The sequence below is a fragment of the Myotis yumanensis genome, unplaced genomic scaffold (assembly GCF_028538775.1).
Source record: "Myotis yumanensis isolate MYYU_CA2020_CCGP unplaced genomic scaffold, mMyoYum1.0.hap1 SCAF_6, whole genome shotgun sequence".
Taxonomy (NCBI): Eukaryota; Metazoa; Chordata; class Mammalia; order Chiroptera; family Vespertilionidae; genus Myotis; species Myotis yumanensis.
In genome coordinates, this window is record NW_027223757.1 from 36,513,941 (window position 1) to 36,574,078 (window position 60,138).

Genomic DNA, 60,138 nt, shown 5'->3' on the forward strand with positions numbered 1-60,138 from the left:
GCCACCCGCTCACCTGCTCCACCATCCCGCTGTGGTCCCGCTCTCGTTGGGGCCTATCGGGGCCGGCAGCGCCTCCACTGCCACCCGCTGCCAGTGCTGCATCACCAACACCTGCCATGTTCCGCACTGCTCCCTGGTGGTCAGCGCATGTCATAGCGAGCGGTCGAACTCCCGGTCGAACGACTGCCCGAGAGGACAATTTGCATATTAGGCTTTTATTATATAGGATGTGTCTGACTGTAGATTTTAAAAAATTTATCCTGCATGGTATATATTATGCTTCTTGTAATTGTGGATTCATATTGCCCACCAGCTCTGGGCTTCTGATTCATTAACTCTCTGAATATTGCCTTTTCACCTATTCTCTCTAGTCTCTTCTGGGACTCCTATGATCAGACTAGTAAACCTTCTCATTCAGTCCTCCATGACTCACCCCTCTTCCACACATTCTATCTTCCTGCCTCTCCCTGTGCTGTATTCTGGACGATCAATTCAGACACACTAGTTAACTGATTCTCTTTCAGCTGTGTCTTATTTACTGTTTTATCCAGCCATTGACTTCTTATTTCCAACAATTATATTTTTCATTTATTAATGTTACTGGGGTCTTTTTCAAATCTGCCTGGTTATATTTCATAGTCTCTTGGTACTTGCACACACAGATGATTCCATCTTGGAGTTCTTTAAACATTTCATATACAGTATTTAAAAATTTTCACTTGATAATTCCAGTTCCAAAGATTATAAATGTATTGCTTATTGTTTCTGCTTTCTCTTATATATGGTTGCTTATATTTTTGCTGTTTAGTTATCTTTGATTCTGAACTCACTTTGCTCCATCTGTGGGAATCCTAAGGGCCTAAACTGGAGTTGTTTACTCCGGAAGAGGTTTTTATTTGCTTCCTTCAGGACCCCTTCAAGAGTCAGGGTTTAAAGCCGGAGACTTAGTTTAGCTTTTGCACCTTGCAATGGGCCCAGAACTTAGTGCTCAATTTTGTCCTGCACTTACCACCTCCCGCTTGGATTTCAGCTCACTGCTCATTTCTTTGGACTCTGGAGAGGTCCTTGGCTCTCTGCTAGCCCAGCAGCACACATTAAAAACCACATAGTGTTCAGGGTCTAATGGACTTGTGGCAGGAGCGCCAGTGGGGAATCAGCTCTGCCATAATGCTGGGAATGACGTCATGTGCCATAATACCCAGGCCACACAGACACAGCAGCAAGATAGACACGTGCAGGAGACATAGCCTGTTCTTCAAAATTTTAAGGTAACATAAAGCTATAATAAATAATTAGAGAAAATTTCAAAGCTCTTGCTCTCTCTTTATATATAGGGTGTCCCCCCAAAAATGTGTACACACCCTTTGAATAACTATAAAGGCAGTGTCTATTAAAATACATTTCATTTTCAGCTGTTAAAGTGTGTATACAGTTTTTTGGAACATCCTGTGTATACATACATATATGCACACACACACATGCGCACACTCGGGCACACACACACACACACACACACACAACATATATTTATATACATAATAAAGAAGTTACAGATGGGTGAAGTGCTGAAACCCAAAGTAAGTATAAGATTTCCTTTAAGGACAGAAGCTGGTATTCAGGGTGGAGTAAACAGCATTAACAGAGGCACCAAGAGGGAATAAGTAAGGTCTTATCTTTGAGTCTCTGTTTATAAAACAGGCCTCACCTCACTGCTATTTTATCCCTCTGGCTTCATAATTATAAGACTTAGCTAGTAATTTTTCACATGAATATCCCTTTGAAAGTCCCCTATAATTTTCTTCTTTACAATATGGGTGCTCATGAGAGTGCTGGTCTTCTCAGGTGGCTTTTATATGTGGACAAAGAATGGCTGGCCAGGCATTTACTCTCCTTAATGATTTTCCAGTTACAGGTGCTGCAATCCAGCAGCAGCATCTCAGAAAAGTGCATCTCGTTTCCTACTTCTGTGTGCGAAGTGAACGTGTTTTCCTTTCAATGGTCACTCATTGAGGGGCTTTGGAGAGCACTGGCTTCCGTTTTTTAACGCTACAACCCCCCCTGACATGATACACCTTCTCCTTGGTGCAGCGAAGTCCTCTGGCTCAGCTCCCATCTCCATCTGTGGGGCCGTACTGCACTTTGTATTTCTCTCGTCTTCAGAACAAAATGACCCCAAACAGGGCCCACTTCTGGGTTGGCAATTAGTTGTAGAAAATCTGGGCTCTGAACAAAAACCACATTTGAAAGAGTATGTCTTTCCTTTTATTGGCTTTTGCTCTAAAAAGCAAAGGCTGAAAAACAGCTGTTAGCTGTTTATACAGTATTTTTTATGGAAGTGTTAGACAATAGCTGTTTTCTTCTCCAGTTAGAATGGCACATTTTTTCTCGGGCCATTAAGTCCTCTCTCCGTGTGGCCTCAAGAATTGGTATGCACCTCCTCGCTCTCCCTAGGTTTCTGGAGGAGATCAAGGTTTTTGTTTTTTTCCCCTTTCTTTCTTCAGTTTCTGTTTTTTGTCTTGAAGTCAGACTTTGGTTTCCCAGAATAGCTGGCTGAGTTTGGTACCAGGTCAGAACTCTGCGGGTAGTCTTTTGGGCCAACTTGACACAGGTACTCACACAAGACACTCTAAAGGAAGTTTCTCTTGGGGCCCAGGGCCTATAGGTTTGTGGGTAGGTCACGTGAACAGAATTAGTTGTGGATTTAGCTACTGTCATCTAGTCTGGAGCCCTGAACACTGACGGCTGGCTTCCTTTATTTGGAATTCAGGAGGCAATTCTTGCCAATCCCCGCTTCCTCACACTTGCTCCAAGGACACTGTTTCTCATCATCACCCTCGCGGTCAAGAGCAAAGCAAGATCAGCAGGACTCACGGACAACTTGTAGATGAGTGGGAAACAGTCCTTACCCTAAAAAGGACACAGCCAATACTTGTTCTTGTATGCTCATCTCATGTACATGTTACCATAGCAACTCTTATTACATAAGACAGCGTAACAACAACCAAATTACATGTTATTTCAGGTTTTCCTGGGGTTTTATTTGCCCACAACCAGCTTCCTTCTAATCAAGTTAGCTTCTTTCAGATCATCACCTTGTATTGAGGTGTTTGTGGGGGAAATAGTGTAGTTTATGACTTTTATTTTTATTTAGTCTTTAAAAATATATTTTTATTGATTTCAGAGAGGAAGGGAGAGGGAGAGAGAAACATCAATGATGAGAATCATTGATCGGCTGCCTCCTGCACACTTCCTACTGGGGATTGAGCCTGAAAACCATGCATGTGCCCGGACTGGGAATTGAACCATGACCTCCTGGTTCATAGGTTGAAGCTCAACCACTGAGCTATGCCGTTGAGCTGGCCAATTATTCTTTTGAGCAGGGGCCAATGGGACTACTCAGAGGAGGGTGATTTCTATTTGTTAATGAAATCTGTGTGGGAATGTATCACTTAGGCCACGCATAGCAGAGACTGCATGTTGTGTTTGGCAACAGGTTTATTCGGTTACATTTATGCCCACATAATGTGCACACTCTTTGCAAGGAGAAAATAAAAAGCTGGAAACTTTTTTACTGATGGTTGCATAACAATCATTAGTTTCATAGCTGAGTAAGTTATGCAGAACAGTGCTTTCAGTTATTTGGTTACCAATCTGCCCCCAGGAGCAAGATGATGCTGATAAAATGTTTATGGGCTAGTAAATTTTTTTCTACTAATTTGCAAGGCTATAATAAAACCCATGAACTTGATGGCCTGCAGGAAACATAATAAGAACTAGTAATTTGGAGCAAAAAGGCCGCTGAAGGCCCTTACAGGAAATGACTCCCAGAAAAAGAGATGAATCACGGTCTTTTAAACAGAGGAGAGTGATGCTAAGTTTGTACTTAACCAGTTACAGCCTGAGAAAAGATTTTCCAGAAGGTAATGGTGGAAATTTCTGCTTTCAGTTATTCTTGCTTTAAGGAATACAATTAATTCAAGTGCATAAAAACAACATGCAAATGAAAACAATTACTGGAGTACAATGTATTTTGTTGTGTAATATTAACCTTTAGGATCGTTTCGCCCGGTATGAACAGTCACACTGTGCCCTCTTGTGGCAGAAATATTGCAATTAAAATTTAGAAGACACCCTGGCGTATTTTATACAGTAATGGATCAGATCTGTTTTGGGAAAGTTTGTTCAAGGGGCAAGATGGTTTGCAGAAGTTGTTTGGCAAAAAGGGTTGTTGTTGGGGCGCCTTAGGAGAGCATGTACATCTGGGTGGGGAGCAGCAGTTGAAAGAAACCCTGATATTTTATTAAATGCAAAGACATATCCATCCCAGAAGGCTGGTATTTTAATTTTATGTTGATTGTTAAAATTTAGCCATTTTTTCCCCACAGATACAGAAAACCAATATGCAGAAATCTGTTGCTTTTCTATACACTTATAATAAAGTATCAGAAAGAGAAATTAAAAAACAATCCCATTTGCAATTGCATCATAAAAAATAAGTACCTAGGAATAAACTGAAACAAGGAGGTGAAAGCCCTATACTCTGAAAACTAGAAGACACTGGTGAAAGAAATTCAAGAGGACATAAATAAATGGAAAGATATTCCTGTTTTTAGATTGGAAGATTTAGAAGTATTAAAATGTTCAAACTACCCAAAGCAATCCACAGATTCAATACAATCCCTAGCAAAATTCCAATGGCATTTTTCAAAGAAATAGAAGATTCCTAAAATTTGTATAGAACCCAGATAGCCAAGCAATCTTAAGAAGAACAAAGCTGGAGGTATCATACTCCCTGATTTCAAACTATATTACAAAGTTATAGTAATCAAAACAGTATGGTATTTGGCATCAAAACAGACACATAGATCAATGGAACAAATAGAAAGGCAAGAAATAAACCCATGCATACATGGTCAATTAATTTATGACAAAGGAGCCAAGAATATACAATAGGGAAAGGACAGACTCTTTATAAATGGTGCTGGAAAAACTGGACAGCAGCATGCAACAGAACTAAACTAGACCACTGTGTTACACCATAGACAAAAAGTAACTCAAAATGAATTAAAGTCTTGAATGTAAGACCTGAAACCATAAAACTCCTAAAAGAAAATAGGCAGTAAGCTCCTTGACATTGATTTTGGCGATGATATTTTTTTGGATTCGACACCAAAGCAAAAACAACAACCACAAAAACACAAAAGGAAAAATAAACAAGTGGGACTACATCAAACTAAAAAGCTTCTGCACAACAAAAGAGATCATCAACAAAATGAAAAGGTAACCTACTGAACAGGAGCAAATATTTGCAAATCGTATATCCAATAAAGAGCTAAAATCCAAAATATATAAAGAACTCACACAACCCAATATTAAACAAACAATCTGATTGAAAAATGAGAAGAGGATCCAAATAGACATTTTCCCAAAGGAGACATACAGATGGCTAGCAGGTACATAAAAAGATGCTCAACATCACTAATAATCAGGGAAATACATATTAAAACAACAATGAGTTCTCACCTCATATCACAATAGCTCTTATAAAAAAGATGAGAAATAACTGCTGGAGGGGATGTGGAGGAAAGGAAACCCTCATGCATTATCGGGAGGACTGTGAAGTGGTGCCTTTACTGAGCAATTCAGTTACCTTTCGTGGCACTGCATTCATTCAGCACACATTGGCTGAGAGCCAGGACCAGGCAAGGAGTTCAAGATGTGACAGTTGATGAAATCTCTCATGGATCATATAACCTGTGGAGGAATAGTCTTCTGTAAGAATAAGTCTCAATTTTATAACTGAAGTAATTTGGGGAGAAAAGGATGTTCTTGGGTATCTGGTGAGAAGAGGTGAAGGGAAGATACATTTCAAGAACCGATGAATGAATTTGCAGGAGGAGAGGAGGTATAAATTTTATAACTTAGAACAGCCACAAACAATTCCTCCTTAAGTGTAACTCTCCTTTTTACCTAAGTTATACAAAGTTAGTTGCTACTCTGTTATGGACTTTATGATCTTCAACCAGTGCCTTAATTTATGTGCAGTGCCCTGGATGAGATGCTCTCCAAGGCTCTGCCACATGGTGCCATGATTCTGCCACGGAACCACAGAACCTATCTTTCCATTTTGAGCAGTAACGGAAGAAGTTGTTTTGTCAAATTGTTGTTAAAAAAAAAAATCCATCCCACACATTAACTGTTTCTGTAAGCCTCTACATCACCCTCCCCCTTTCTCCTTTTATGGTTCCAGGTAAATCCAAGGGCATTATGAAATCAACCACAAATGTAAAAGACATGCGAAGATGTACATGCTTTGCCCTCTCTGCTCTTTAGCTAACAGTAATCAAATCATGAACCCCAGCAGAATTCTGTTCAAAATCTTATCTGCAATTATTGTTCTGGCTCATTTCTTTCATTATTCCAAACAGAGCCACACTGAGCTCACACACGTTTGAAAGGACCGCTTGTTTCCCCATACTGCAAAAGGCCGACCAGGATTTTCTGTCTCAGAGCTCTTGTTTTCCCAGGGCGCATTCGTATCTCACAGCTACATTTCCTAATGCTTGCTGCACGCTCATTTGTTTGTTTCTTTCAAATGCCTTCCTTAATGGATTTCAAGTAAATGCAGGTTTTAGTCAGCTAAACTCTCCCCCACCTTTTTCTCCCCATTTTTACCCAAATTGACTATTTCTCTATTTCGCAGGAAACAAAGCAATGGTTAAGTCTGAGCAACCACATTAAAGCAGCCGTGTAACCATTTCCCATTAAGGGCTAATTACTAAATACTTGGTAAAAGCAATAATAATCTTTTTGTTTTATTGTTCTGACCTTTACATGTTTTTATTCTCTCACATATACTTGTGTAGTTCAATTATATTTGTCACACAGTTTGAAAAATTAAGTGGTTCTAAGTTCCTTCTGCTATTGGAGGGAATTGATATGTGATTGCACAAATCATTCTATATTTTTCAAGTTAGGCTAAATACTCAAGTGCTTTTCTTCATGAACTAGGGCCCATCTAGTCTTAAAGCTTATTATGAGTTTTCCATATATCTTTGTATGAATTAGTATTCTATGTTGCAAATAACTGAAAGTTCCTTAAACAATGAAGAGAAATATTGGCCTCTGTAACAGAAAAGTCCAGAGGTAGTAGGCTTCAGGTAAGGTTTGATCCAGCAAACAATGTCATGGAGGAGAAAAGGATTAAAGAGTATCAGAGCATTTAGTAATAAAGCTATTAGGTTGTTTTTTGAGATTTTGTGATTTTTATTTTTATTTTTCAACTTTTGAAATTTGTAATGCATTATGATTTTTTCTTTTTTTTCTTCTTTTTTTAAAAAATTCTTTATTAGTTAAGGTATTACAAATGTGTTCTCATCCCCCCCATTAAATTCCCATTCTCCCCCCTCCCCCCACTCATGCTCTTCTCCCCCTGTTGTCCATGTCCATTGGTTTGGCTTATATGAATGCATACAAGTCCTTTTGTTGATCTCTTCCCCTTACCCCCTCCCTCCCCTACTTTCCCTCTGGGGATTAATAGTCTGATCGCTGTTTCTCTGTCTTTGCATCTGTCCCTGTTCATCAGTCTATGTTGTTCTCTATATTCCACAAATGAGTGAAATCATGAGGTATTTATCTTTCTCTGACTGGCTTATTTCTTTCTCCCTTCCTCTCTGAAATCAATAAAGAAATATATTTAAAAAAAATAAAGAAACTTTATGAAAGACACAAATGACTACGATGCCATTCAAACTTCCAGAACAAAGAAAGAGAATTAAAGTATCCAAATTATTTTATATGAAGCTAACAAAACAATTGATAACAATATGCAACAATTATTGCTCAAGAAAACCATAGCATGATCTCACATATGACAATTCAGAATATCAATCCAACAATCCATTATAAATATTAACAATCAGATTTCAGTAGCACATTAAGAGAATAATAACATTAACAATTAGGACTTCACGAATCCAGGGGCTATTCCATATTAGGAAATCTATTATTATGATAGAAGGTTAATATTATCTTTCTAATAGGAAGTAAGAAGGCATTTGATAAAATTCAATATCCGCCCCTGGTAAATATGCAGTAAGCTGGCAATAGATTACTATTTATTTAGTAACTATGTATTTAGTAACTTGTTGCTGGTTACTGCATATTTATCAGGAAAAAATGAATTATTTAGTCAATGGCATTGGATAAACTGAATGACTCTCTGAAAATAAATTATATTGGATCCATACCTCATACCTTATACTAAAATAAATTTCAGATGGGCCCAAGACTTAAATATAAAAAGTAAAGAGAAGTAGGAAAAAGCAAGGAGATATTTTCATCTTGGAGTGGGGAAAAAATTTCTAAGTATATATGAAACCCAGAAGTCTTAAAAGAAAAGTTTGTTAAATTGAGATATATAAAAATAAAAAAGTTCAGTCTGACAAAAATCACCATAAGGAAAGTCAACAGTCAGACAACAAACTGGGGGGAGTTTGCAATTCTTACCACACATAAAGGTTTTATTTTTCTGTTAAAATAAAGGGCACCTATAAAACAATAAGAAAAATACTAACAATCAAAAAAGGAGATAAATTGTAGAAGAAATACACAAAAGGCTGTTAAATACATGAAAAAATAACCTCACACATAACAAGAAAATGCAAAAAAGGAAAGAAAAGAAAGAAAAACTATAAAGAAACATTTGACCTGCTAATTTGACAAATCTCAGAAGTTTGCTAACGTACTGTGTAGGTGAAACTGAGGGAAAAACAAATACTATTACACATACTAAATGGAGTGTAAATTGGCACAATGACTATGCAGGGCAATTTGGCAATATTTAGCAAGATTATAGATATGAGTATATATTTACCCAGCAATTCCTTTCTAGGAATTTAGCCAATAAATAGTTCTCATATGTGCAAATGGCTTATGTGCAAAGTTATTCTTTGTAGCTTTATATGTAATCACACAAAAATTGGAGCAGTCTAAATATTTAGCAATAGAAGTGTGGCTTTAAGTCCAGCCGGTGTGGCTCAGTGGTTGAGCATCAACCTATGAACCAGGAGGTCACAGTTCGATTCCGTCAGGGCATATGCCCAGGCTGTGGGCTCGATCCCCAGTGTGGGGTGTGCAGGAGGCAGCTGATTGATGTTTCTCTCTCATCGATGTTTCTAACTTTCTATCCCTCTCCCTTCCTCTCTGTAAAAAATCAATAAAATATATATTAAAAAAAAAAAAAAAAGAAGTTTGGCTTAAATAACAGAAATTTATTTTTTCACAGTTCTGGAGGCTGGAAGCCTGAGATCAGGGTGTCAACATAGTCAGGTTCTGGTGAGAGCTCTCTTTCTGGTTTGTAGAGGGCCACCTTCTCACTGTGTCCTCACATGGTGGAGAAAGAGCAAGCTCTCTGGTGTGTCTACTTATAATAGCACTAGAGGCCCAGTGCACAAATTCGTGCATCAGTGGGGTCCCTCGGCCTGGCCTGTGGGATGGAGCCAAAACTGGCTCTCTGACATCCCCTGAGGGGTCCCAGATTGCGAGAGGGTGCAGGCGAGGCTGACGGACCCCACTGGTGAATGATCAGGGCCAGGGAGGCACGTGGGAGGTTGGCCAGCAGGGGAGGGATCCGGGGAGGGCTCCAGGATGTGTCCAGCCCGTCTCGCTCAGTCCTGATCGGCCGGACCCCAGGAACAAGCTAACCTACCAGTCGAAGCATCTGCCCCCTGGTGGTCAGTGCACATCATAGTGAGCGGTTGAGCAGCCTTAGCATATCATTAGCATACTATGCTTTGATTGTTTGAACAGATGACCGGACAACTGGATACTTAGCATATTAAGCTTTTATTATATAGGATTAATCCCATTATGAGGGCCCTAGTCTCATGACCTCATTGGAACCTAATTAACTTCCAAGGTTTCCACTTCTAAATACTATTACAGTGGAGATTAGAGGCTTCAACATATGAATTTTGGGTGGGGATACAATTCAGTCCATAGCACCAAGTAATTGGAAATAGCAGTTGCTTCTGGACCAGGAAGGAAAACAGGAGTGAGGCAATAGGACTGTAAAGGTGATTTTTCATGGTTTACTCTTTATTCTTCTGTAATTCTTCAATTCTTCAACATCAACTAGTGTCCAACAAGTTATTCAATTTTGACACTATCTACTTGGAGTAAGCATCAGAACCCACAGTTAAGGGGCTCAGTCCCACAAGATGGCGCTAACTTCAGATGTCACAGGTCCTGGGTCACCTGGGCTTCTGACACGCCAAAGTGGGGGTTCCTTCGACTCACTCTCCCGGTTGGATAATTTTCAGGAATGGCTCACAGAACTCAGGAGAACACTTTATTTACATTTAGCAGGTTAATATAAAGGATGCCAATACGCAGCCAGGTGAAGTGGCTAGAAGGGTCCCGAGTGCAGGAGCTTCTTTGTCTGTGGAGTTGGGTTGCACCCCCTCCTGGCACGTGGATGTGTTCCCCAACCTGGAAGCTCTCCAAACCCTGTTTAGGGATTTTTATGGAGGTTTCATTACATAGGCCAATGATTGATCAAATCACTGGCATTGGTTCCTGAGCTCGATGTCCAGCCCCTCTTCCCTCCCTCCCCCTACGTGCCCTGACCAGGAATCGAAGTGAAGGCCTTTTGATGACACTCAACCAACTGAGCCACTTCATTTGACTTATGTTGCGGCATTTCTTCCTAGTGTAATTAAAAACAGCAGATGAAAGTCCAACATTTTCCCAATCTTTTTCAGTTAACTCTCCTTTTGGTGCTTTGAAACAATATAGGATCTTTTTTTAAAATTTATTTTATATTTTATTATTTTTAATTTCTTTATTGATTAAGGTATTACATATGTGTCCTTATCCCCCCATTACCCCCCAACCCCCCCCCCCCCTCATGCCCTCACCCCCCTAACAATATAGGATCTTGACTGGTCCCTGTGGTCCCCACCTTTCCTCCTAGGTTAGCCTTTGGCAAAACTACTCCTTTCCCCTCTCCTTACCACTTGTACCTCTCCAGCATTTCCCACCGTAAGTCTTTCTAGTTAGCAGGAATCAACTTTAAAAAACCCACTCTAGCCCTGACCAGTTTGGCTCAGTGGATAGAGCGTCGGCCTGCGGACTGAAGGGTCCCAGGTTCGATTCCGGTCAAGGGCATGTACCTTGGTTGCGGGCACATCCCCAGTAGGGGGCGTGCAAGAGGCAGCTGATTGATGTTTCTCTCTCATCGATGTTTCTAACGCTCTATCCCTCTCACTTCCTCTCTGTAAAAAATCAATAAAATATACTTAAAAAAATAAAAATAAAAAACCCACTCTAAATTGTTTATTACTCTTTGATTAGTCAGCCCAGGAGTATGTGCATTTCCAAAGAAATGTCTCTGTGACAGGGGAGGGAGGCACTTTGGGACTGGCCTTTCCTCTCCTTTTCAAATCCTTTCAACTGCAGATTTGTTTTTACTTTTGTGCTTAAGTCTCCACCAAGAGAGTTGCCTTTGCCTTAAGGTTAAGGTAGCATCTCGGACACAGCCTGCAAGATCCTGCCCGTCTCAAAGTCATCAGAATCCATTCTTTTTAAAAAAAAAATAAATAAATATTTTATTGATTTTTTACAGAGAGGAAGGGAGAGACAGTTAGAAACATCGATGAGAGAGAAACATCAACCAGCTGCCTCCCACACACTCCCTACTGGGGATGTGCCCGCAACCAGGGTACATGGCCCTTAACTGGAATCGAACCTGGGGCCCTTGAGTCCGTAGGCCGACGCTCTATCCACTGAGCCAAACCGGTTAGGGCCAGAATCCATTCTTGATGTTCTCTCTAGTAGACTCCCATTTTGGAGGTCAAACTGTGGGACTTCTCTGAGAAAACAACATTTGTGACCCAGAGTGGAGTCCAGAAATGTGCATATGGGGCCACTACCATGCTGACGAGAGATGAGGAGCTAAATCTGAATCCCCATCCTCTGGTGATGCGGGGAGGGTACTGCGGCAGACTGAATCACGATCGTTGGAAAGCCGTGGTTCTAGGCAGCCATCCTGCAGATGCCGGGTTCCGGCCGAGCCCGAGCCGCCCCGCATTCCCGCCTTGGGCTGTCGGGTGAGCCCCTCCACAAACGCCCTGGCTCCCTTCCAGAGCGGCGGCCACGCGACCCCGGGGGTGTTCAGGCATGGACGGCGCTCCGGGACCACGACGCGCTGGGAAGAGGCCCTGGTGGCGGGGAGAAGCCGAGGCTGCTGGGCGAGGGGCTGGGCGGTGGGCTGGTGCGGGGACAGCCGTTGACTAACAGGGAGGGAGAGCTTGGCCCCGCGCGCGTCGCGATCACTCGGACGCGCGGGGACGCAGAAGGCCGGGGTGGCCCTGGGCACGCGGCCGCGGGGCGGGGCGGGGCGGGGCGGGTGGTGACGGCGGCGACCTGGGCGAGTTTGGCGCGTCCGGCTTCAGGGCGCGGTGCGCGGCCGCACCATGGGGCCCAGCAACTTGGAGCTGATTTTTGACCGCGTGGGGCACTTTGGCAGGTAGGGAGTTGGGGGTGCGGCTGCGGGGAGGATGGCCTGGGCGATCCGGAGCCGCGTGAGTGGAGGCGTCGGTGGGGTCAGTTTCTGTCCGTTGCAGTGGGTTCGAGCGCTGCGCTGGCGATCTGAAAACACCTTCACCCCATGTGCCCGGGAAGTCGGGAGACCCTGGGCCAGACCGACTCTGGTGGCGGGGCCTCCCCACAGCAAGGAGAAGGGCCTTGGGGTTCGCTTCGGGAGTGGGGGTGGCAGGGCCCGCCCGGCGTGCCTGTGGCGGGGCAGGAGGAACTTGGGGCGCACGCTCCTGGGGAGCTGAGGCCGGGAGGCCCAGTGGGAGAGGCCGGGTTACGGGAACAGAGGAGCGCTGGTTTCTCCAATCCTCCAGTTTCCTCTTTCACGTCCCAAGACGACTGCTGCCCTGCCCCACCTCGCCCGCCCTCGGGTCTTCCCCGTGCCTGGCAAGCATTGCCCCACGAACAACCAGTCCTGGGAGTTTGTTGCCATTTATAGGAAGCTAGCATGTGCCAGGCACACTGTGCCAGGTAGCTGTGCCAGGTAGGAACACACAGTGTTTCACTTGATGCTGCTTTCCTGGTCCTCACGCACATGGTCAAAGGTAGCTCACAGTGGTGGAAGAAGTGGGGACTAGATTTTGGGAGACAATTCCTAGCCTGCCACAATAATGTATGCAAAGTGCTTATCTATAATAATAAAAGCATAATATGCAAATCGACCGAATGGCCCAACAGTGGAACCACCGTCTGGAGGACCACGCTATGACACCCACTGGCACCAGGCCAGCCAAGGCGGGTGTGATGGGATTGGTTGGGGAGAGGGGACCCGCGCGCCCCTCAATCACTCTGTAGAGGGAGGCCCAGGCCACTGGCCAGCAGGGTGACCAATCAGGGGGCTCTTCAGAACCAGGGAACTGGGGGTGTGTGGTGGCTGACCAGGGCCAGGCCAAGATGGGTGTGCGTGGGGGGCAGGGCTGCCAAAGCCTACCCTTGCACGAATTTCGTGCACAGGGCCTCCAGTTATTCAATAAGTTCTCAATATCATTACTGTTATTGTTACCTGAGCCTCCATCCTGGAAGGATTGATGGTGAAAGCAGCTTATAAGAAGGAAAAGGGTAACAAGTCAAAGCTTACAGCAAAAGGTTTGCAAAAAGTATGACTGTAACATGGCACCCCATCTTTTCTCTCATATTTTGCTGTAATTGGTCTCTTTATTTATAAATAGGAAGGGAGGCTATTGTGTATTATTAGCCTTCTCTTAAGAAAACCTAGTGAAAGCGTTAAGTAGAGATCTGTGATTACCTTTCACTTCTCATTAGTCATTTCTAAGATAAGGAGGCTCTACCTTAATCACCTTGAAGGGAGGGAAGCAGGACACCTAAGAACTAAAAAGCACCTTCAGGACTTGTTCTAAAATTGTATTGAAGTTCCATAAACCTCATGGCGTAAGTCCCGAGTGAGAGGGAATTGAGGACACTGAGATGCAGGCATCTGTGTTGGGAGAATCTAAGAACCTGGATCCCTGAGTTGTCCTGGGGCCAGGGGAGAGATGCTTTAAAATGTCAGACTTGGACTGTGGAGTCTACATCTATGTGTGTGTGTTTTTTTTCCCCAAAATATGAACCCCTTTTTTTTTTTGGCTCTTCTTTTTTGACTTTCCTTTATGAACATCATAATAGCTAACACATGCACCTACAATGTGCCATAGTGCTTTACATGTATGAAATCTTCGCATTCCCACGACCACCCAGACGAGGAAACTGAGGCATAGCAAAGTTAAGGAACTTGTCCGAAGTCCCATGTGGTGACAAAGTCAAGATTCAAGCCTTCACAGTCTGGTTCTGGAGTCCACCCTTTTAGGCACAGTGGGGTGCCACCAGCTATGCTTTTTTAAACAGCATGGCATAAATCTGGAACTGGAAGTTTCTTCACCCATCACCCAGATTGCATGGCCCATTTTCAGGGAGTTCTGGACATTTTTGCTTTCCCTTGTGCCGGGAACCAATTCCAGCATGTCATAATTTCAAGAGTTTCATCAAAAGGTTGATGAAACTTGGGGACTCAACAGGGTTGAGTCACACATGTAAGTCACCTGTTGGGAATGGCTAAAGGCATTTCCCCAAACCTGAATAGGAAACTGATTGTGGCTGCCAGACGGCTAAAAGGCATCTTAATCTACATGTTATTGCCTCCTACTGGCCAAACACCTGAACAGCCGTAGGCTAATTCCCCCAAACTGACAATGCTTCTGTACCCTTTGAAACCTTACCCTTTGAATGTATTATCTTCACCTTGCCTTAGGACAAATTGTGTTAATAAAAGCAAGGGTCCTAGACAAGGAGGGAGTCTTCAGTTCCTTTAGCTGAAGGTCCTCTGACCCCCAATGACTTTCAAAATTATATCTCATCTCCGGACTCTTTATTAGTCTCTGGATTCCTATGTCATCTACGCACAGCCCTTTCTCCAGATTCCTGAACCCTTCTTGATGCTGGGACATGAACCCCGGCATAAATGGACGCCCGAAGTGGGACTTTCTGAACCCTGGAAGCACCAGCACCCTTACATCTGGGTTTTCTGCCTTTTGTGTCTGTATGCTTCTTTTTCATGCATGTGTCTCTCCAGCTGTGTGCACTGTATCTACAGGTATGTTGTAGAGGGGTCTTAGTTTGGGCACCTGGATGACACGTGATGGATAACAGGCTTTGTAAGGGACAGAGGGATATGTTAGAATACTAGACACCTAAGGAGGTAGGGTTTTTTTTTTAAGAAGTTATCCTTGCAAAAGAGAAAGGAAGGTTTAAATGGAAAGAATGCTCAGGATCTTTTGTATTTTGAGCACTTCCTTACTTTCTGATATTACAAGATGCTCCAGGTTTAGTTTGTATTCTCCCGCTCCTGCTCTCTTTTGCCTGGTTTCCTTTATTGGAGAATGGTATTTAGAAATCAAGATCTGGGCACTGGGTATGCTTGTTGCTATTGGGGTTTCATTGCTTCTAGGCCCTCTCGACAGAGCTATGCACATATGTATACATACTAACCTGTGTATATGGACATATCTATGATTGTTCTGTATTTATCCATCTGTACATATGTTAAGGTAAACATGATAAAGACCGTTCATATTTGCTTATGTTCTTTTTTTAGTCCATATATAATAACTTGCTTTTCTTCTCTTTTCAGATACCAGGTATTTCTCTATTTCACAGTTGCCTTCCAGAATATCTCTTGTGGTGTCCACTACTTGGCTTCTGTGTTTATGACCGTGCTCCCCAGGTATGCCTGTAGGCCCCCAGGCAATGTGAGCCGGGTTCTTTTCCACAATGTTTCTGATTGGAGGTTGGACAACATCTGGAAGCTGTCTTCCTCAGGCCATGAAGAGCAAGTTGTAGTGCAGCTACAGGACGGTGAGATCTGGGAGCTCAAAAGGTGTAACAGGTTCCGGAGAGATAACTTGTCAAATTTGGACTATAATTATAACGGCCATAAAAGTCGTTTTCCTTGCTTGGATGGCTACATCTATGACACAAGCAAATGGGACAGCACCGTGGTGACTCAGTGGGATCTGGTCTGTAACCGAGAATGGTTTGCCAAGCTGATCCAGCCTACATTCATGGTAGGAGTCCTGCTGGGAGCGCTGATTTTTGGCTACCTTTCTGACAGGTACAATGAAATAGTTAGCATTGCTGCTCGGGGTGGGGTTTATTTTCCTATCTGGTTTTCTAAGGGGACAGGGAATTATGTTAAAAACTTTAGTCATTTTCATGCTTCAAAAAATAATAGTGGTGAGAGGATGGGCTCTGAAGACAGTCTGCCTGCGTTCAAACCCTGGTTCTGCTTATTAGCTGTGGCCTCTGGGCAAAGTGCCTAACCCATGTTTTAGAGTCTTGTTTGTAAGCTGGAGATGAAAACAATAGCATTCACTTCAAAGGATTATTGTAAAATTAATACAGAAAAAGTACTTTGGAGGAGGGGTCAATCGGGGAAAAAGGGGACATATGTAATACTTTAAACAATTAAAAAATTAAAAAAATGTACCTTGGACATTTAACCACTCAACATATACTGGTTATTACTTTGATTTTTGTTGTTGTTGTTGTTAAATAGACTTGGTCTTTAAGAGGTGTACCTAGTTCTGCACAAAGACTTCAAATACTGGAATTACCAGGCATAGATAATTAAGTAACTATGTTTATATTCCTTTTGTTGTTGTTGTTGTTAATTCTCACCTGAGGATATTTTTCCATTGATTTTTAGAGAGAGTGGAAGTTAGTGGGGAGAGACAGAGAGAGAGAAACATGGATATAAGAGAGGCACATTGACTTGTTGCCTCCTGCACACACCCCGACTAGGGCTGGGGATCTAGCCTGCAACTGAGCAAGGTACATGCCCCTGACTGGAATCGAACCTGGGACCCTTAAGTCTGTGGGCCCACATTCTATTCACTGAGCCAAACCAGCCAGGGTTATGTTTATATTCTTAAAGAAATAGAAGAGAAATTTTAAAACATTGCTAAAAGTCTGGAAATTGTATTTTAAAATGACATAAAATTGAAGAATACCTACCTAGAACATCTAGAAATTAAAAAATAAAAAGGGACTAACAAACTTCCCGGGTACTTTTAACAACCTATTATACACAGCTAAAGAAAGAATTAGTAACATGGATGATAGTTGAGAAAAAAATGATCAATAATAAAACTCAGAAAGACAGAGTTGGAAAATATGAGAGATTGAAATTTATAGAATTTATTTGTTTATTTGCATATTTATTTTAGAAACAAATCAGTGGAAGAGAGCACAATTCTTATCACCAACACAGTAAACAAGAAGAGCATTTGATAAATTTCAAAATTCATTCATGATAAAACCTAAAAATAGAAGAATGTGCCATGCACATCTTCATTGTGAACTGTTAAAAGCTTTTCCACTGAGATCAGCAACAGACAAGGATATGTGAAAACCCACTTCCACTTAGTATTGTACTGGAGATTCTAGCTAGTACCATAAAGCAAAAGAGAGGGAGAAAAAGAAAGAGGGAGGAGGGCGAGGATGGGAGAAAGACATAAGGGGAAAGAGAGAAGAAAAAAGATTTATTATTTGTAGCCATTACAATCCTGCATACCCCTCTGCAGGAATACACTGCATACATGTGTCTATGTTGTGGTTGAAGGATGTTTGGCTTGTTTGCAGTGCCGGCTGTTAGGAACAATACTGTAGGAACATTCTTATGCATGTACCCACGTGGACATGTGCAAGAGCATCTCCAGGTTACATCCCCTAGAACCTGGGGCCGGGGCAAGGGGGGGGGGGGCGCGGGAGGAGAGCGGGAGGGGGAGGTCCACATTACCGGCTTCTCTATAGAATGCTAAAGTATTCTTTGGTTTTTCTGATTTGCATTCCCAATTTGCATTCACACCAGCAGGATGAGAGACCCTATTACTCCATATCCTTGCCAACATTTGGTATTACAAGACTTTTTACTTTTGACAACTGGTCAGAAATAAATAGTATAATTATATGTCATTGACACCCTTTTCATCCTTTTATTAACCACTTAGGTTTCTCTTTTATGAAGTGACTTTAAATCTTTTCCCCATTTTATCTGTTTCCTATCTATATATATAAAAGCCTAAGCGACCGTCCAACCATTCAACCATCCGATTGGTAGCTATGACACACACTGACCACCAGGGGGCAGATGCTGAATGCAGGAGCTGCTGAGCTGCAGTGACTTGGCAGCTACAGTTCTCAGGTAATGCACCCGGAACCAGAGAGGAGGGAGCCTGATTCTAGGGTGTCACCTGAGAACTGCCCTCTCACAATCCAGGGCCCTTTGGGGGATGTTGGAGAGCTGGTTTCGGCCCGATCCCTGCAGCTAGGCCAAGGGACCCCACCAGTACACGAATTCAAAAGTCCTTTGACTATTTTGGATCCTTATCCTTTAGTTATATGTAAAACAAACAAATATTTCCTCTTCCTCCCTCCCTCCCTCCCTCCCTTCCTCCTTCCCTGTGTCTTCTCTTTGTCTCTTTTTAATATATTTTTATTAATTTCAGAGATGAAGGGAGAGAGAGATAGAAACATCAATGAAGAGAGAGAATCATTGATTGGCTGCCTTCTGCACCCCACACTGGGGATTGAGCCTGCAACCCGAGCATTTGCTCTGATGGGAATCAAACCATGACCTCCTGGTTCATAGGTCAACACTCAATTACTGAGCCACGCCAGCCAGGAGTGTCTTTCAGATGGACGTGAAATCAAATGTATTATCCTTTCCTTCATGGTTAGTGCTTTCTGAATCTTAAAAAAAATGTCTTCCCTTCCTGCATTAGGTTCTGAAGATATTCTCCAATATCATCTTCCTAAAGTTATATAGTTTTGCATTTCACATATGTGCCTTTAATCCTTCTGGGACTGATTTTTATAATGTAAGTTATGAGAAAGGGACTCCGGTTGTATTTTCTCCTATATGGCTAGCATCACTTGCTGATTCTTTCTTTGCTAATGTGCAGTGCCTTATTTGTTCCATACTTCTGTCTATGAACGCACTTGTCTGTTTCAGGGTCCTCTAAGGGACCATCAGTCTCTTTCTAATGACATATCTATTTCCCTTAATGATTTGATTCTTGAAGTTTGTCCTTTTCTCTATAGAGCATTTACAAGCTTTTTGTTAGATTTATTCATATATAGTTCACAGATCTAAGGTATTGCAATGGCATTTAAAAATTTTTGTATTTGTTACTGGTATACAGAAATAGAATTAATTTATATATATTGATAATATATCCAGCCACCTCATTAAATGCTCATTAATTCTAATAATTTACCTACTGGTTGGAATCTCGGGACTATATTTTTTTTGCCTTAAAACTATCTGTTAGAGACAACTCACAGGGAGAAAATATTTGCAAGTCGTATATCTAATAAGAGTCAGTATCAGAATATATAAATAACTCTTACAACTCAACAATATAAAGAAAATCCAATTTAAAAGTGGACAAAGGACTTGGATAGATATTTCCCTAAAGAACATATATGAAATGCTCACCATTATTAATCACTGGGGGAATGTAAATCAAAATCACAATGAGATACTGCTGCACACTCACTAGGATGGCAGCAATAAAAGGGCCAATGATAACAAGTGTTGTGGAGCCTATGGAGAAATTGGTACCCTCATATGTTGCTGGTAGGAGTGTAAAAAACAGGGCAGCCACTTTGGAAAAAACTTTGGAAGTTCTTCAAAAAGTTAAAACATAGAGTTATTATATAACCCAGCAATTTCACTCGTCAGAGTATATCCAAGAGAATTGAAAACATAAGTTCACACAAAATCTTGTTCAGGAATGTTGATGGCAGCATTATTTATAATAATCAAAAAGTGAAACAACCCACTGTCCATCAACTGATGAATAGATAAACAATGTGGCATATCCGTACAATGGAATGTTAGTTACTCATCAAGAAGACTGAAGTATTGATACATGCTACGACATGGGTGAATGCTGAAAACATAATGCTAAGTAACTGAAGCCAGGCATGCAAGGTAAGATATTGTATGGCTGCATTTATATAAAATGTCCTGAAGAGGCAACTCTACAGAGACAGAAAGTAGGTTGGTGGTGGTCAAGGGCTGGAGGGAGCAGAGAATGAGGAATGACAGCTCTGGGGTGCAGAGTTTCTGTTTGCAGTGATGGAAATGTCCTGGAATTAGATAGTTATGACAGTTGCCCAACTCTGTGAACACACTAAAAGCCACTGAATTGTAATCTTTAAAAAGTTGGTTTTTGTGGCATGTAAATTATATCTCAATTAAAATAAAATCTGTCAGGAATAGAATTTGTTTTTATTTATATTTATGTATTTATGTATATATGTATTTTTATTAATTTCAGAGAGGAAGGGAGAGGGAAAGAGAAATCGAAACATCAATGATGAGAGAGAATCATTGATTGGCTGCCTCCTGTACAGCCCCCTACTGGGGGCCAAACCCACAACCCAGGCATGTGCCCTGACTGGGAATGGAACTGTGGCCTCCTGGTTCATAGGTTGACACTTAACCACTGAACTACGCGGTCAGGCTGTTATTTGTTTTTAGACAAAGAAATACCCTTCCCCAACTATAAAAATATAGGGCAAGTAAGCATCTTACTTTATGAGCAGAATGTAGCAAGATCTCTATCTATAAGAAAGCTTAGCAAGAGCTGCCTCAGCCTTGGTGGGCAGCACCAGCTCAGCTGGGAAGGTGATCCAACAGATCAGAGACTGGGAGTCCTGGGAGGGAAAGGACACATGCTCCCTCCTCTTCCCCCAAATCCCAGATTAGTGGATCTCCTGGGGATCACCCAGAGTGATCATATATGTATATTAGCAGCTTAGGTAGAGACCTCGCCACTGAAAGACTGGCCTCTTGAAGAAATAAGTCTTTACTCATGGTTTGCCCCAAACGAATGAATAACAATAACCAGAAACATAAGCTATTAAAAACATGGGTAACACATCTTTCATAAATTGGGATGGATGTTTACAACTCTATCTTGCTTCCTCTGCTGTTGCTGCTTCTCTTTCAGGATAGGAAGACGACTTGTCTTGTGGTCCACAAGCATTGGCATGTACTTCTTTGGCATAGCAGCGGCATTCACATTGGATTATTACAGCTTCATGCTTGCACGCTTTCTTCTTGCTATTGTGAGTTGTGTTTTTTTTTTTACTTTTTTAATTGGACACAGTGTTTCACATCGAAGCTCAACTCTCTCAGATATGCCAATTTGGAATCTAGGGCGAGAGATCAAGGCTTAACCTTGGTTCACTCCCTTGCCGAAGTTCTTTCTGTGGAATATTAATGCCCTTTGTTTAGAATGGGACTCATTAAAATGAATAATTGTTGCCTACTAGGCAGAAACTTTTTTTGTTTGACTCTATGCCTGGCACAGAGTCCACATTCCACAGTTCCTAAGGCATTATTTTATTTCTGAGCAATTAATTACATTAGTCTCATCAGGCCCTGCATGTAGGAGCCAAACAGATGGGTAAGGTGTTAAAGAAGTCATTTGTGTATTGTGCAGTAAGAATGAAAACAGGAAGGCATTAGGCCTTTATGTTCTGAGCAACCAGGGGAGCCTTGTGAGAAAGGCATGAGTTTGTCATAGATTGGCTTCTTAGCTGTGTGACCGTGGGGAACCATGTTATCCTCTTTGAGCCTTAGTTTCTAAACTCTGAGCTGTGGGAAATAATACCTGCTTCTCAGGGCTGTTGTCAGCATCCAGTGGGATTGCAGTAAACATCTGTGGGACAGCACCCGGCAGGGAGGAGGCTCTGCAACAGGGACTGTCACTGGAGGTGGGCCAGCGAGTGAGGACGTTGTTTCCACGCTTGGAGTGGCTTTCAGACAGCTTCCAAATGACCAAACAGCAGCAGGGATTCTGTTTGAAGGTCACTAGTCAAGGATAATGGTGTGACTTTTTTATCTGCAGGAAGAGCTTGTAATCTTGCTGAGCACAGAGAAGGGAACGTATCCCCTCTCACCAAGGGGTCCAGAAATTAACATCCACACGGGTTTCAAAAGAGTATAATTCGAGTATTAAAGAATGAAGAGAAGCCTTTGGGGAAATTGGTGGTGCTCTGGAATAATTTTGCAAAAATTAACTTTATGATTGTGTTATAAAAGTCAAATGTGAAATAATTTTGCAGGAAAAATTCTAATCCTTTCACCGCTCCCCTAAAAAAAAAAATCCATCATTTGACTCATTCTTTTTATATTCCAAAAAAGATCACAGACTACTATTACAATCTAAATATTGTTAAAAATGGGACTATTTTATTTTATTATTTAAAAAGACCTTTATTGTTGAAAGTGTTACATATGTCCCCTTTTCTCTCTCCCTTGGTCCCCTCCAGCTTGCTGGGCCTATTTTCAAGATAAAGGTTTCTTCCCATTTGTTTTTTTATTGTGGTAAGACACACATCACATAAAATTTACCAACTGAACTAAAGTGTATAGTTCAATGATGTTAGGTACCTTCACATTGCTGTCCAATCATTCATCACCATCATTCATATCCAGAATATTTTTCATCTTGCAAAACTGAAACTCTGTACCCATTAAATAATAATTCCCCATTCTCTCTACCCATCCCTTTAGCCCTTAGCAACCATCATTCTACGTTCTCTCTCTAGGCATTCCATATAAATTCAGTCATACCGTATTTGTCTTTGTGTGATTGTCTTATTTCATTTAGCATAATGTCCTCAAAGTTTACTCATGTTGTAGCTTATGTCAGAATATTCTTCCTCCCTCCTTTTCAAGGCTAAATAATATTCCACTGTATGCATACACCACATTTTGCTTATCTGTTCATCTGTTTATGGATACTTGTGTTGTTTCCACATTTTAGCTACTGTGAATAAGGCTGTTATGAACATGGATGTACAGATGTCTCTTTGAGACCTTGCTTTCAATTTTTGTGGCTATATAACCAAAGAGGGATTGCTGGGTCATATAGTAGTTCTATTTTTTTTTTTTATTAAACCTTTATTGTTCAGATTATTACATTTGTTCCTCTTTTCCCCCGCCATAACTCCCCTCCTCCCAGTTCCAGCCCCACCCTCCGCCCTCACTCCCCACCCACTGTCCTCATCCATAGGTGCATGATTTTTGTCCAGTCTCTTCCCGCATCTCCCACACCCCTTTCCCCCCAAGAGTAGTCAGTCCATTCCCTTTCTATGTCCCTGATTCTATTATAATCACCAGTTCATTCTGTACATCAGATGTCAGTTGATTCTTAGATTCACTTGTTGATAGATGTATGTTTGTTGTTCATAATTTGTATCTTTACCTTTTTCTTCTTCTTCCTCTTCTTAAAGGATACCTTTCAGCATTTCATATAATACTGGTTTGGTGGTGATGAACTCCTTTAGCTTTTCCTTATCTGTGAAGCTCTTTATCTGACCTTCAATTCTGAATGATAGCTTTGCTGGGTAAAGTAATCTTGGTTGTAGGTTCTTGATATTCATCACTTTGAATATTTCTTGCCATTCCCTTCTGGCCTGCAAAGTTTCTGTTGAGAAATCAGCTGACAGTCGTATGGGTGCTCCCTTGTAGGTAACTGAGTTTCTTTCTCTTGCTGCTTTTAAGATTCTCTCTTTGTCTTTTGCTCTTGGCATTTTAATTATGATGTGTCTTGGTGTGGTCCTCTTTGGATTCCTTTTGTTTGGGGTTCTCTGCGCTTCCTGGACTTGGAAGTCTATTCCTTTCACCAGGTGGGGGAAGTTTTCTGTCATTATTTCTTGAAATAGGTTTTCAATATCTTGCTGTCTCTCATCTTCTGGCACCCCTATAATTCGGATGTTGGTACGCTTGAAGCTGTCCCAGAGGCTCCTTACACTATCTTCGTATTTTTGGATTCTTTTTTCATTTTGGTTTTCCGGTTGGGTGTTTTTTGCTTCTTCGCATTTCAAATCTTTGACTTGATTCTTGCACTCCTCTGGTCTGCTGTAGGGTGTCTGTATAATATTCTTTATTTCAGTCAGTGTATGCTTAATTTCTAGTTGGTTCTTTATCACAACATCGAGGGTCTCACTAGATTTCTTGAGGCTCTCATCAAGTTTATCGGCAGTTTCTAGAAAATTATTGAAAGATGTTAAAAGTGTGTTTTTTAGCTCTATGTCCTCCATTTCTGTCATGTTTCTTTGTCTCTGCATTTTTTATGCTTTCTTGGTGCACCCCCTTTGTGGTCTTTGTGCTCAGTCTTGTTGTAGTTAAGCCTTGATTGTTGTCGGCAATACTGGGGGTGATTTGCCCTCCAGGCTAACTGGCTATGAAAGTCAGCTGTGTCTGCAGTGGGAGAGCTTCTGTGCTGGATCTCTAGGGCGGTGCTAATCTAGCGTTTGCCTAAGGCTTTCCGGCAAATGCTTCTGTGCAGGGCTTGGGCGGGGGGGGGGGGGGGGGGGGGTGTCCCTGGGGATCTACAGGGCGGGCGGAGCAAGCAGTTATGGCTGCTCTCAGTTCCGTCCCCAGGGGCTCTGCCTCTCAGAGTCTCAGCATCCGCTGCAAACCTCGGAGAGAAAGCTGCCTTCAATTTGCGACCGAAGCCAGACAGTCCCGCTTCTCCCGTTTGAGTCTGAGTCCCTAGAGACTCGCCCGGATCTGGAGCTCAGAGTCTGAAACTCCCTCCTGATTGAAAACAACAACCGCGCCCTCCGCCACCAGCCCGCTCCACATGTACTCCGCACCTTAGTATTTCACTTCAACACTGCGCCTCCTCTGAGTCTCGGTATGTTATTCTCTTTCCTCCTAGTTGTAGAACTTCCACTCAGCCAGCCTTCCTGTGGTTCTGGATGATGTCCATTTTGTCTTTTAGTTGTATTTTTGAAGTGATTGTTCAAGGCAGCAAACTCCAGCGTTAACCTATGCCGCCATCTTGGTTCCTCCCCCAGTAGTTCTATTTTTTAATTTTTGAGGAATTCCCATTCAGCTTGCTTTAGTGTTTGCATCACTTTACATTCCCACTAGCAGTACACAAAGGTTCAAATTTCTTTCATCTTTGCCAACACTTGTTATTTTCTGTTTTTTATTTTTTTTATAGCAGCCATCTTAATGGCTATGAGATGGTATCACATTGTGATTTTGATTTGCATTTCTCTAATGATTAGTGATGTTGTTTGGCCATTCACATCTCTTCCTTTGGAGAAATCGCAGTTCCTTGTTTTCTCATTTTTGAATTAGATTGTTTGTTTGTTGAGTTTTTAGAAGTTCTCTATATATTCTGGATAATTTTCCTTATTATATATGTGTTTTGCAAATGTCTCAATCCTTAGGTTGCCTTTTCACTCCAGTGATAGTGTCCTCGGATGCACAGAAGTTTTAAATTTTCATGATGTCCAACTTACCTGTTTTTTTCCTTTGTTGCCGGTCAAAATAGAGTTTTAGTTAAATCTTTTTTCTTCCCACTACTTACTACAACTTTTTGTCCCTATTTAAAATTTAGGATTTAATAATAAGGACCTCATGCATATATAGGTAAATGGATATGTACAGTTACAAGGAACTGAGAAATAAATTCACAGTGTAAAGGAATATTTAAATGAAACAGAAAGCCGTGTCTCACCTTTATTTATACATTAGCCCTCAAGTTTTGCTATGGAGTGTGGAGAAGGTGGAGGAAGATGAAAGGTCCCCTTTTAAAATGGAAGGATGGATCAGATTAGGTGCCCTTTTATAAATGTGGTATGGGTTCCAGAAAACAATTCTTTGGCATTTTCTTTCTTGCCTACATGTCCCTGGCAGAGACAGCAGACCACTTAGGAGTTGTCAATGTGACCTTAAATCTAGACCGCCTTCCCCCTTGTGTTTTTCAGGTTTCAAGCGGCTATCTCGTGGTGGTGTTCGTCTACGTGACAGAATTTATCGGCATGAAGGCTCGGACGTGGGCGTGCATCCAAGTTCACTCCTTTTTTGCTATTGGAACGATGGTGGTGGCTTTGACGGGTTACTTGGTCAGGACCTGGTGGATCTACCAGATAATCCTCTCAACAGTGACTGCCCCCTTTGTCTTGTTCTGTTGGATGCTCCCGGAGACTCCTTTTTGGCTTCTTTCAGAGGGAAAATATGAAGAAGCACAAACAGTGGTTGATCAGATGGCCAAGTGGAATAGGGCAGGCACCTTTAAGCTGTCAGAGCTCTTATCCCTGGATCTATACAGTCCTGCTGATAAACAGTCTCTGTACGCTAATAAGCACAGGCTATTATATCTGTTTTATGACTACAATGTTGGAAAAAGGACACTTACTGTTTGGCTGATTTGGTTCACGGGGTGTTTGGGATACTATTCCTTCTCCTTGAATTCTGTTAATCTAGGAGGCAATGTATATTTAAACCTCTTTCTCATAGGTAAGTAGTTAAATTATATTTATGTGTAACAATGAAATGCAATTTCTGCCATGTTTTTATTGTCTTTTTTTCTTCTAGGAACAATACTGCCAACTACATGATTATTGTCTCATGTAATGTAATTATACTGTAACACATGTATATATAGGGTGGGCAAAAGTAGGCTTACAGTTGTTCATATGGAAAATAATACAATAAATAATAATACAAGAATAAACTGTGTTTTGCGTACTCACAACTGTAAACACACTTTTGCCCCACACTGTATTTTCTTTTTTAAAAAGGCAAATAGTTTGAAGAATTTAGTCCTTTTCTGCCTCTTGCTTGCTTGCTTGCTTCCTTCTTTTACGCCCATCCTATCTCAGATCTCTCTTCCAGGGGTAACTGCTGTAATATTTGGCTTTTGCCCTTTCACATCTCTTTCCATGCATATCCATATATTTGTGCAGATAAACGTTTCTTATTTGAACATAAGTGAGATTACTCACTGCATATTGCTCTTTGTACATTGTTTTCCTTTTAAAATGTAATATGTCTTGGAAATCTTCTGGTTTCTTTTCTCCTTTTAATGTCCTTACTTTAGAAATTTTCCTCAGTAAAAGCACTTAAATACATGCGGTTATAATTGATGTTGTGGTTCTTCCATTGTAGCAGCAGGTTAACACTGGCTTCAGATAGTGCTGTGATCATTTGCGGTGTGACTCTTAGGGTAAACCAAATTCGCTCCAAACATGAGAGAAATTGTAGAAATCTATCTGCACTTGTTCATCTAGTCTTAACTTCTGGTCCTATAGGCTGCCTGTGCTTGATATTGTCCTCAGAAAAATCTTGCTTTAACATTTTTATACACAGGAAGCATCCCTTCTCATTAAAGTGCTCCGATGACATCTATTTTTGTTCATTACAGCTCAGTAGGAATTGTGAGGGAAGTCATTTTAAGGAAAAAAGCTCCACACAAAAACCTTTGTTCTCTTTTTGGGAAAACCATCAAGCTTGTAGAAAGAGCCCATCTTGACTTCATCCCCATTCTATACATCAGTTTGAGAAATGAAACAGTATTCCTAGGACAGAGCAGCAAATGGTAGGAAAATGAGGTGGGGACAGGGGAAGCTTAGGAAAGCTGAAGTTTTAGATCTTTATGATATGGTTTCTTTAAAAAAAATCTATCTATCTATCATCTATCTATCTATCTATTTATCTATCTATCTATCTATCTATCTATCATCTATATTTGATTTCAGAGAGGAAGGGAGAGGGAGAGAGGGATAGAAACATCAATGATGAGAAAGAACCATCGATTGGCTGCCTCCTGCATGCCCCACCCTGGGGATCGAGCCCAAAACTCGGGCATGTGCCCTGACTGGGAATTGAACTGTGACCTCCTGGTTCATAGGTTCACGCTCAATCACTGAGCCACGCTGGCTGGGCTGATACGGTTTCTTAACTTTGATGGAGATACACATTCTCAAGAAACTGGGTAATTGCATAACTGTAAAAATGTTTCCAAGGCAAATCTGCATGGTTTGATAATCTCTTCTGTCTTGGATTTCTCATATCCGTACCCTTTCCAGTGGTCCTCTTGCAGACAGGCACTTCCATGCTGTGAAAGTTTTGAACAAGCTTTCATTTCCTGAGATGGTTTGGGGCTGGTGGGAGCTTCAGCCCTGGTTTTCTGCCACTTGCAGATGCTCGCCTTTGGGATTAGTGCAGATAGGAGTGAAATAGGGCCCGAGTGATTAGAGAGGTATATTGTAAGGTGAAGAAAGTAACGAACCATTGTCCTAATCCCAGAAGACGTGGGCCTCATTGCTTGCCCCATTTCTTTCCCAGACATAGCCAAGCCCAAAATCAGATGTAGTGTCAGTACCCTGAAGCAACAACTCAAGGGAAACCAGTGTAGTCCACTTTCACTGTCCCTTTAGCGGTTTCACAGTTGCTGCCCAGCTGTGCTAGACTCTGTTGTCTGTTGTCTTTGCACACAGTGCTGTACAGGGGACAGCTCCGAGCCCACATGCAGGAAGGTAGTGGGGGAGGAAGGCTGCAGGACAGGCCCCTTGGCTCACCAAGACCTTGCTTCCACTTCCTGAGCTGGCATTTACTCTTTTGGCTCAAATAATTTACTTTTAGTTGTCAAGTAGGGATAACAATCCTAGCTTACTCTCAGGAAGCTCTTTTGAAGACCACTGTCTTATTTGATCGTGAAAAATGCTTGATAAACTCTTTAAAAAAAGAAAAAGAATAGAGTAATAGGTGTATCTACTGTCCTGGCCTGGAAACATGGAACTGACAGCAGCATCTGTGAAAGGAAGGTGCTTCCTCCAGAGAAAGAGAGAGAGAAAGAGAGAGAGAGAGAGGGAGGGAGGCTGTCTCTCAAATGGGACTCAGAATGTCAGAATGTTGTTATTATTTTTTGCTTTTGTCTGAGTCAGTTTTTTTCTGAGCAGCTGCAGCCGAGTTTAATTTCTGATGTCCTACTAATACGTATCTACCCCCTAGGATGTGTCCCCGAACCTGCGGGAGACATTTAGACCCAGATCTGCCTCTCCAGGTGCTTGGAAGCTTCTGTAGATGAAATGACAAATGCTCATCACTCCTAAAAGGCAGTGGTGGGTAGTGTCCTGAGATTAGACTGCTGCAAAGGGAGGAAAGAACAAACTTTGAATTACAAGGAAGATCTGGGCTGGGCTGGCTCCTTTCCCAAAGGAGATTGTTGGCTTGACTCAGTGTTGCTGAGAGATCTTTCTTTCTCCCTGTTTGGTTCTGACTGATGGATAAAAAAGCTTTTTTTTTTGTTTTTTTTTTTTTGTTTTTTTGTTGTTGTTCTGGTGCTAGGATTCGAACGTTGGTTCTTCAAGGGAAGGGCTTTTATGTCAATTATGGATTCAGCTCTTTAATTTTTGTTGTGGGGGAGTGAAAAGAGTTCCAAAACCAGCCCCTGTTCTGTAGGTGATTCATATTAGGTTAAAAACATTTATTGTTAGGTTTAAAATCCACCAAGCAGTTACATTAGTTTATGTACTTGGCTGACATTGGATTTTCTACTTTAGTTTCTAAGTTTGACGTTAATGATACATCCCCCTCCCCAGTTTTGTCAAGCATAAGAAACCAAAGATCAGAAATGATCAATGTTGTCTGTTAACTTTACTTATTTATTCATTCAACAGGCCTGCCCTCCAGGCACCTTGCTGTGTCCTGGGGGAGCTTACAGCTTAGTGAATAGGTGAATAGCATAGAATAGGCGAGTAGAATAGAATAAGTGCTGGACTGATTACAGTAGCATTTCACAGGAGACATCCTCCAGGGAGTTTAAAGGGGTGGGGCTTGTTGCCTCTCAAGGAGTTGACAGTTCTTAGAGGCCCCTGGAAGCAGAAATACTGCTGATCACTCCTTTTGGGGAATGGGTTACAAGGTGAGGTCCCCTTGTACAGCTGGACACCATGGCTTATAGAGGGCCCTTTTGCTCAATGACAGGTGCAGTGGATATTCCTGCCTCTATTGTGTTGTGCTTCGGGATGGACATTCTGGGGAGAAAGAAAGCTCTGATCACCGCCCTTTTCTCAAGTGCAGTTTTCTGTGGTTTGATTATGGTGATTCCCTTGGTGAGTTATTTTATGTTTTATTTAGGGAATGCTTAGTTATATACTATGACAGTTTGATGAGAGAATTTTTAGCTTATTACAGTAAATATGAAGGTCAATTGAGATATATGCATGCATATATTCACTCAGGATGCATGCATAATATTTAACAATATGTTTTCTTTTAAAAAAATTCTGTTATATAAGTAGTGCATGCTCATTGTTGAAAATTTACGGAAAAAAGAAATATATTTTTAAAAATGCCCATCATCCCATTTCCAAAGATGGCCAGTGTTGTATTTGGTAAACACAGTAATTTTGAGTGAGGAAAGTAGGTACCTCTCAGCAATTATAATCCTGAACATGTATTCCTTCATCCAGCATCTATTATGTACCAGGTGCTGTTCTAAGTGCTGAAGATATGTAGTGAATCAAGTTTCTGTAAGTATAACAAAGAAAAAACAGGAAGAGGAATAGAGAATGGCTGTGGATGGTGGGGAGCACACCTATATACTATTTTATTTTATCTAGGCTGATCAAGGACGGGGTGCCTCTCAGAGAAGGTGGCATTTGATCAGAAACCTGAAGGAGAGAGGGAGCCATGGAGACATCTGGAGGATATCGTTCTATCTAATAAAAGAGTAATATGCAAATTAACCATGACTCCATCACAAAGATGGACACGGCCACGAAGCTGGAGTGAGCAGGAGGCTTGGGTTGCCCCCGGCGATGGAGGAAGCCAAGCTTCCTGCCTGCCCTGGCCAGCACTGGGCTCTGCTCAAGGCTACAAAGTTTCAGTTATAGAAGATAAATAAATCCCAGATACCTGCTGGAAAAAAAAAGAAATAAAGGAGAGACTGGGAGCTTGGGTCGCCGGGGGGCATGGCCAGCCTGAAAATGGCCATCAGTCCCTCACCCAGGCTGGCCAGGAACCCCAGTAGGGATCTGTTGGGGTCCAACCCCAATGGGTCCAGGGATCCCCAAAGGTGTGGACGGAGTCGGCGAAGAATGAATGACATGGAAACTGGTTTCAGTTCATCAGCATAGCGAGGTTCTCCCTCCAGGATCTCCAGCGAAGTTCTGGTTAGGAACTCCAACCAAGTTCTGGTCAGGATCTCCAACCAAGTTCTGGTGCCATGTTCTCTCGCTAAGTTCTCCAGCCAGGTTCTCCAGGTTCTCCAGCCAGGTTCAGTCACCAGGTTCTTTAGCCAGGTTCTATCCAGGTTCTTTTGCCATGTTCTGTCTAGGTTCTCCAGTGAAGTTCTGTAGCCAGGTTCTGTCCAGGATCTTTTGCCATGTTCTCTGGCTAGGTTCTGGTTAGGAACTGATGAGGATCTGATGTTTATTGTCTTGTTACATTTGTATTTATACCAGCTGATTTTAATCCTGTCAATTTCTATTACAAAGGTTAGGGCGTTTCTTATCTCCATTCCAGGTAGTAAAGATTATGTAGCTTAACTACCCGCCTGGCACTTAATTAAGGGGTTGTATCCCCTCCCTAACCTCAGGGAAAGATCCCCACCTGGGGAAACAACCTTTCTCGGAGAGGTGACCTTGGCCAAAACACATAGCGCTAAAGGGAGCAAACATATTAAGAACAGTATGCTATATATGCCAGGTTCCTTGAAACACATGCTGTGTAGATGTTTCTTCCCTGCAGCGACTGTGTCAAGCAGCAAGGATGGACTGGCTCCCAGCAGGGATCCCCACCCTGAAGGGGGTGTGGCCAGCCTGAAAACAGCCCTCAGTCCCTCACCCAGGCTGGCCACACCCTCATGGGGTGAGGGTCCCCACTGGGGGGCTTGACCAGCCTGAAAATGGCCCTCAGCCCCTCACCCAGGCTGGCCAGGCACCCCAGTGGGACCCCCACCCTGATCCGGGACACCCTTCAGGGCAAACCAGTGGGCCCCCACCCGTGCACCAGCCCTCTATCCTATATAATAAAAGGTAATTTGCAAATTGACCCTAACAGCTGAACGACTGGGAATGACTGGTCACTATGACACACACTGACCACCAGGGGGCAGGTGCTCAATGCAGGAGCTGTCCCCTGGTGGTCAGTGCGCTCCCACAGGGGGAGCTCTGCTCAGCAACAAGCCAGGCTGCCAGCTGCCAGCACAGCAGTGGTGGCAGGAGCCTCTCCTCAGCAGTGCTAAGGATGTCCGACTGCAGCTTAGGCCTGCTCCCCGCTGGCAAGTGGACATCCCCCGAGGGCTCCTGGGCTACCAGAGGGATGTCTGACTGCCAGCTTAGGCCCAATCCCTAGAGGAGCAGGCCAAGCCAGCAGGTGGACATCCCCTAAGGGGTCCCAGACTGTGAGAAGGCACAGGCCGGGCTGAGGGATCCCCCTGAGTGCACAAATTTTTGTGCACTGGGCCTCTAGTGTCTTATATTCAGGATTGTTCCTATTTAAATAATCTTGTTTTTCATTGTGGTAGATTAGTAGATGGAAATTTGTAGTGTGCACATGTCCCCTGAGGAGCTTGTTTTTAAAAATGCAGTTTCTTAGTGGGAAGCACTGCCATAACCTATTGAAGCAACTTTCACATTCCCATATTTGAGCAAGCTTCATCTCCTAGAACACCTCTTGCATCCAGAAGTACCCCCTCTCTTCCCCCCACAATGTTATCAGAACCTGTATTTTCATTCTGTGTTTGAAAAATATGGTCACTGTAACAATGTTTCACAGTATTTTATATAATTTTCTCCAGTGATTATATAATTATTAAGCAATAGTATCTCAACATGTATCACAAGGCATTTTAGGTTTTGTATATTGTTTTTTTTGTTTTGTTTTGTTTTTTTTACCAGATAGGTGGTACACTTTATTTTTATTTATTTATTTATTTTATTAAATCTTTATTGTTCAGATTATTACATTGGTTCCTCTTTTTTCCCCCTATAGCTCCCCTCCACCCAGTTCCCACCCCACCCTCTGCCCTTACCACCCCCCCCCCCCCCACTGTCCTCATCCATAGGTGTACAATTTTTGTCCAGTCTCTTCCTGCACCCCTCACACCTCTTTTCCCCTGAGAATAGTCAGTCCACTCCCTTTCTATGCTCCTGATTCTATTATATTCACCAGTTTATTCTGTTCATCAGATTATTTATTCACTTGATTTTTAGATTCACTTGTTGATAGATATGTATTTGTTGTTCATAATTTGTATCTTTACCTTTTTCTTCTTCTTTCTCTTCTTAAAGGATACCTTTCAGCATTTCATATAATACTGGTTTAGTGGTGATGAACTCCTTTAGCTTTTCCTTATCTGTGAAGCTCTTTATCTGACCTTCAATTCTGAATGATAGCTTTGCTGGATAAAGTAATCTTGGTTGTAGGTTCTTGCTATTCATCACTTTGAATATTTCTTTCCACTCCCTTCTGGCCTGTAAAGTTTCTGTTGAGAAATCAGCTGACAGTCATATGGGTAATCCCTTGTAGGTAACTGACTGTTTTTCTCTTGCTGTTTTTAAGATTCTCTCTTTGTCTTTTGCTCTTGGCATTTTAATTATGATGTGTCTTGGTGTGGTCCTCTTTGGATTCCTTTTGTTTGGGGTTCTCTGTGGTTCCTGGACTTGTAAGTCTATTTCTTTCATCAGGTAGGGGAAGTTTTCTGTCATTATTTCTTCAAATAGGTTTTCAATATCTTGCTCTCTCTCTTCTTCTGGCACCCCTATAATTCAGATATTGGTACACTTGAAGTTGTCCCAGAGGCTCCTTACACTATCTTCATATTTTTGGATTCTTTTTTCTTATTATTTTTCTGGTTGGGTGTTTTTTGCTTCTTCATATTTCAAATCTTTGACTTGATTCTTGTGATCCTCTAGTCTGCTGTTGGAATTCTGTATAATATTTTTTATTTCAGTCAGTGTATGCTTAATTTCTAGTTGGTCCTTTTTCATAACCTCGAGGGTCTCACTAGACTTATTGAGGGTCTTATTAAATTTATCGGCTATTTCTAGAAAATTCTTGAAAAACCTTAAAAGTGTGGTTTTGAACTCTATATCCAGTAGTTTGCTTTCTTCCATTTCTGTCATTTGTGACCTGTTTCTTTGTCTCCACATTTTGGCTGCTTCCCTGTGTTGATAGAGTGGCTTTGTGTGCTAGGTGTCCTATAGGGCCCAGTGGCTCAGCCTCCCCAATTACCTGAGGTGGACACTCTTGGTGCACCCCTTTGTGGGCTTTGTACACAGTCTTGTTGTAGTTAAGCCTTGATTGTTGTAGGTATCACTGGGAGGAATTGACCTCCAGGCCAATTGGCTGTGAGAATCAGCTATGTCTGCAGTGGGAGAACTTCTGTGCTGGAGACACCCTTCTGGGGCAAGACTTGCTTCAGTGGGGCTTTGGTGCTCACTGAGTCTGCCCCCTGAGTGTGTCCCTTATGGATCTGAGGAGTTGTAATCTGGATGGTTTCACTCTTACCACTGGGTACACTGGCTTTTGGATTTCTAAGGAGGTGCTAATTTAGCCTCTGCCTAAGGCTACCCAGCAGGAGCCCAGCTGTGAAGCAGTGCAAGCTGCTGTGGGACCTTGGGCCTTCTTTTGGAAGTTCTGGGTCTCTCTGCCCCAGCTGCAGTTTGTTAGGTAATTTTCAGATTGCAAAGGGCCAGGCCTTTCATATGCAAAAGCCTCTGCGCACAGCTTGGGTGGGGCGGGATCTCAGGGGATCAACAGGGCGGAGCAAGCAGCTATGGCTGCTCCTCAGTCCTGTCCTAAGAGGCCCCGCGTCTCAGTGTCCCGGTAATCACTGCAAGCACCTCTGAGAGAAAGCCACCCTCAAGTTCTGACCAATGCCAGACAGTCTAGTTTCTCCCCATATGAGTCTGGGTCCCCAGAGACTCACCCGGAATTGGAGTTCAGAGCATTCAGGAGCTTGAGATTCCCTCCCAATTGAAAAAGACAACCGTGTCCTCAGCTGCCAGCCCTTTCCACATGCACCTTTGTACCTCTGCACTTTACTTCTGCACCTCCTCTGAGTCTCAGTGTGCTTTTCTCTTTCCTTCTAGTTGTAGAATTTCCACTCGGCCAGCCTTCCTGTGGTTCTGGATGATGTTGTTTTATCTTTTAGTTGTATTTTTGAAGTGGTTGTGTGAGGCAGCAATTTCCAGTGTTTACCTATGCCGCCATCTTGGTCTCTCTCTGGTTTTGTATATTGTTTGACATTACATTTAAGCTAACCAGTGACTTTCTTTTATGGTGATACTTTACTGAATTACCAGGGTTGGTGACTTGAATGTTTCATGTAACTGAAATTTCCAGGTGGTGATTAATATTCAACAGATATGAATACAATAAAACTACTCAGGATGAGGAGGTTTCTGCCAGTTTGAGGGAGCTTCATCCATACTTGTTTTTGTTTGTGTTTTTAGGTACTTTGCATTGATATTAGTTGAGTTGATGGCAGCTGCCTTTGAACTGGTAAAATTTCTCCCCAAATGGCAGTGATAACACAATACACATTTTTTAAGTCACAGTAATTTATTCAACAAATATTCTCTACAATACTGATTAATATGACAAGGTGACACCAGCTGCTTTAATAGAGACATCTCCAAATCTCAGTGACTTCACATAATAGATGCTGATTTCTTGCTCATAGAAAGTCTGATGTGTGTGTACCTGGTTGGTAGCAGTGGGAGTGGTGAGGAGAATATGTCTGGCTCCATGGAGTCATTCAGGGACTCAGGTTGACAGAGGCGCTGCCATCCTCAACACATGAACTCCAGGTCGTCTGGGTCTCAACATCCAGCTGGCATATAAGGGGGAAGAGAAGGGTTGGACTATGGGAGGTCCTTGTGAGCCACTGCTGGCAGTGGGACGCAGTGGGAGGCGAAATGAGAGGTTTTGCTGATGAATGCATCAGCCAAAGGGCGGGGGGGTGGGAGGGTGGGGAGTCTGTACTAATAGTTCAGTTATCACTTTCAAATTATTCTCTGAAGATAATTTATAAGCCGTGGGATTATTGCTGCAAAGGGCACGATTTGTTTTTGTGGCTCTTTGATTTATTCTGCTGGCTCAGTTCCAGGAGTTGGTCAGTTATTGGTGGAACCGGCATGTCTGGAAGTCTGGATGTTTCTTGTTCCACAGCAATCTGCCCAAGAGATATTCTTTCCTTATTTGGTCATTTGAAATCTCCAAGGCTGAGGAGGAGGCACAAAGTTTTCCCTAAATTTCATAAAGATGGAAAGCTTTTGCAGGCCATGAGTAGAGTTTACAAAATGAATTCAAACAGAAAAATAGAACTCTTCACTGTTGTGAAAAATACTGGAGGATTAAAAAGTTTTAAATAATAATTTTCAAGTTTTTATATTTTTCTTTAATTGCTTATGACAGTCTTTCTGCTAACATCTTTTTTCAGAAGTACTACTTTTGGATTATGGTGACAACTATGGCTGGAAAGTTTGCCATAGGAGCAGCGTTTGGCCTCATTTATCTTTACACAGCAGAACTATATCCAACCGTGATAAGGTAAGAGTTACTTATTTTTCGTTGTTGTTTTCCTGTTATCTTTCACTTACATATCATTTCCTTATATTTGGCCTTTGGGTATAAATGCTTTACTTTCAAAGCCATTACCTGAACGCTAAGATATGGGGAAGTTACATGATGCTCATTCCGAATCTGAAACTTTGTCTATACTTCCATTAGCAAGGGTAGTAAAGAAATTATTTTGAAATAACACTCTGTTATCTTAAAACCAATTTAAATCTCAAATATAATTGACTTACGCTGACTGACGCAGGCTAATTCTCTCAGGATGTGTCTCTTGGTGTTCTGATTCAGTTGTGTTAGTTTGCTAGGGCTGCTATAACAAAACCCCAAAGCTGGGAGGTTCAAACAACAGAAATTTATTTTCTCACAGTTCTGGGAGCTAGAAGTCCAAGATCAACGTGTTTGGCAGGTTTGGTTTCTCCTGGAGTCTCTCTCTTCGGTGTAAGAAAAGATACTCACATGAAAAGCACATTGTTTCCTGTTAGATATTTTATAAGGTTATTTAAATACCTTTAAAAAATTCTTTTTTTAACCAGAGAGAGAAAGAGAGAGAGAGCAATTGGTTGCTTCCTGTACAAGAGCTGACTGGGGATCAATCCCACAACCTAGGTATATGCCTGTCTGGGGGTTGAACCTGCAACCTACGGACGATGCTCCAACCAACTGAGCCACCTGGCCTGGGCTAAATACCTTGCAAAGAAAAGCACATTAAGATATCACTTGACTTTTAAAAAATAAAGAAAATGTTCCATAGAGATAAATATCCCAAATTCCCACTTCCTACCCCAAACAAATTCCGGCTCTAGAAATTGATGTTGTCCTCAATAATAGACGGACTGAATACACATGAGGGTCTCATCTGCCTAGTGGATGAAGAATAGTTTTTGGGTCTTGAATTATTTGCATGCTTGCACATACCAACGCAGAATGTGGATTTAAATCACGAGTGATTCTTGAAAAATTAAAGTAAAGTTATTTCCAAGTATATGAAGCCAAGTTTAAATTGTATTATTTACTATTTGCTGGAGGGTGGACAGGGGCTGCAGGAAGTTGTTCCATCACTCTCTGTGTCATCTGTGTTCCACTTGTCTTCCATTCTTGCCTGTATCTGTCTTAATTCTCCTCTTGTTTTTAGGACACAGGCCGTGGGAAGTGGCAGCATGGTGTCCCGTGCGGGAAGCATCATGGCCCCGTTCTCCATTAACCTCTCCAGCATTTGGATCTTTATACCCCAGGTGTTTAATCACTTTATGGAAACTTGCTGAGATGGCAGAGCAGCTTCTGTGGGTGGTGGGAGAGGGTTAGGCTGCTGAGGGCCAGGTGGAAGGAGAGCTGAGAGAGGAGGCAGTGACCACTGTGGAGAGGATGGTCCTCTTTTGCTTGTTTTAAAAGATATCCTTTATCCACTACTTACCATGGGCCAGGCACTCTTTTAAGTGCCTTGTAGGCGTTATTTAATTTAATCATTTCAACAGTCTTTTGGGACCGGCACTATTAGTATTTCCATTTCACAGATAAGGAAACCAAGGAGCAAAAAAGTCAGGTAACTTGCCCAGGGCCACACTGGCAGCAAGTTACCGGGCAGAGTGGGTTTGGAGATTATAAGAGGCTTGAGGACTTTTATTTTTACTAGCCAGTGGCAAGGAAAAGGTCATAAATCTGTGAGAGGGAGGGAGGTCTGCAGATGGAGGAAGACCTGGAGAAGGAAGTGAGAGGCAGTGGGACCTGGAGAGGAAGGGGAGGGGAGGGGCGCTGTTGGGATGTTTGTGGGAGGGAGGGAGCTGGCCAGGGTGGCAGGGGAATTTTTCTAGGAGGTCAGGTGGACCACCCCACTCTCTAAAGTAGCAATTCATTTCCCTTGCCCTTGTTTGGTTTCCCCTTAAACTCTGTAGATTTTGGTTCATTGAAATATTTATTTGTGCATGCATTAATTCATTCCCCATCATTTATTGAATGCTGATAGAGTAATGATCGTTGGGGCAGAGACAGGGTTGATTAAGACAGTGCCTGACCATGAAGTCCCAACCCAAGGCTCAGTAGCTGGGTTTCTCCACAAGACTCTGGAGTCTGGGAAAAGGGGACAGGGCCTTTTTTCTCTGTGTAGCAGCTCCTAGGACAGTGCCTGCGGGATTAGTAATGCAGGCAGCACCTGGGACTGATGGAATAGGGGCGCCACAGTGGTTAAGGAATGGATTCATGAGTGATCAGATTAAGGCTAGACCGTGAGTTCAAGAACTCCCAGTCCAGCCTCAGTCACCAAAGGTCTCGCTGCTAAAAAAATGTCAGCTGGTATGTCAAATTCAGTTCTGTTTCCCTCTGAAAAAGGTTCAGAATTATTATTCGCTGAAGGGTACATTTATTTCTTGATGTGTCATTTATTTCTTCTTTCTTTCTTTCTTTTTTTTTTTTTAAATTCCTGCTAGTTGCTTATTGGGTGTTTGGCCCTTGTGAGTGGAATTCTAACATTCCAACTTCCAGAAACCCTCCGGAAGCCTCTGATAAGTACTTGGGAGGAGGCTACCACACCGGATGCAGAAAAAGAGAGCAGTTCAGGCAAATTGTCTCCCACAACCAGTAACACCGATGCTGGACAAACCAGAAGTGATTAATTCAGGGGGTTCTGGTTTGGCAAATGACTGTGCTACGTGTGCTGTCTAGCACCTGAAAAATTGTTTACTTTACTGCCTTTGTATTAGAGGAATACTATTCTCATTTCCTGCATGTCATTTTTGTCTTTTAAAAAATTTTTGTAAGAAAGTTTTAAAACAATGATTTTGTAAAAGAAATAAAAACTAAGATGAGGATGCTCACTTTTTAGACTGCTTTCTTGTTGCCGTCAAATATTTTTCCATGTTTGTTCTTCTGTGTCGTCGTTTCTCAGCCTTTCCCGCTCACCACCCGAGGGAATACCACACACTCCAGTCCCGTCAGGCTCCCCTTCTTCCCCAGCCACTGCCAACTGTGAGAGTGTGTTTCTTTCTTCGTTCTCTTCCATATTATTTTTATTTGTTTATTTTTCAATTGCAGTTGACTTTTAACATTATTTTACATTAGTTTCAGGTGTATAGCATCGTGGCTAAACATTTATATAATTTATGAAATATTCTCCCTAATTTTTCTAATATCCACCTGACACCATATATAGCTATTACAATATTATTGATGATATTTCCTATGCTGTACTTTACATCCCCATGACTATATTGTAACTATCAATTTGTACGTCTTAATCCCTTCACCTTTTTCTTTCTTTCTTTTTTTTTTTTTAATATATTTTATTGATTTTTTACAGAGAGGAAGGGAGAGGGATAGAGAGTTAGAAACATCGATGAGAGAGAAACATCGATCAGCTGCCTCCTGCACACCTCCTACTGGGGATGTGCCCGAAACCCAGGTACATGCCCTTGACCGGAATCGAACCTGGGACCTTTCAGCCCGCAGGCCGACGCTCTATCCACTGAGCCAAACCGGTTTCGGCCCCTTCACCTTTTTCATCCAGTCCCCCAACCCTCCTCCAATCTGGCAACCCTGTTTGTTCTCTATACCTGTGAGTCTTTCTTTTTTTTTTTCTTAATCCTCACCGGAGAATATTTTCCCATTGGTTTTTAGAGAGAATGGAAGAGACAGGGATAGACAGAAATATTGATGTGAGAGAACCACATTGATTGGTTGCCTCCTGCAAGCGTCCCGACCAGGGCCTGGGCCACGGAGAAGCCTGCCACCGAGGTGCGTGCTCTTGACCTGAATCGAACACGGGACCTTTGGTCCACAGTCCGATGCTCTATCCACTGAGCCAAACTGGCTAGGGCTGTGAGTCTTTTCTGTTTTATTTGTTTATTTTGTTCTTTAAATTCCATTAAAACGATAGCTAGAAAAGAAAAGATATCTTGCTTTCCAGCACTCTGAGCAAAGAGGGCTTCAATGTGTAGTCAAATGTTTTTGTGTTTGGTCCAGTTAAGGGACACACATCTGCTAGGAGCCAGGAGTGAGTATTGTAGCCGGACATTTTACTTTCCCAAATTTAAAGATGTTTCTCCATAAGTCTCAGAGATGTGAGTGCCCTCCTCCCCTCCTTCCCTGGACCATCCTGGAGCCACACACAGCGAAATCCTGGCCCTGCGAGACTTTGCTTCCTCAGCAGCCTCCTGAAGAGTTCAAGTCCCATTGGATTGCGGTCCTTTATTTACTGGCAGACTAACACACCAGCAGGGCCGACACATCCCAAGCCCCTGACAGCCGTGCAGAACAGCAGGCGGGGCTGGGTGTGCAGGGAGTTCCCTGCCCACTGCACAGGTGAGGCTCTGGGCACCTCCAGAGCTCAAGGTAAACGTGTCTGAAAGATCGCTGGGGTGGAGTGTGACGCTGTGCTTGCCTACCGTCTCCCGGAGATCACTTCAACTCTTTGGACCTCAGCCACACGCCTATAACATGATAACATGAGGTCCCACTGGATGGTCCTCGAGTCCCCTTTTAACTCTCGCCTTCAGTGCACCTGAATCTGCTGTTGGTTTTCTGAATGACCCCTCATTTAGGTCACATTGCGATAGTTCTGTGCAGCAGCAAATGAACGGCCTATGAGCTGTACGTGTGCACAGCTTTCTTGGTTTCATTACTGAATGTTTTCTTCTTGTCTTCCTTTCAGAGGTAAGTAGAGTCCAGACCTGAGCAGGGAGAAGAAGGAGCCCTCTCAGATATTTTCCGTCGTTTCCATCACTTTTTGGATACAGTCCTCCATCCTAGCCAGACATATGGCACTTTCTCACTCCACTCACACAAACCTCCCCATGGAGCCACCCACCGTTTCCTCAGCTTTCTCTCAACTTCCTGCCTCTGCGACTTTGCTCCTACCATCCTCTTCTTCTTTGTCCCTCTTGGACTGGCCACTTGGGTCCACCACGCTCCCTCTCTTGAGCAATCACAGTGCCCACAGTGACAGTTCCACTTGGTAGAGGACTGTCTTATTCTGCCTCGTTTCCTTTCTTAAGGGAGAAAACATCATTTTAGGGACCCTTGAGTCTCTCATAGTCCTTGCAACATGCCTTGGACAGAGTGCTCTGTAAATGTTCGTTGGTTGGTTTTATAGTAGGTGCTCAATGAAATATATATACCACCTTACAAAAAATTTTACATACCTCAACTCAGCAGGTGCTCACAACAACTTGTAAGAGAAATCTTAGTTCATTTCCAGTTTTCTTAGTTCATCTCATAAGTGAGATGACTCGCTCAGGGTAAAACAGATCTTCTGTGGCCCCTCCGTATGTGCTTTGGTGAAGACCTTGAGCCTGGGAATCTCACATTCAGACTGGGCTTTCCCATTTAAGAGACCTTGGGCCCTTCCTTATTCTCTTGGAGCCTCGATTTGCTCATCTGTGGATTGGGGATAACAATACCTATCTCATAGGGTGTTTGTGTTAATGGTGTCATGCATGGTTAAAGCTAAATATGCATTAGTTACAACATTATTATCATTACTTGGATACATCAAACTGCTTTCCTGTAAACAGACTTGTTGACTATAATTTTATAGTCTGCCGCACAGTGGACACTCAGCAAATATTTGAATATGTGGACTAAAGGATCATTTAGTTTTTATCCTAGATTTTTCCCTAAATCATTTTTCCAACTGCAATCAGGGCATCTTCTCAGGGATCAACAACCTTATTCTGTCCTTAGAGTCCACCCCTCCCATTCCACACTGCCCTCCCCGCCCTCCCCCTCAGACCCAGCGGATGCAGCAGAGCCAGGAACCCAGGGAGATGGCAGCCACATCAGGAGACCGGGGTTTGCTTCTGGCCGGAACTGGCTGGGAGCTGGACAGCTTTGGCCGTTACTTACCACGCCCACGAATCAGCTGCCAAAACCCCAGGCTGGTGGTGAGGTGGTTTGTAAACGAGAGAAAGAAGAGCTGCTGAGTAGGCCCACTTCCAGGGCTGGCGGAGCCCCAGCTTCACAGTTTACAAGAGGAGGTCCATGGCTCCTTTCTCCGGGGAAGTAAGTGACAGAGACACAGGCGTGTGGGCCAATGGAGAGTCAGGTTAGAGGCAACGTCCTCAGGCATGTCCCCAATGGGAAGCAGTTTTGCTTTCCCTTCGTCTCTCAGGCACTGGACCAACCACTCACTGGGAAAACAAGTGCTGGTGCCAGAGCCTCCTGTGGATTCCAGGCCGCCCTTGCAGAGACAGGTACTGGGATCCTCCTGCTCACGGCTCCCTCCGGGCTCACGCTGTACACACTCAGGGAGCGTGGGTGTGTGTCTTAAAGGGATCAGGTGACCTGACTCACAGGTCACGGGGCCAGGCTGTACCCACCTTGCTGGCTCACATTTCTGCTCCCTGGCAGTTGGTTATTCTTAGCCACGGATTACTTTCCTTCTCAATTGATTAGAACTGTTTTGGGAAAGTTGCTGGGCATGGAGGACATAGTGAAGCAGGAAAGGCAGTAAGGGAATAGGTGGCTGCCTTCTACCTCTGGGGCACGCGTGCAGGGCCACACTCCTCAAGCTTGCCCCCTCTGCTTGGCTGCCCCCTTGCCTGGACCCTCCCCTGCTCCGCCCTCTGCCCTGGCAATCCTGCTCTTTCTTAGTTTAGCCAGCCCGTTGTGGAGCAATCAGATGAACTAATGGCTGAGGAAATGCATATGTAGCTTGAGAAATAGAAATAACACATAGAGAACTTCACTGGAGGACTTGACAGTATCAGACAGCGTCCGAGGTGGAACAGACCACTGACAGCTGAGCCCCACCCAGTTTGTCCTGCTCACAGCAGAGGGAACTGCCCCGCCTCCTCCTGCGGAAGGTGACGTGTGTGCAGGTGGCCATGGTTTATATCACACGACCCGATGCCCTGGCCACTGCTGATTAGACAGAGAAGGGCCACTGTGCCAAGGGCTGAGGTACAGGTTGGTTTAGCCCAATGAGCTGGCCTGCTGCTAAACATTGATAGGGATGGCAATGATCAACTAGACAAATTGTATTTTCTCTCTCTGGAGTTTGAGCCTGAGACCTATAGAGACAGAGAGCAAAACCAGAGGTGGACAGACAAGCAGGGAAGGTATGACAGACAGGTAAGCTGACAGTGGAGCAGGGCTCAGCTGCGAGGGGGTGGGAGTGTGTTGAGCCCTCATTAACCCTCTGGTTCCCACACTGGGTGCTGGTCTCAGGCGCCTGCCAGCCCAGCCCAGGCTTCTGCATTTCCATACGGACTCTCAGAAAGAGCCCTCTTTATGAGACACTCTGTGGGTCTCTCTCATTTACCACCCAGAGGAGTTAATAAGGAATTCATATGGCTTGGTTTATAGATGAGGGCGTCCAGGCTAGGAGGCCATGGGTTGCTCCCCAGCTTACAGAAAAGCCTGCTTTCAGAGGGCGGGGTTTCAGGCATAGGGTGAGGGTGAGTGTGGGAGTGTGGAGCTTGGGAAAGCAGTGACAGAGGTAGGGAAGGAGGCGAGGAGAGAGGAGATGCTGAGTTCCGTTGTTCAGACTTTCTGTCAAATGTTGTTATATTTGCTGCTGTGTCTACCTTGCTTACTCCACTCACCTTTCCTCGGTTTTACCCAGAGGGAAAGTAGTTTAGGAAAGGGGGCCGAATGAGTAGAAATATCCCCTCAAAGGCAAACCCACAAAACTGTCGTATGTTCCAAGGGCAACTCCAGGCTGGTTTTGCGCTCATGCCTAAAATTCCATCCAGACCTCGCTGCCCATACCCTGATACTTAATGGGAAGAGAACTTACAGGGAGCTCTCCTTATCCCACGAGAAATGCCAATAGGAAAGGTCTTATTGTGAGAGGCTTTGGACCTCAGGCCAAACTTTGTACTGGATGGAAAAACCCTCCAAATGAGATTTAGAGCTCACACACCTTCTTTCCTCGCAGGCCAATGGATCCAGTCCGGGTTGCCGTGGTGGGGGCAGGTGTGATGGGGCTCTCCACCGCTCTGTGCATTTCCGAATTGGTCCCAGGATGCTCCATCACAGTCATTTCAGACAAGTTCACTCCTGAGACGACTAGTGATGTGGCAGCTGGAATCCTTATTCCCCACGTTTATCCAGGTGAGAGGGATCTTCCTTCCTCTGTCCGACATGGGGATGTCAGGTAGAATGATGATGCATGGAGTGTCATGTGAGCTTTTAACATCTTATTGGTTCATCTGTTAGCAAGAGCTCAGTTATGCTGTAAGATAGGAACAACCTCCAAACTTTAGCAGTTTAAGAAGCAATGGTTTACTTCTTGCTCACGGTAGATGTTTGTTGAGCATCAGCAAGGGATCAGCAGGGACCTAAGCTGATGGAGCAGCTGCTGCTTGAATGTCATTAGTATCTGGGGGGAGGTGGGGGAGAGAGCTCTGGTGGGGAGGGGTCTCACCTCTGCAATTAAAAGCTCTGGCCAAGCGACTTTTATCACTTGTGATGACAGCTCATTGGCCAGCACCACTCACGTGCTCTCACCCCTCAGAGGAGACCAGGAAGTGCGATCCTGTAAGGCTCCCAGAAGACGGACAGGCAGAAGTATTTGGTGAACAGCACTAATAACTGCCACAATTGGCAACTCTAAGTCTTTCCATTGATTCCAGTAATGACCATCAAGTCAGAAACTACCTGTGTGTAAAGGGACCAAGATCCTTATCTCTAAGCCAGAATAGAACAACCAGCCAGTATGTGTTCAGGCTGAAAGATGCATTGGGTTTGAGTTTGTTTTTGCTTGTTAATCCTCACCGGAGGATTTTTTTTTCTTTAGAGAGAGTGGAAGGGAGGGGGAGAGACACACAGAGAGAAACATCAATGTGAGAGAGACACATAGAGAGAAACATTGACATGAGAGTGACTCATCGATTGGTTGCCTTCCACATGTGCTCCGACCAGGCCCAGTGGTAAATATCTTCTGTGCTCATGAGTATCAACACCATATGAGGACCATACTGGTCTTATAGGGTTGTGTGAAAATTCAATGGATTAATATATGTAAAGCACTTAGAACAGTGCCTGGGACACAGCAAGTGCTATATACTTCGTTGCTATTGTTATTACCGCCACTCGGGCTACCGTTTCTTTTTACCAGCACGAGAACATGAATTAGGTTACCAGGCTTGCTCTACTCGCTGTTGAACTGAGTAGAGCAGTTCTTTTGGGATGATTTCATGTGGATCTCAGCCACTATTTTGTTTTTCAGGTTTTGGGTGGGAACACGGAATGCATTTTAATACAGCCCCATACACTGGCCTAGATTGTTGGGGTATAATCCTTAGGGGTCTAATTTAGTTTTCTTTGGAGTTTATTGTTTATTTCTTCCTGATCTCTACCCCGGTGGCACAGTCCACAGTCTTGGAATACAGTGTCGAGTACACAATGGGCACATGCTTAAAGACAGCACATTGTCTCTCCTAACAAGTTTTGAAACCCTGCTATTGAAACGCTCTCATTGACCTGGGGGTTTGTCTGGGGAGCAGCGTGACTCCAGGGGCATGTTCACTCTACTGTGAACCACAGGGACATCTCTCCAAACAGAGCTGACCAGCATCCTTTGTGCCTTAGTTCCCTCCTCTCCTCTGTGCTGCCCCCACTGCAGCCCCTCAGAATGACTGTTCCCTGGCCTGGCCCCGGGTGTCTTCTGTGTGCAGAATGCTGACCTGGATGTGGGAGGATTTAGAAGAACAGTTTAGGCTTTACTCCAAAGAACTCGAGAAAGGCAAGTTACGGTGTTAGACTTTTTAGTAATGAACATCCATTACAGTTTCTCAACAAATACTGCTTTGAGTTTCCTTGGAGGTTATGCAGTGATTTGCAAATATGGCCGCAAAAATATGTCAGGTAAGCAGTGAGGTGGGTTATGTGAGGATAATGGGGCTGATGGAAAGCCTGGTCTCTCCCTGACGAACCTTCCACAGGAACCAGAGGGCCAAATACTTTACCCACAGTTAGATTTATCTGTGCCTGCGTTGGACACTCTTATTTGGGGGCCACACCCTGACCCTTATTTCCTCCCTGACAGGCCTGCCACCCTTCTAGAAGCTGTGTCCAGGCCCCATCTCCTGGGCTCTGGCAGGGATGCCTGGGGAATAGGGAGCACTGGTCCGCAGGACTCTGACAGAGGCGGTGCTGGTGCGGTCCTGCACGCCCCTGCTGCCCGTGGCATGCTGCTCTAAGCGGGCCATGATTCATGGGGTGGAGCGGATGGAGGTCATGGCAGCCTGGCTGGGGCTGCAGGGAGCCCTTCCTGAGGAGCTCACCTTCATCATTCAGGGCTTGTTTCCTTGTGGCAGGGGGTGAGCTCTCCAGCTTCCCATTGATGTGCATTCCCTTCTCTGTCCTGGCTGAGCTGGGCCTCACAGGTCTCCCTTTGTCACCCACCATGTTTTCAGTCCCCAGGAAAGTGGCCCTGGATTCTTTCTCCTCTTGTTTTAACTGTATGGCCAGCTGGATGCCTCACCATTAACTGACTTCCACTCAGGTTGGTTATAGACCCTTCAAGGACCTCTGCCCAAGACCACCTGCCAGCTGGCACCGATCAGATCCCCCCTCATTGGTTGGTTCCGCCTTTGTTGATTGTCATTATACAAACAGACGCTGACAGCATGTGTCAACATTCAGAACTCTGGTTGCTGATAAATCCTCCACAGTGTGGTACTTGATCGAAACGTTCTTCCTTGCCTCTTTATTCTTTTCCCCAGCGTCTAGAACAGCCGTGAGCCGGATCCGGCCGGTTTGAAATGAATAAAACTAAAAAAAAAAGACCGTACCCTTTTATGTAATGATGTTTACTTTGAATTTATATTAGTTCACACAAACACTCCATCCATGCTTTTGTTCCGGCCCTCCGGGCCAGTTTAAGAACCCATTGTGGCCCTCGAGTCAAAAAGTTTGCCCACCCCTGGTCTAGAAGGAGCTCATCTGAAGCATAGTCATTATAATTTCCCTTTCTGTTCCACTTGCTTTTCTCCCTGATTATAGACACACCCATCCACAAGCAAAAGCAGTGGTTCAGAGAGACCTTTGACCACCTATTGGCAATTGCCAATTCTGCAGAAGCCGGGGAGGCTGCCGTTCACCTGGTGTCTGGGTAAGAGGAGAGCTGAAGTTATTTTAGAATTTAGAATGATCTAAACAGACTTCAGAGTTCAACATATATTATTGTCGGGTGTCTTCTGTGTGCAGAATGCTGACCTGGATGTGGGACGATTTAGAAGAACAGTTTAGGCTTTACTCCAAAGAACTCGAGAAAGGCAAGTTACGGTGTTAGACTTTTTAGTAATGAACATCCATTACAGTTTCTCAACAAATACTGCTTTGAGTTTCCTTGGAGGTTATGCAGTGATTTGCAAATATGGCCGCAAAAATATGTCAGGTAAGCAGTGAGGTGGGTTATGTGAGGATAATGGGGCTGATGGAAAGCAAACAGGTGTGACACTCGAGTGGGTGCAGAGACCCAAACTATAGGAACATCTTATATACTCAGTGTCCCTGGAGAATGCTACTTTTCAAAAATGTAAATTTTGTGGTCACCAGAGTTACCTTGTGAAGTGCCACTTAGGAAAAAAATATTTCTGAAATGGTTAGCCCACTCCTATTGATTCTTCATGTCTGATTTCAGGAGACGCACAATTAAACAAAAGAGTTTAAAAATAAATCCTACTTAACATTTCTAACACAAACCAGCACTTAAAATATTGCAATATCTTTCTATATGGTCTTAAGTGGAGATCGCTAACCATTCTATCACTTTTAACTTAATGACATAACCTATATGTCATCTGTGTTATAACACAGTCATGCCCTACAGCCTTTGAAAGAGCAGAGGAATGTTTGCCTTTTGCTAAATTCTTAAATCCACTGCACCCTTTGTGCTATTTCTAAAGCAAAACAAACAAACAAACAACCTCCCCCCCCAAACAAAAACCAAAAAACCCTGTCCTCTCTCCTCTTTGGACAATGTCTGCTGACATTTTTTGCTGGTGAACACACCTGCATCAGGCAGGTTTCTACCCTTTTCCTTTTCTTGCCCTCCCTCACCATCACAAATACCAAAATATGTTGACATCACTAATTCCTCAAAGTCTTTGTCCAAAGTAGCAACTTTCACTTCTCTACCTTCCGAAGATAGTTCTGTAACTGTCTCCAAAACTAGCTGATGAGCCATGTAGGCAAATGGTTCTCATTAATAGATGACCACCCTTCATTTTTGTCAAAACCAATGTGGTCCCGTCTAATTCACAAACTTTGGCTCTATGTAATTTTTAAAAACAGCTGTGTCCACAATTTAAATGACCTTTCAAGAGTAAGACTGCCACCATTGAGGTTATTATAAAGTAGGCACGTTAAGCTATTCCATAAGAGAGCTCTTCATTTCCCCTCACATGAATGATTTTTATCCCACTTGCTTCCAAAAAGGATTTGGATGAGTCAAGCCAAGACAAGGCACAATGCTCTGTGCATCTTTGGCTTAAGTATATCACTTTATTAATCTGTTTATTCCTTCAAAACAAGTTTTCAGCATTCATCAGTGTCAGGTACTATCCTAGGTATTAGGGATATATAAATGAGCAAGTTAAAACGTACTGCTTGGCATATAGTAGATGCTCAATAAATATGTATGAAGTGATTTTTTAAAGAAGGACAGACATGGTCCTGCCCTCATGTAGCTTAAGGTATGTGGATAATGTCCTAAATCTAATGAGACACAAATTACAAAAGCAGTTATCTGGAGAATAAACTTGCTCTGGAATTTTATGAGAAGCTACCAGGAAGAAGTGATGTTTCAGTGCAGACCATCCAGATGAGAGTAGGTTAGTCCGGTGATGTGTAGAGGTGAAAGGGGCACAGACAGGGTTGAGGACAGAGGAGGCAGCATTCTGGGTAGAGGGAAGGGCACATGCATAGACCTGAGTCTGGGGTGACTGTGGTGTGTTGGAGGGATTGAAAAATCACAATGTAATGGGAAGGATTTTACACAGTGAAGTAACTGATCATAGTTACATTTCAAAAATTTCTGTCTGTAGCGTGGAAGACAGATTTGTGGAACGTGAGATGATGATGGGATAGATTAGCTGTTGATAGTGGGGATAGAGAGTAGATGAATTAAGAAATGCTTAAGAGGAGATTTATTATTATTATTTAAATATTTTTATTGATTTCAGAGAGGAAGGAAGAGGGAGAGAGAGATAGAAACATCCATGATGAGAAAGAATCATGGATTGGCTGCCTCGTCCAAGTCCCCCTCTGGGGATCGAGCCCACAACCCGGGCATGTGCCCCCGACTGGAATCCAACCTGGGACCTTTCAGTTCTCAGGCCAATGCTCTATCCACTGAGCCAAAGTGGCTAGGGCTATTATTATTATTTTAATTCTCACCTGAGAGAGGGAAGGAGAGAGAGAGAGAGAAAGAAAAAGAAACACGGATGTGAGAGAGAAACATCCATTGGTTGCCACCTGTAGGCACCCTGACCAAGGATCTAACCCCCAACCTGGGTATGTGCCCTGACTGGGAATTGAACCCAGGCTTTGGTGTATGGGATGACACTCCAACCAACTAAGTCACCAGGCCAGGGCTTATGAGGAGATTTGATGGGACCTGATAGTTGATGGCATGCAGGGGTTGAGAGAGTAAAGGGTGATTTTTGGGTTTCTGGCATTAGCACCTGTGTGGATGGGATCCCATTTTCTGAGTTGGATAAGATTGGGGAAAGGAGTAGGGGAAGTGTGTGTGTGTGTGTGTTTATTGTATGAGATATGAGGTCGACATTCAGTGGGGAGTAGGAAACACGATGGGTGTGGATCTGATTTTGGAACTCATGAGAGAGAAGTGGGCTGGAGATGTAGCCTGCTGAGTGTTTGGCCTACAGATGACGGTGAAGATATAGAAGAGGGCAATGTAGCCCAGAGAGAGCTTGCAGCATGAGCACGCATTACAGAGCCCCGAGGCAAACTACTTAGTTATGAATTACTCACATCATTAGCAACCATGTACAGCACTCAAATGATTTTCCTGGCTATTTTAGAGCAGCCATGATTTACAACATTTATTCCTATTGATGAAAACACTTGTAAATTCAACATATGCCTCACAGCTATTGGTAGAATTATTACAGGCTTCTTGTTGTCAATCAATATCATTCCAGCCCCATCCACCCCAACCATGACTTCGCAGGAACAGGACTACTCCGGACAACTTCTTTTATCAAGAGCCAAACGAATGACCTACAACTTAAGTCATAATTTGCACCCCAGCCTCCTGGACTCTCACCACTGCTCATTCCAATTTAGATATTTTGTTCAGGAATGAGGCCAACCTTTAAACTTTTGATAGTTTGCTTATAATTTATGTCAAGCATTATGCAAAACAGAAAAAGCTTTCCTCTAATGTGCAAAGTCATAAGTAAATAAGAAACTCTAGGCAAGAGCTTTTTGGAAAAAAGAGAATTAAATCCAATCTTTAAAAGATACACTGCCTTTTAAATGTCTTATTCCCCTCACTCATGAACATTTTATTTATTTATTTATTTATTTATTTATTTATTTAAAATATATTTTATTGATTTTTTACAGAGAGAAAGGGAGAAGGATAGAGAGTTAGAAACATCGATGAGAGAGAAACATTGATCAGATGCCTCTTGCACACCTCCTCCTGGGGATGTGCTCGCAACCAAGGTACATGCCCTTGACCGGAATCAAACCCGGACCTTTCAGTCCACAGGCTGACACTCTATCCACTGAGCCAAACCAGTTAGGGCACTCATGAACATTTTAAATTTAGCTGCTAAGGTATCTGAACCCAAGAGAATGGAAGAAGAGGTCTTTTGCTCATGTACAGGAAGTGTGATTTTTCATTGCTTTAGAGAATGTCACATGGGGTTCATAAGAGATGTGTTATTTCACAAAATTTCAGGAAATTTATTCTCCTAATATGCTTCAGTTGGCAGGTATTTCAGAGCATTCCTACTGAAGAAGTGCCATTCTGGGCTGATGTGGTTCTGGGGTTTCGAAAGATGACCGAGGCTGAACTGAAGAAATTTCCCCAACATGTGTTTGGTCAGGCTTTTACAACGCTGAAATGCGAAGGTTCTGCCTACCTCCCTTGGTTGGAGAAAAGGTCAGTTTACATGGTTCTTTGCTGCTTTCTTCATTGGTCATAGCCATAAATAACTTCTTAGCTATTCATAAAATATATACTGAAAATTCTCTGTGGTCCCTCAGAGCTCTTGCATTGTGTCTCGTTGGTCACAGATGACTAGGGCTTTGAAAACAATTTGAAGACAGTGTTTGAGCCACAGGAGTGAGTCACACCATTCTTTTTGATGAGTGACATGCCCATCTTCTACTTGTAGTGTGCATCTTGATGCACAATTTGGTTCACCACCACCACCACCATCACCACCACGACACACCAGTAAAACCAACTTATTAAAATAGTATATAGTCTCCTGGCTTGTACAATGGAGTTTGGAAAATATGCTTCCAGTTATATAAAATTACTAGTAGATGATTTACTCTAGTTCTTTGAATGAGAGAATCCTATGCTTATTATAAATTATTTTTGAATATTTTCCTTATTGGTGATAAAGAAAATAGCTTCATTGTTTTTCTTTTGTTATAAATAAGAACTCTAAAACTGAGGGCTTATCTAAATTATGTAATTCCTCCCTCACCAAGGTAAGCCCCAAATACCTTCAACTTGCATTTTGGCTTGGTTTTCAGGATTCCTCTCTCCCACAGCCTGGGTTTCAGGCTTAATGAAAATGGACACTTGGATTTTAGGGTGATGGTCAGAGGAGTTGGGCTGGGGCTATGTAGTGAGCACAGCTTCTTGAACCCTCCCCCCCCCCCCCCCCCCCCCGCCATTTCCTTCTGGGTGGTTGGGGCAATGGTATCCTCCCTGCCCAGGGTGAGGTCAGTTGCAGGAAGCTCCAAGAACAAAGTCACCAAGCTTCTTATACCCCCAACCACGTCACTCGAAACCTCCCGAATAACTACTTCATATGATGGTAAAGGCAGCCATGTAGGTACCTGATTACCTAAAACATCTAGCTTCCAGGTGCAGTTTCCTCCGACATTTTTGTGCCATCTTAATGCATTGGCCGTGGCTATACGATAACGACTGAGTATCACCACATGGTCACATCACAACTGCACAAGGATGACTGGTCCCTGGGCACATTCAGTAAGTTTTCTTGTGAGGCATGAGGGCTGGGAGGAACTCAGCACAGCAAGCCTGACAGGGATTCCCAACACCCTGTGCTCTATGCTAATTTAAGTAGCTCAACCAGCAAGGTACCCTTGAAATGGAAAAGAAGGACACTTACATTTATTGAATTCCTACATAATTGTCATAAAAAACCATGAGAGCTCAGCACTCTTGTCTCCAGGTTATAGCTGAAAAACAAATTTAGTGAGTTTAACTAATTTGCTCAAATGCCCAGGCTGGTAAATCCTCTTATTTTTCTGAATTAGGAGAATAATTTTGAGTTCTAATTGGGATGGTTGGAACACAGAACATAATGTTTAAATATTAGCCCTCTCCTGCTAACATCCCTGTGGGAGACATAAGGGGAGCATGTCAGCCCTGTTCCAACTGTCTAGTTAGGGAGACTAATACAAAGGAACATGCAAGACAAAAATGTCCCAGGCAGTTAATTTAGGTGCTAAGTAAATGACATAAAGAAGAAATACTTGGGTATTTAAAATACCCAGATTAATTTGGTATTTATTTGGCATCTAGAATGATACAGAAACTCTACTGCACATAGAAAGGACAGCCCGGCTAGTGTGGCTCAATGGTTGAGCGTCATGGTTCCATTCTGGTCAGGGCGCATGCCCAGGTTCTGGGCTTGATTGCCAGTAGGGGGTGTGCAGGAGGCAGCCATCAATGATTTTCTGTCATCGTTTCTCTCTCTCTTTCCCTTTCCCGTCTTCTACGAAATCAATTAAAAAAATATAAAAAAACCCACATAAGGACAAAATACAGGATTTATGGCTGTGAGTACTTGAAACAGAGTTTATCTTTGTATTATTATTTATTAAGTATTGTACTGTTTTCCATATGAACAACTGTAAACCTACTTTTGCCCCACCCTGTATATAATTTACTTGGCTTTGAACTTTTGAAATAGGTTTTTATTTAGGTTCCACTTTTGGAATCCCCAGTTTCCAAGAATATGAATCAATTGGTGGCTAGAATTCGGCCTGTTCGGGCCATAGAAGCTCTTGAGGTGTTTGTTTCCATGTTCCTGTCCATCACTGCCCGTAGAGGGTTGAGCAGGAAGTTGCCAAGGCTCACCTCCTGGTCTCTTCATCTCCCCAGGGTAAAAGAAAGGGGCGGCATGATACTCACCCGGCGAATAGAAGACCTGTGGGAGCTTCACCCATCCTTCGACATCGTGGTCAACTGTTCGGGCCTGGGAAGCAGACAGCTTGCTGGAGACTTGGAGATTTTCCCCGTGAGGGGCCAGCTACTTAAAGTTCAGGCTCCCTGGGTGAAGCATTTTATCCGAGATGGGAGTGGACTGACATATATTTACCCCGGTGCATCCAACGTAACCCTGGGTGGAAGTAGGCAAAAGGGAGACTGGAATCTGTCCCCAGATGCAGAAATTAGCAGAGATATTCTTTCCCGATGCTGTGCTCTGGAGCCCTCCCTCCACGGAGCTTGGGACATAAAGGAGACGGTGGGCTTGAGGCCCTACAGAGCAGGTGTTCGGCTGCAGAAAGAGCTCCTAGCTCGGGATGGCCGGAGGCTGCCTGTGGTTCACCACTATGGCCACGGGAGCGGGGGCTTCTCCATGCACTGGGGGACGGCTCTGGAGGCCACCAGGCTGTTAAAGGAGTGTGTGCAAGCCCTCAGGGCCCCTGCTCCCAAGTCAAAGATGTAAGTGACATGAAATGACAGCAAATGGCCCAGGAGACTACTGACCAACATAATTTCTGATACAATGTGTGTGAGCAGATTTGGAACTAGTACTAATCTAATCTAGTGCTATTCTGGTACTAGATTTACATCTATTTCTAATCACCTGGAACATAAAGCTCTATTTCTATTAAAAATAAAGATTTTGATAAAAAAAGATTTCTTTTAGATCTAGTGTCCAAGAATCTATGCTAATTTACATGGATGCTGGAAGCTGTAGGGATTTCGACATATTTGGCTCATAAATCCACAGGAGGAGACAAGGCATGGGAGTCACTGAGCTCACTGCCAGTTGCAGAGCTGCCCATGATGCTCCCTGGTTGTAGTCGAATGAGATTAAAGTCCTCGTAAATAAAATTACACGGGGATCACGCGATACAAGTTTATTACAGTTAATGAAAGATAAAGCATGACTCCTGCTAGAAGAATTCCTGGTAGAAGACACAGTGGCATCAACTCCATAGCTGTCTGGGGCCAACTCCCTGAGGGCCGTACTTTGCATTACCATGGGCAATTGAGAGCTGGCTTCTTGTATGGTGGACGGTGCCCAAGCATTTTTGAAGATTGAATAGAATGTGCAGCCAAAGAGCTAATTTGCTAATTAAGATGGAACAATCCTTCTGAATGAAATATAACCAGAGTTTTTTTTTGCAAGTTTTTAAAAAAGTTCTGGGGAGGAGGGGTTGTGTCTCATGATAAAATGAGTTTGAGAATTAAATATATCTAACTGGTTTCTTGACGTGGGCCTACTCAGAGCCTTTAATCTGTTCATGTGTATTATGAATTCTCAGGAGGATTTGGTTTGAGTGAATGGCAAAGGAGATGCTCTTCGTTGAGATAAGGAAGCTTGGGAGAAACAGGGGTGATTTTAATTTGGGAGGAAGATGGCGTATGTTTAGAGATGAATTCAATTTTGAATACTCTGAGGGAGATGTGGGGTTGGCAATGAGAATGTGGGGAAGAGAAAGCCTCTAGTACAGTTTTATTTTTGCTGTTTTGTTCACTGAGCTTTTGCATCTGATTTTGTTTGAAGAAAAAATACTGCTGGGAGAGAGAAAGAAGATGTATGGGAGAGGGGTTCGGGCAGGGGCTGGGTGGTGGAGAAAACATTCCAGTGTGGGTTCTTTTCTATAGATTTCCACCAGGGGGTGGTATTGTATTAAATTCAGATAAATTGGCAAATCTGAAATTTAGAAATGACTGGAAATAAAAAAATGGATACCAGGTGATTTGAGCGAATATGTGATTCTTTTGAGTATATATGCCCCAAATGCCTGTTGTTCTGAATTCTGTGTCAAGTATTTGATAAATGTACAAACTTAGATGAAATACATACAACACACGAGCACACACTCTCATTACATGAAATCTGTGAGAAATAATGTTATGATAAAATGGCATTTTAAAGAAGGGGGAATACATTTTTAATGGTTAGAAATAAAATTGAAGAATGCCGCTCAGAACAGGTAGTCTTTCCGTCACTTTCATGATGATTTGAAGTGTTTTGAATTTGTTGCTTATGGCCCAGTTTCAATAATGCTGCATTTTCATGTCGTGTAGGCAGGCTCACACTCAATGACACGGTCTACTTGCTACTCTCAGAGTTTAGTTTCACTCTGTATGTTTTATTTCTAACGCCCAAGAGCACAAGACTGAAAGATTGGAGGCTTCCTGAGAAAGTGGTCATGGCTGCAGTCCTGCTTCATTTTCACTAGTGGCTAAGAATGTGCTCCCAGTATTGCTCAAAGGTTTCCGTCCCTAGCTGCCAACCGGGCTGCACATTAGAATCCTCTAGGAAGTTTAGGAAAAATACTGATGTCCAGCCCTACTCTATTAAATTAGAATCTTTGGAGGTGGGGTGGGCTGTAATATCGGTATTTGCTCAATACCACTAGCCTTCCCTTCCTTTCTCGCCTTCTCGGGGTATCGTCCTGGGACGTGCTCACATAAGCAGGGATGTCATAGGTACTTCTGGGCAAGGTGGCCAAGCTGTCTCCCAAAGTGGCTCTCTAGAAATGCCGGGAATTACCTCGCTGCCTGTAGACAGCTATCTGTCTTTGTCTGAAAGATGAGAGACAATTTTCAAACGGGCGATGGCCGTTTGTAAAAATAGAACGCTGACCCACAGCTTGCAGCAGCCTGTCCAGGAAACCTTATTAATAATAGCCGGCCCCGGGAGTCAGCCTGCTATAGGTCAGATTTGCAGGAAGCCGGGTTGCTATCTTTAGTAATAATCCAGAAAGCTACACCATCATTTCTGAAACAATTGGCCCCAAATGGCCAGGAACTTGATGAATAACTGACAGGTCCCCTAATTTTTGTTCCATTTCTAATGTAGGACCAACCAGAGAAAGCTCAATATGCTCTCCTAACCAATCACAGTGGACGCCTTGCTTCTTGTAGGCCATCTACAGCTTCCCAGGGTGGCAGCCTCCACTCAGGGCACACCTGCAGTTCCTTTTTTTTTCACTATTAAGCTTCCAGTTCCTCTGCCTGCCTTGAAGTGATGGTGGCTGACTCCTTTGCTAAAGCAAGCCCTGAATATAGCCATTGCTTTTCTCATGTGGCTGGCCTTTCCTTTCCTTTCCTTTTCTCTTCGTTTCTTTTCTTTTTATTCCACAAAGATTTCCTGAGGTCTCTGGTGATCTGTGCTAAGGCCTGAGAATGGACTACTTTGCTGTTTGTCCCCTCCCCCACTCCCCCCCCCCCCCCCCCCGTTTTCTATTACAGACCATTGAAAACTTATTTTTTTCTGAACATGGAGAACAACTGATTTCTTTCTTAAATTCCTGTGTTTGACACAGTGTCTAGCATTTGTGCCTGAGCTCAGACCTGCTGCTCCTGTGACCTAGAACAACATGGCAGGTGTGAGGGCACCGGTGTTGCAGGCACGGAGCTTCTTCAGCAGAGGCTATGGACACACTTTTAGGGTTTATTCACTTAGGAAGAAAAGAAGCTGTACAGAAAGGCCATGGCCCAGTAGAACACGATAGAAGAAAGGCTATTTTTAAAAATTATAAATGTTATAGTTTTCCTTTTATTGAATAGATTCATTCAAACCAGTTGCTATTGAAACCATTTTTTTTCTCACCCCATTAAGAGCTTTTATAGAAAAGGAGGGGAAAAAATGACGATGGGACCTGTGTCCGCTGGGAGTTGTAGTTCTGGGAAACCTGGTCCAGGGCTCTCAAGAATGTCAGGTATTTGAAATGAATGTAATGTTACCCCCTCCCCCCCCTTTTTTTTCTTTTCCCCATAGCATAGCAATTTTTTTCTTGATTCCTCTCATCTTTCTTCTTGGGGTTGTGAATGATGAAGACACATAGGAAACCTGTTTCCTCTGGGTGTCATTCACTTAGGAAAAGCCTATTGAAATGTTCAAGCGGTCCCTTTCTTCTTGAAAAATCTCAGCAGTTTGCCACAAGGCCTGGGGGCTTTATTATCCCAAGTGGCTGTGCCGCCTATAAATCATAGCCCTAAGCAGCGAAAGGAAACGAGTTAACCAGATCCCAGAAAATATGTAACCAGTGTTTCTTCAATTATTAGCAGAACAACTGACTCCCATCTGCTCAGAGCACCTGCCGACCTGGCCTGCAGCCACATTACCCACAATTCCACCACCCAGAGCCCGTTTCTCTTGAATTGTCATTTTACCCTGGTGCATGTTCTGTGATATCAGCCCACGCCAAAACTTTTCTTGCATTCTACTGTTTCTTTTCCATGCAGACCCAAGCTGTCTGGCAATGGAACTCAGGGATTGTGGCGAAACACCATACAGTTTGCCTACTCTGTTCAGGGTCCTTTTTCTAAATCTGCTCAGATCTGGAAATTCGCTACCTGGTATCTCTTATGTCCCGCCTCTCTGGTCACAGCTTATTGGATCATAGGAAATCATCGTTTTCAAACCCCAAATAGTTGGCATGTATTTCTCTCTGGACGTAGGCAGTCCAGGACTGTCGTCAGGATCTCATCAGTGGCCCAGGCTGTTCACATTCAGCTATCTCCAGGATGTGGCTCTTGTGCTCATGGCTCCAGGATGGCGGTGGGAGCTCCAGCCAGCACACCACCACATCCACCCCCAAGGAAACTTCCCAGAAGACTCATGGAGCACATTTGCTTATATCTCACTGCATGGGATTCAGCCTCAGGCCTACACTGAGATTCCAGGGAAGCTGGGAATGTAGTCCATTGGCTTTTGACAATGGAAAGTCCAAGGTTTGAGCAGACTCTGCTAAAAGTATCAAATTATAAATAGGGTTGAGACAGTCAGATCCTTAAGAATTGGTACTAAAGGATTGTGTTTCCTAGTACTGGTAGGCTCTGGAGACCTGGAAACTTGGGCTGACAGTCTAAGTTGTTCAGGTTTACACAGAGGAAGTCAGGTAAGAAAGAGGCAGAGAAAAGCAGAGAGTTCCAGTCCCACCATCCCCTGAGATTCTGATTTATTGGGTCTGGAATCTATATTATTTACTTATTTTTATGGAATTTATTGGGGTGATATTGGTTAATAAATTATTTAGGTTTCAGGTATACAATTCTATAATACATATACATGAAATCTATATGTTAAAAAAGCTCCCCAGATGATTCTGATGTAAAAAAATCAGAATCAGGGTGTCTCAATCCTGGATCCACATTAAAATGACCATGCTAAGGGAGTGGGGAGCTTTTTAAAAATATTACTGCTATCCCTGCTCAGGAGATGCTAATTCTGTTGGTCTCAGGATGGGTCCAGGTATCAGATTTTTGTTTTGTTTTGCTCTCCAGGTGATTCCCATGCACAGTCAGGGTTAAGGATCTCTGGTCCAGACAGCCAAATGGGATTTTTGTTTAAGGAAGTTACTGTAACCCACATTTGAGTGGGTGCAAAAGTAAGGCAAAACATGGGAGACCAGACATATGGAAAGTGCTGTGGGTGGGCTAGGTGAACAGCAGGATGCAGGGATCAGTGAGGGAAGGGCTGAGCTGAGACAAGGCATCAAACTCTCCAGAAGATCTTCTGGCCAATGTAGTTTCCAGACACAGGACTGATGTTCTTATCTTCTATCTTGTTCCTCTCCTACTAGGAGCCAGATCCCAGGCACAACATACCTGGAAGCTGCAGAGACCTTAAAGGCAGGGAAGAGACATGGTAGCTGCTCTCTTACCAGACAGCAGCCTTACACTCCTGCGTGGTCCCAGTAGACTAATGCCAGGGAATGTGCAGACCTGGATTGGGGGGGGGGGGGGGGGGAGTTAATGGACATACCGGCTTTGATTCTAAGAAAATTTTCTTCATGCTTATTCTTTCTTGCTGGTAAGATAACTCAACTGCCTGAGAATGCAGGCCACGAATGTATTCTCTGTGGTATACGCAAACTGAGATGTTAGCAGTATGTAGATAGGTTTTTGTAGTTTTTAAGGAAAATCAATCAGCAAGCCAAAAAAGAGAGCTTGTTGAATGAGGCTTACTAGTTTTTTCAAATTTTAGCTGGGATAATCTGTTCGTTGATGCCACATTAATAATTTACTCACCCAGTCATTCAACAAAAAGTTTTTTGAGTACCAGGCTTGGTGTTTTTGGTACCCGTCTTCAGGTATGAAGTGTTAAACCAGACATGTCCTTGCCCACATGGAACTTATAATTTAGTGCAAAGCAAATCATAACCCTCAGGCCAAATGTGGCCCTTTGTCTGTTTTTGTGAATAAAGTTTTATTGGAACACAGCCATGACCATTTGTCTACATATTATCTCAATGCTTTCAGGCTACAG

The 60,138-nt window shown here is 43.2% G+C and overlaps 2 protein-coding genes and 1 long non-coding RNA gene across 8 annotated transcripts; 2 read left to right on the forward strand and 1 right to left on the reverse strand.

Annotated features, from left to right (window-relative positions):
* Positions 1 to 12,461: 12,461 nt before the first annotated feature.
* SLC22A16 (solute carrier family 22 member 16) lies at positions 12,462 to 39,365 on the forward strand. The gene is made up of 8 exons (XM_070417917.1): positions 12,462 to 12,529; positions 15,722 to 16,201; positions 21,111 to 21,228; positions 25,897 to 26,428; positions 29,900 to 30,027; positions 36,366 to 36,475; positions 37,635 to 37,734; positions 38,923 to 39,365. The coding sequence occupies exons 1-8, from the start codon at positions 12,477 to 12,479 to the stop codon at positions 39,106 to 39,108; spliced, it is 1,707 nt and encodes a 568-aa protein (XP_070274018.1). The 5' UTR covers positions 12,462 to 12,476; the 3' UTR covers positions 39,109 to 39,365.
* LOC139012261 (uncharacterized) lies at positions 35,467 to 42,724 on the reverse strand. The gene is made up of 3 exons (XR_011471842.1): positions 42,335 to 42,724; positions 41,632 to 41,866; positions 35,467 to 41,160 (listed from the first exon to the last, which is right to left on the reverse strand). It is a non-coding gene; the product is annotated as an uncharacterized lncRNA (long non-coding RNA).
* On the forward strand, positions 42,378 to 55,615 carry DDO (D-aspartate oxidase). Of its 6 annotated transcripts, none has more exons than XM_070417914.1 (5): positions 42,378 to 42,490; positions 44,370 to 44,545; positions 47,441 to 47,549; positions 51,399 to 51,575; positions 53,784 to 55,615. In XM_070417914.1, the coding sequence occupies exons 2-5, from the start codon at positions 44,374 to 44,376 to the stop codon at positions 54,349 to 54,351; spliced, it is 1,026 nt and encodes a 341-aa protein (XP_070274015.1). In that variant the 5' UTR covers positions 42,378 to 42,490; positions 44,370 to 44,373; the 3' UTR covers positions 54,352 to 55,615. The 6 variants fall into 6 exon arrangements, with proteins under 6 accessions (XP_070274015.1, XP_070274014.1, XP_070274013.1 ...); XM_070417912.1 differs by lacking the exon at positions 42,378 to 42,490 and adding an exon at positions 42,599 to 42,681; XM_070417911.1 differs by lacking the exon at positions 42,378 to 42,490 and adding an exon at positions 43,450 to 43,561.
* Positions 55,616 to 60,138: the final 4,523 nt, after the last annotated feature.

Coding starts and splice junctions, on each gene's coding strand:
- SLC22A16 (XM_070417917.1), top strand. CDS start 12,477: ATGGGGCCCAGCAACTTGGAGCTGATTTTTGACCGCGTGGGGCACTTT. Junction 16,202..21,110: donor TTTGGCTACCTTTCTGACAG/GTACAATGAAAT, acceptor CTTCTCTTTCAG/GATAGGAAGACGACTTGTCT. Junction 30,028..36,365: donor TGATTATGGTGATTCCCTTG/GTGAGTTATTTT, acceptor ATCTTTTTTCAG/AAGTACTACTTTTGGATTAT.
- DDO (XM_070417911.1), top strand. Junction 44,546..47,440: donor TATTCCCCACGTTTATCCAG/GTGAGAGGGATC, acceptor CCCTGATTATAG/ACACACCCATCCACAAGCAA. Junction 51,576..53,783: donor CTCCCTTGGTTGGAGAAAAG/GTCAGTTTACAT, acceptor TCATCTCCCCAG/GGTAAAAGAAAGGGGCGGCA.